Source organism: Acomys russatus, chromosome X (genome assembly GCF_903995435.1).
Source record: "Acomys russatus chromosome X, mAcoRus1.1, whole genome shotgun sequence".
Classification (NCBI taxonomy): Eukaryota; Metazoa; Chordata; class Mammalia; order Rodentia; family Muridae; genus Acomys; species Acomys russatus.
The window spans coordinates 63,847,259-63,919,347 of NC_067169.1; positions in this window are offsets into that span (position 1 = coordinate 63,847,259).

Consider the following 72,089-nt stretch of genomic DNA (forward strand, 5'->3'; position numbering starts at 1 on the left):
CTACAGATTTTCACCAATACCACATCTGACAAAGGGCTAATATCCAAAATATATAAAGAACTCAAAACATTAAACATCAACCAATACAATATTGCAACTAAAAATGATTAACAGCTAAACAGAGAATTTCAACAGAGGAATCTTGAATGGCGTAGAAGCATGTAAAGAAATGCTCAACGTCCTTAGTCATCAGGGAAATGCAGATTAAAACAACTGGGAGATTCCATCTTACACCTGTCAGAATGGCTAGGATACAAAATTCAAGTGACAGCACATTCTAATGAGGATGTGAAGGAAGAGGAACAGTCATCCATTGTTGATGGGAATGCAAACTTGTAAACCATTTTGGAACTCAATCTGGCCCTTACACAGCTGTTTGGGAATAGTTCTATGTCAAGACCCAGATATAACTCTTTGGGTATATACCAAAAGGTGCCCCACCATATAATGAGGAAAATTCTTCAACTCTGTTCATTGGAGCTTTATTCATAATAACCATAATCTGGAACTAACATAGATGTCCAACAACCAAAGAATGGTTAAATAAACTGTGGTATATTTTACACAATTGAATATTTTTTTCAACTATTAGAAACAAGGATATCATGAAATTTGCTTGCAAATGTATGGACCTATAAAAGATTATCCTGAGTGAATAACCTGGCTCAGAAAGATACACATGGTATTTACTCACTTAGAAGTGGACTTTAGCCATATAGTACAGGATAAGCATACTACAATATGCAGACTCAAAGAAAAGAGGTAGCAAGATCGAACCGAGGGAGGATGCTCAAGTATCACTCAGAAGGGGAAAAAGACAGAGTAGTGGTAGAAGAGAGGGAGAAGGATTGGAGAAGGAACACAGAGAGATATCAAGGTGGGGATATGACCTGGAGGCAAGAGGACAGAAGGCCTGAAGAGAACAAAGAAACTGTGTGCAGGGGAATCTCTATGACAAGCTGGACATAAGTCAAAGTATGCTCCTGGGAGAAAATGAGGGGCCATTGTGTGTAAAGAGGGCACCCTCTAGCCAGTCAAATTTCTAGGAGAGAGAAGGGAACACCAACCCACTTACAAAAACTTCGATCCAAAAATTTTCCTGTCTACAAGGCTTGCAGAGATAAAGATAGATCAGATAGAGCAGAGATTGGTGGAATCTCCAACTAATGCCTGGCCCAAACCAAGACACACCCCATGGCAGAAGAGCCAGCCCCTGACATTACTAAAGTACTCTGCTGTGCTTTCATAAAGGAGCAGATGGAGGTTTTTCTCTGAGAAGCTCCATTCAGAAGAGGTTTGAAACAGATATAGAGATTCACAGCCAAACATTGGGTAATCCACAGAGAGTCTTATGGAAAAGTGGGGTGAATCAGAAAATAAACTGGAGATGACAGGAGCTCCTTAAGAAGACCAACAGAACCAATTATTCATGGGCCACAGGGACTTGCTGAGACTGTGTATGGAGTGGACCAATGCCCCCCCAGAAATAGCCAATGGGCAGCTCAGGCTTCATGTGGGACCCTCTAGTAAGGCATGTGGGGTCTGTCCATGTTATGGACTCTGATGTCAGCTTTTTTATAGCTCTGCTCTGGTAACAATGCCTTGCTGGGACACAGGAGAAAAGGGCAAGCACAATCCTGGTGTAACTTGAGCTTTTTTTAGATGGAAAGTGCGGCTTCACTTTTCGGAGGAATGCAGGAGCAGGAAGAAGTATGAAGGATTTGACTAGAAGGAGAGGAGGGATTAAGTTATGATCAGGTTGTAAAGTGAATAAAAGAAAACCATTCCTCTGAAAGAGAAAGAAAGAAAGAAAGAAAGAAAGAAAGAAAGAAAGAAAGATGAAAGAAATTATTTTATCATGGCATAATTTGTTTCAGATTTTTTTCTTTTTCATTTTCACTTTATTTTATTTTATTTCATTTGTATGCATTTTATTTTATTTATTTCTTGTTATCCAACATGTCCTTTGCACATACATTATGGTGTCCAGTTTATTGTTTTTATGGTAATCCTAAGTGTGGGAATGAGTGTGTTTCTACATCTATATCTCTTTCTTGTGCCTTTCTTGTTCTCTTTTCCTTCTGTTTGGTTTTTTTTTTTTTTGTCCTAATTTGATGTGTTAATTTTTCTTCTATTTTACTGTATTTTATTTTGTTACTGCCCCTTAGAATACTATATTAATGTTCCTAATCAGATACCGAAAGGAGGAGGATCTGGATGGGAAGGTTTTTTTTGTTTTTGTTTGTTTGTTTGTTTTTTAGCAGAAACTATATCCTGGCAGATGTAGGAGCTTTTCAAAAGCAAGAAGTTTAACAGAAATTAAAACAAGCATTTAGATGTATGGGGATCCATAAAAACAGGCAGTTTAACTGAAACAAAGATAAGTTAGCTAGGACATCCTGGCATTTGGTTTCTAGAATGTAAACCCAATTCTTTGGGTAGTTTTCCTTGGAATTCTCCTTGAAGAAGACCAAATTCTAGTTAAGCCTGAAATGCCCTCAGAAATATGAAAAAAAAAAAAAAAAATAGAGGGACGTCTGTGTCTTATCCTGTCTCATTATTTCTACTTGAATTGTATGTTATCTCCTCATAAAACAAGCATTTCTTGTCATATAAAAATTCCTGATTGTGTCATGGTTTTTCTTGCTATAGGTAGTTTATTGTATATATGTGGAATAATATAAATACATATGTAAAAATGAAAATGAATGAATAAAGAAAAGAATAATTGGCTAAAAATGAATAAAAACCAAGGGAAGAGATAATCATGGTCACTTCAAGATACATGATAAGGTGTTTTCATTTTTATTTCACATCCTTCTAATTTTTAATATGTGCTTATTAATAAATATTTGACATTTTAACATTAAAAATAAGTAAAAATCATATGAATCATACATATTCAAGGAAGACATACTATTATAGACTTTCACATGTAAACCAAACTCAAAATTGTGTGCAGTTTCTCCATAAAGTCAATGAAACGCAAATTAATTCATAGATTGTAAGGAAAAGACAACATTCAAAAATATTTTCAGTTTGGAGGAGAAAAACTTTACTGGTAGGCCAGGCATGTTGGTGCAAATCTTTAATCTCAGCACCTTGGATATAGAGGAAGGTAAAATTCTGATTTCAGATAAGCCTGATCTACCCAGGTAGTTACAGGAAAGCCAGAGCAGCTTCTAACACAGCTGACACCAATCCCTTTCAATCTTGAGTAATAAGTCTTTGTTACATAGCCCAGTTACTTAACATTTATTTAACAAAAGATGAATGTATTCCATGCCATACAATAGACTCTTTAGAATGCTTTATTTCTATCATATTTAGTGGAAGCCATGCCATCTCATCATAAGCCTCAACACCAGCAGCAGGAACATGTTGCAGAGAGACTGGAAAAGCTGATGGTGTCCATGTAGCTCTAGAGAATTCTTCTATCACAGCACTTGTCTCCCAAAGATGGTTTGGCTTGTCTGCTTTCCCATTCCTCTAGAATCTTTACATCGTCAGCCCCTAGCTTCCCAGTTTTCTCTGCCTCCTTCCTCAGACTGGGGCTATGGATACCTGGCATATGGTACACGGCAGGGCGCCAATTGTTGGAAACACTAGCTCTTAGTTACCATGTGTTTTCCCTTTATCAATGGCACTTTTTATTTTCCAAGTGCTTCAACCTCTCATCGCTAATTCTCTAGTTGTACAGCCAAATAACACTACAATCCTTCCAGAATGACAGAATTTACTGACCCTTTCAGTTTCTGTATCGTATTGGCTTTTCTTTCAAACTTTTAAAAAATGTTATAGAGTAAAAAGACAAAGAATAACAAAAAATTCCCTCTGGGTATAAAGCAGGAAGTAACTTTGCAACAGCTGCTGCGATTTTGTTGACACCCTAAATAAGCATCTGTATATCTTCAAAACATGTATCTTCCTCCACAATATTAGAAGTTAAGTTACCCATTATGCCAAAACAATGTTGGATGCCACCCGTAGGCTTTGACCTACAACTTTGGGGTTCTTTAATGTGTATACCTCCCTTCTAATCCACCTATCCTAGTTAGGAGAGAAAAAGAAGTTAATGGGTATACCTTTTTGGACTCTGTTCCAGGGAGCAATTCACCTGGCATAGTCAGCAGGATTTAAGCAGACCAGCAATTTAACCAAAGTTGCTGCTGGAACCTGGAACAGCAAGTGGAACTGGGAACCCCAGTGTGTCCTCTGGAGCATCTCTAGGAGCATCTGGAAGTGGAGTGATGCACAACAAAACAGTACCATTATCCAAAAAGCACCCTCTCCTCTCAGAGTCTGTACTAAGATGTGTTTCATCTGGCAAAAACTAAGCCCCCACATGAGGTGGTTCGTCTTGTGGATAAACATCACTTATTCTCTCACAAGTCTGTTCCCCATCCCACACTTGGAATCAGAACAGCCCCCCCCCCCCGTCAGAGGACTAGGGGATGGGAAGAGGGTGGAAGAGGAAGGCAGAGTGAGAAAGGGAAGATAAGAGTGAGGTGGTAACAATAGGAATATAATGTGAATAAATTGTAAAAAAAAAAAAATATTAAAAAATTCTTGCTTCTGCACAATAAAAGTAGATCTTGCACTTCACGCATCTCTGGAGTCAGTTTCTGGGGTTGTTAAGTATCTACCTCACCCCCTCCTAAATCCTGGTTCCCACATTTCGTGTCAAGAGATGGTCAGTATGGGTTTGTCTCCCTCATTAGTCGGAGACTTGTGACCTTTATAAGGATTGCCTTCATATATTCTAGGAAGTTTCCACTACAGTAGGCTTCCATATCATCCCTCAAATTATCTTCAATTGTAGCTCTTTTCCCTCATTTCCTCTCTTAATTTCATTTCCCCTCCACTTTCCCAGCTGATGCTCCCGTTTTCCTGTTCCTACCCTTCTGCAGTCCAGTCACAAATCCATTCAATTTTCCCATTCTAACAAGATCCATGTCCCTCTACCCTGAGTTCCTTCCTGTGTGCCTAATATCTCTGGGTCTATTGGTTATAGCTTGGTTATCAATACTTTAAGGGCAAATATCCAGCTGTATGTGCATACATACCATACTTATCTTTCTGGGGTCTGGGTTACCTCACTAAGGATTATTTTTTCCTACTTACATATATTTGACTGAAAATTTTATGATGTCATTTTCTTTAGCAGCTGAGTAATAGTCCATTGTGTAAATGTACCAAGTTTTTTATTCATTCTTCTTCTTAGTGACATCTAAGTTGTTTGCAATTTATGATTATTATGAATAGATTAGCAATGAACATAGCTGAGCAAGGGTCCTTGTGGTAGTATAAAACATCCTTTAGTGAAATGCTGAAGAGTAATATACCTAGATCTTAAAGTATATCAATTCCCATCTTTTTGAAAAACTGCCATGTGAATTTTCATAATAGTTATAAATGTTTGTACTCCCACCAGCAATGTATGCATGTACCTCTTACTTATATCCTTGCCAACATGAGCAGTCACTTTTCTTTTGATCTTAGCCACTATGACAGATATAAGATGAAATGTCAAAGTAGTTTTGATTTGCATTTTCCTGATTACTAAGAATGATAAACATTTCTTTAAGTTTTCATAGTCATTTGTGTTTCTTGTATTGGGAATTCTCTGTCTAGATCTGTATTCTATATTTTCTTCTTTTTTCTTTAATTGCAAATACCCTGATTATGTGATTATAGTTTCCTCTCCCTCTACTCCTCCCAGTTCTCCTCCACCTCCTTTCTTTTCCAGATCCACATGTCTCTCATTATAAGAGGATTATAAAAGAGAGCACCACAAGAAGACTAAAGAGCCAACAAATCTGGGCCCAAGGGGCCCTGCAGAGACTGATGCACCAACAAAGGTCCATAGGTGAAGAGGACCTAGGCCAGCTGCTTAGATGTATCCAATAGGTTGCTCAGTCTCCATGTGGGTCTCCTAGTACTTTCAATATTCAATGAACATTGGATGGTATTTTTCTTAGCAATGGAGCCCCACTGTCAGTTTGCAGTTATCAACCCTTTGTCTTAACAATAGTCTTCCTTGTGTGGTAATTTCCACTGAACACCCTTGGCCAATACCTCAATTGAATGCTACCTACTCTCACCACAGGAATCCACACCTGGTGACAGGAGCTGGACAGTTGAGACTCGGCAACTACCTTACCATGAGTCCTCATTGCTATCACCTTCATATATTCAAGAAAGTTTCCTCTATGCTAGGTTTCTACACTTTCTCCCAAATGCTCCCCAATTCCATTCATCTCTCCCTCCACCTCATATCTTTGTCCATAGATCTATTCTCCATCTTCACCCATACTGCATCCACCCAGTAAGATAGTTTTGTTACTCTCTATACCTCTCTTCTTTACCTAATATCTCTGGGTTTACAGATTGTAGCTTGATTATCATTTACTTAACAGCTAATATCTACTTATAAATGAACACAGGCCATATTTATCTTTATGAGTTTGAGTTAATTCATTCAGGAGGGTTTTCATCTAGGTACATCCATTTCCTTGAAAATTTTCTGATGCCATTTAAGAAAAAATGGTTGAGTAATAAATATTCCATTGTATAAATACACAATATTTTCTTCATCCATTCTTCTGTTGAGGGACATCTGGGTTGTTTCCAGTTTCAGGCTGCTATGATTAAAGCTGAAATGATCATTTATGACAAAATGTCCTTATGGTAGGATGCGGCGCACTTTGGGTATATGCCCAGGAGTGGTATAACTGGATCTTGGGGTAGATTAATTCTCAACTTATAAAGAACCTCCATATTGACTTCTATAGTGGCTGTACAAGTTTGTACTCCCACCAGCAATAGAGGAATGTTCTTTTGTTCCACATGCTCACCAGCATGAGTAGTCACTTGTATTATTGACCTTACTCACTCTGACAGGATGGACTCTAAAAGTAGTTTTGATTCTCATTCCTTAGATGGCTCAGAATGATTAACATTTCTTCAGATTTTCCTCTGCCATTATAGTTTCCAGTATTGAGAATTCTGCTTAGATCTGTGTCCCATTGTTAACTGGATTATTTAGTTCTCTTTTATCTAGTTTCCTGAGTACTTTATATATTTTGGACTTTAGTCCTCTATTAGATGTGGACTTGGTCAAAGTATTTTACCATTCTGTAGGCTGCCACTTATTTGATTGTGTCCTTGGTCTTAAGGAAGCCTTTCCATTTCAGGAAGTACCATTTACTAATTTTTGATCTTAGTGCCTGTTCAGAACAGTGGTGTTCAAAGTTGTGTTCAAAGTTACTCCCCATTTTTTTCTATCAGGTTATTGGGAAACTTTCAATGACTGCTTCTATTTTTAGGGGTATATACATTTATTTAAATTGTTGATATAATCTTTGGTTAATTCTAGTAAGTGGTATCTATTGAGCAAACTACTTATTTCTTTTAGATTTTTCAATTTTATGAAGTATAGGTTTTTAACATATGACCTAATCAGTTTTAAGTGGTAAGGGCATGATTTCCTCAATGTTTGTTGTTAATAATAAATGAACAAAAATAAATATATTTTTATTCATTTTGTTATTCTCTCTCAATCTTTTAGTTAGTTTTGGTAGGGTTTATCTATCTGGTTGATTTTCTCAAAGAACCAATTATTTGTTTCATTGATTCTTTGTATTGTTCTTTGTGTTTTTATTTTCCTGACTTCAGCCATCTTTTTGATTATTTCTTTCCATCTACTACTGTTGGCTCTTCTTATTTTTTCTAGATCTTTCAGGTGTGTTATTAAGTTGCTAATAGGAGATCTCTCCATTTTTTATATAGGCACTTAGTCCTGTAAACTTTCTTCTTAGCACTACTTTCATTGCTTTTCATAAGTTTGGGTATTAATATTTATTAATTTAATTATAGAAAGTCTTTTAAATTTCTTTCTTAAACTATTTTTCATCCAGTTGAGAGTTCTTCTATTTCCATGAGACTGTGGGATTTTTGTTGTTTCTGTTGGTGTTAATGTCTTGATTATCCATGGTGGCCTGACAGGATGCAGGGAGATTTTTTTTTTTTTTTTTTTTTTTTGTATCTGCCATGACTAACTTTGATCCAAGTATTTTGCCAATTTTGGAGAAAGTTCCACGCAATGCCAAGAGAAGGGATAATCTTTGTGTTTGGATAAAATGTTCTGTAAATTTCTGTTAGGTCCACTTGGTTTATAATGTCTATCAGGAATATTTTTGTCTGAATGACCTGTCTGTTGATGAGAATGGTGAATTGAAGTCTGCCACTACTAATGTATGAAGGTTGATGTGTGATTTAAGCTTTAGTAATTTTTTTTAAAGATGGAGATGTTAACAATTAAAAATCATCTTGTTTGAATTTTTATTTTGTGGGTATGGCTTTTTTATAATTTAATTTTATTAATTTATTCTTACTATATCTCAGTGGTTTTCCCATCCCTTGTATCCTCCTATTCCTCTCTCCCTCCCATTTTCCCTTTACTCCTCTCCCCTTTGACTGTGACTGAGGGGGACTTCCTTTCCCTTTATATGCTCATAAGGTATCAAGTCTCTTCTGGTAACCTGCTATCCTTCCTCTGAGTGCCAGCAGGTCTCCCCCTCCAGAGTACGTGGTCAAATATGAGGCACCAGAGTATGTGTGAAAATCATAACCCACTCTCCACTAAACAGTGGAGAATATTCTGTCCATTGGCTAGATCTGGGTATGGGTTTGAAGTTTACGGCCTGTATTGTCCTTGGCTGGTGCCATAGTTTGAACAGGACCCCTGGGCCCAAAACTGCCTATCATAATGTTCTACTTGGAGGTTTCTAGGACCCTCTGCATCCTTCTACTTTGCTATTCTCCCATGCTTCTCTCATCTAGAGTCCCAATAGGATGTCCTCCCCTCTGTCAAAGTTTCCTGGTAAGTGAAGGCTTTCGTGGGACATACCCCTTGGGCTAGTATGCAGATATAAGTGAGTATATACAATTTGAGTCTTTCTGCTTCTGGGCTACCTCACTCATGATCATTTCTAGTTCAATTCATTTATCCACAATTTTTGGGAATTCCTTGTTTTTAATAGCTGAGTAGTATTCCATAGGGTATACGTACCAGAGTTTCTTTATCCATTCTTCTACTGAGGGACACTTAGGCTGTTTGCATGTTCTGGCTATTATGAATAAAGCTGCTATGAACAGGGTTGAGCAAAGTTTCTTGTTGTGTGCTGGAGCATCTTCTGGGTATATTCCAAGGAGTGAAATAGCTGGGTCTTGAGGAAGCCCTATTCCCATTTTTCTGAGATAGCACCAGATAGATTTCCAAAGTGGCTGTACTAGTTTGCATTCCCACCAGCAATGAAGGAGTGTCCCTCTCTCCACATCCTTGCCAGCATGGGGTGTCACCTGAATTTTTTGTCTTAGCCATTCTGATGTGTGTAAGATGGAATCTCAGAGTTGTTTTGATTTGCATTTCCCTGATGACTAAGGAGGTTGAGCATTTCTTTAAGTGTTTCCCAGCCATGTGGTATTCTTCTGTTGAAAATTCTCTGTTTAGTTCTAAGCCCCATTTCTCAATTGGGTTATTTGGTTTGGTGGTGTTTAATTTCTTGAGTTCTTTATATATTTTGGATATTAGACCTTTGTCAGATGTAGGGTTGGTGAAGATCTTTAACCAGTCTGTAGGCTGTCGCTTTGTTCTCTTGACTGTGTCTCCTGCCTCACAGAAGCTTCTCAGCCTCATAAAGTTCCATTTATTAATTGTTGACATTAAGACCTGGGCTGTTGGTGTTCTGTTCAGGAAGTTGCCTTCTGTGCCAATGTGTTCCAGGCTCTTCCCCACTTTTTCTTCTAAGTGACATAGTGTCTCTGATTTTATGTTGAGGTCTTTGTACCACTTGGATTTGAGTTTTGTGCAAGGTGACAAATATCGGTGCAATTGCATATTTTTTTACACATAGACATCCAGTTAGACCAGCACTATTTGTTGAAGATGCTATCCTTTTTCCATTGAATGGATTTGGCTTCTTTGTCAAAAATCAAGTGACCATATGTGTGCCCATTCATATCTGTGTGGTTTTTTTGTCCTTTTGGTTTCTGTTTTCTCCTTGAATATTAGGAGAGTGTGATGTCTATGTGTTGCCTGTCTCCCTGTTCTGCTCAGCTAGTGTGTTTCCAGTGAATACTTGCTGGTATTGAAGGCTGAGATGCTGAGATGAAATTGGGGAAGGAAGTTTCAAAAGGAAAGTTCTTCAGGATCCACTGCAGATGGACCAGAGATAAAAGAGAATTTGTGGCAATTTTCTGAAACAGAGTATGGAATGAAAGTAGGATGGTTGGATCTCAGAAGCAGTAGGAAGAAATACAATTTTAAAAATTAATGGCACAGTCATGATATATCAAATAATAACTACCTCACTTAATAAATTGGGAAAACAGTGTGTTGAACAGATGATACATAGCTTCTACCAAAAGAAAATAATACTGCATCACAGAAGGCAAAATTACTTCTTTTTTTCTCATTGGTTATGCAATCCAAAATCAATTTATTTACATATAAAGTTAAACAAAAGTTAATAGTATTCAATCAAGGAAATTCTTTATAAATATTGTATTCTCTAAGGAAGAGAAATAATTGGTAAATAAAAAAAATATAAAATCAAGGATGGTTGAATGATTTTAATTTGTTTCATTTAATGCTTTTAAATTAAATACGATGAATACTTTTTCTAAAAACTTATTTTTTCTTTGTGAATTCATAGTACTCACGGAAGTTCACTCAATTCCCCATCTCCTCATATCTTCCCATTACTATTACAGCCTAACCTCAAAATAAAACACAAACAAATGAACAACAAAAAGCATAGAAAGCATCTTATTGTAGAAGCTGTGGTATTTCTCCACATGTCCCACTCTGCGCCCCTCTGTCCACACATCTTCACTTGCAAATGTTCATCATAGTCCTGTCTCACTTTCTTGGTAAGTGAAGACTTTCATAGAACATGCCTCTTGGGCTAATGTCGAGATATATGTGAGTATATAACATTTGACTCTTTCTGTTTTTGGGTTAACTCACTCATTTTGATCATTTCTAGTTCAAGGAATACTACTCAGCTATTAAAAACATGGGATTCCTCTCTGATGTCTTAAACCTTCTGCAGTTCTTTGTTATTATTCAAACTCTTCATTTTAAATTTAACCGGAAAAAGTGGGACAGAGGAGAAGACTTTCTATTGGGACTCTAGGTGAGAGAAGCAAAGGAGATTGGGGAAATAGAAGGATCCAGAGCATCCTGGAAACTTACAAGAAGAAAATTATGATGGGCGGATCTGGGCCCAGGGGTCCTGCTCAAACTATGGCACCAACCAAGGACAATATGTGCAGTAAACTTTTAACCCCTCCCAGATCTAGCCAATGGATAGGACATTCTCCACAGTTGAGTGGAGAGTGGTGACTGACTTTCACATGAACTCTGGTGCCCCATATTTGACCATGTCCTGGCGGCACTCAAAGGAAGGATAGCAGCCTACCAGAAGAGACTTGACAACCTATGAGCATATACAGGGGGAGGAGGTACCCCTCAGTCACAGTCATAGGAGAAGGGAGTAAGGGGAAAATAGGAGGGAGGGAGGTATGGGAGGATACAAGAGATGAGACAACAATTAAGATGTAATATGTATAAACGAGGATGTGGGGAGAGAGGAACACTCCTTCATTGCTGGTGGGAATGCAAACTAGTACAGCCACTTTGGAAATCTATCTGGTGCTATCTCAGAAAAATGGTAATAGGGCTTCCTCAAGACCCAGCTATTCCACTCCTTGGAATATACCCAGAAGATGCTCCAGCACACAACAAGAAAATTTGCTCAACCATGTTCATAGCAGCCTTATTCATAATAGCCAGAACATGGAAACAGCCTAAGTGTCCCTCAGTAGAAGAGTGGATAAAGAAACTGTGGTACATATACACTATGGAATACTACTCAGCTATTAAAACAAGGAATTCCGAAATTTGTGGATAAATGGATTGAGCTAGAAATGATCATAATGAGTGAGTTAACCCAGAAGCAGAAAGAATCAAATGGCATATACTCACTTATATCTGCATACTAGCCCAAGGGGCATGTCCCACGAAAGCCTTCACTTACCAGGAAACTGGAACAGAGGGGAAGGCATCCTATTGGGACTCTAAATGAGAGACGCATGGGAGAACAGCAAAATAAAAGGATACAGAGGGTCCTAGAAATCTACAAGTAGAACAATATGATAGGCAGATTTGGGCCCAGGGGTCCCACTCAAACTAAGGCACCAGCCAAGTACAATACAGGAGGTAAACTTTAAACCCCTTCCCAGATCTAGCCAATGGTCAGAATATTCTCCACAGTTGAGTGGAGAGTGTGATACGACTTTCTCACGTACTCTGGTGCCTCACATTTGACCATGTCCCCTGGAGGGGGAGACCTGGTGGCACTCAGAGGAAGGACAGCAAGTAGCCAAGAAGAGACTTGATACCCTATGAGAATATATAGGGGGACATAATCCCCCTCAAGAACAGTCATAGGGGAGGGGAATAATGGGAAAATGGGGGGGGGGAGGAATGGGAGGATACAAGGGATGGGATAAACATTGAGATGTAACAAGAATAAGTTAATAAAAATAAATAAATAAATAAATAAATAAATTTAAAAAAAAGAAAAAAAATAAGATATATTTTAAAAATTAAAAAAAAATAAATTTAACCTGGCATTTCGGTTTGATTTCTTTGACTCTATTCATTGCATCAATGGTTTTATTCCTTAGCTCTCTCTGGTATTTCACAGGTACATTTCTATGTTTTTTAAAATTCAAATGAGATGTCCATTGTGACCAATTTGCCAGCTGCTTTCAAGAAGTCTTTAGTCAACCTGATCTTGCATGGTTTCTGCTTCTTCTAGAAGTTCTTAAGAGATGTGGACTTGCACAATCAGAATACCTTGCAGTCATTACAGATGACCATCATGCCTTGGCTAGGGTATATATGCCCCAATCCTCATGTTGACCCTGTGTGGTAACCACATTACAGACACTGAGCATCAACATAGACCTCAGGGAACATTGCAGGCTCAACCCTTTCCTGATAAGAAAACTGGAGACACTGGCAGATTCCTGGAGTACTCCACTTTATGCTAAGGAGATCCTAGCCTCCAGCAAATTACCTCTAATAGTTCTTGCCCTACACATAGGATAATTAAGTATTGTGTTTTCATTCTTGTGATAGGATCCAGTGCTACTGCATGTAAGTAAAGTACTGTACCACTGCAATTTGATTCAGTATACTGGCACCTCTAGCCCCAGCGAATCAGATACATTCACCCTCAAAACCTTCCCTACTGTTCACTGCCAAGATTTATAAGCAGAGGTTTCCAAGCTAGCTGGCTCTCTCATGTGTTTGCCATTCCTCCACCATGGCTATCTGACACGCCATTTCTTCTGGAGGAGAACTGCCATTGGATGCCTGGTCATCAGTGAGCAATGGTAGAACTGTCTTGTCCTCCACTGGAGCCTGCTCCATAACTGTTGCCAGCTCCGTGCTAAATACCAGTGAAGGACACACCTAGACCTGCATCTCATTGGATCTGCCTGCCTGCTGGCCTAGCCATTGAAGTAGGGCATTGCTTGGAATCTTATATCAACTTTTGGTTCTGGCCTGGGATCTTGGGGTCTTGATTCATGCCATCTGAAAAGCTGCTATAACATGTTCTTAGGCCTATGGACAGAGCTGTTTCAGCAGCCGTGGCTTTTTGAAGGACACAATCACAGGTCAATCTAATGAGTTTAATTCTTAACTGAGGTTCTATCTTGGCAGGTATGTCAAGATGATAACTAATATTAGCAAAGACACTTGGATAATACAATCTTAATATAATTTTAGTTGAATTTATTATTTTGTTCTTCCATTTATGATGTAAATTCAATTTATTTCCCATTTGGTATACCTACCACTTATTCTGTACTGGGCTATATTATTTAGTAACAAGATATAAAATATTGGTAAGATTATGAATGCATAAAATCAAGTAAATACAATTCAAAAAACACATTTCTATTTTATCAAATTCTATTCATTAGCTTCATACTTTATATCAGAGTACAACAATATTATCAAATTCTTTTATTTTCAAAGATGCATTGTGCAATACCATTTCCACTGGAACAATTATAAGGTCTTATTTCTTTCATTCATCCAATGATTGAGAAAGAAAACTTTAAATTCCCAGCACCCACATGGCAACTCATAACGATATGCAACTCCAGTTTCAAGGGATCAGACACATACACACAGACATCTATGCAGGAAAGAAAACTTTAAAACATTACAGGTTTTAATAATAGTTTAAATAAATGACATGATAAATGTCATTATTCATCTCTGATTCATTTCTCGTGCCCTTAATAAACAATGAGGATTTGGTACAAAATGATAATTGAAGAAGTGATTCTGGCTTTTTTCAACAAATGTTTGACTGTTACAATTTCTTCTTGGTGTCTTTTGCTTAAGAAAACTGATATAATTAAATGAGCTCTAAAAGTAGTTATGTTCCTCTTAAATATTCTCAAATTTTGGAGAAAGTTGCCAAAGGGCTAGCTTTTCCCCAGGGATGAAAAAAAAAAAAAAGACAAAATTGCAATAACTTTTTGTAATGATATAAAGTATCTAGGGACTGCTTGGGGGAATTATTTATATTTTATGTCTCAAAAAGTTTGATAAGAAATGTAGCATAATTTGAGTGTCATGTTTATGTCACAGCATGTTAAAGCTACTATAAAACTACATGCCCATGAGTGTCTGTGGACAAGATATTAAACACACACACTCACACACAAACAGTGGAATACCAGAGGCTCTGAAGAGACAGGGAAGAGATTTTTAAGGAAATTAAGGTATAAAATTTGTGGTATACAAGAAAAAAGCCAGAAAAAATGTAAATACACAACCCCGACATAAAAAGGCACATAGGAACAACAATTTAAGAACTTAAAACTGAGTTAATTAGTTTTTACTCTTTCTAGAACAAGTTCACAAATATTTGGGGATGTATAAATATTTTCAAATGTTCAATTTCCAAAAGATCAGAAAACACACAAAAACATGGAATCATATCCATTTAAGCAATAAACCTATATCAGAAACCAACCACTAAAGGAGTACAGACTTTGTACATGATGGAAAGAAGGCTTAAACTCTCTTATAAATATTAAATTGTATGAAAAACAACATTTATATGGGGACTATAGGAAATCAGAAAAACTAAATATGTATTGTCCTTGGCAGGTGCCTTAGTTTGAGCGGGACCCCTGGGCCCAAATCTGCCTATCATATTGTTCTACTTGTAGGTTTCTAGGACCCTCTGTATCCTTTTATTTTGCTATTCTCCCATGCATCTCTCATTTAGAGTCCCAATAGGATGCCTTTCCCTCTGTCCCAGTTTCCTGGTAAGTGAAAGCTTTTGTGGGACATGCCCCTTGGGCTAGTACAGGAGGTAAACTTTAAACCCCTTCCCAGATCTAGCCAACGGTCAGAATATTCTCCACAGTTGAGTGGAGAGTGTGATATGACTTTCTCACGTACTCTGGTGCCTCACATTTGACCATGTCCCCTGGAGGGGGAGACCTGGTGGCACTCAGAGAAAGGACAGCAGGTAGCCAAGAAGAGACTTGATACCCTATGAGAATATATAGGGGGAGGTGATCCCCCTCAGGAACAGTCATAGGGGAGGGGAATAATGGGAAAATGGGGGGGAGGAATGGGAGGATACAAGGGATGGGATAAACATTGAGATGTAACAAGAATAAATTAATTTTAAAAAAGGGAAAAAAAGAAAAACTAAATATGAAAAATAAATTATCAAGAGAAAGATAAAATGATAAAAGTACTAAACTTGTTTTAGAATCTGTATGTTCATTAGGTTATTTGCAAACTTCTTAGAATGTAGAGTCATCTAAGAGAGAAATTTAATTGAGAAAATGTTCTTATTAGATTGGCATATATACATGATTAATGATTGATATAAGACCATACAGGCCCCTGTAAGAACTGCCATTCCAAATAGGAGGTCTTGGGGTATATAAGACCAGGCTAAACAATCTAGGATGAGCATGACAGTAAAGTATCATTCCTTCATGACTTCTGCTTCATTTCATGCCCCTAGGTTCCTGTCTTGATTTCCTTTAATGATATAGTGTTTGACTTGAGAATTATAAGCCAAAATACATCTTTTTCTTTCTAAGAGCACAACAATAGAAATTTAAGTAGGACTGGGAGGACAATATAATCACTGATTTGAAAAAGTCTATTAGAAGACTTCTATAATACTATTGACAGAAATGAATTAATATATTTGAACACAAGTGGACATTTGATACTGTGTGAATTTATCACAGTAGAGGAAAAAATAAAGTGAAAAGAGATTACATACTCAGACCAGAGGCTGGGTTCATTGTATGAAGTGCTGACACAACACACTCTGAAAAATAAAAGGCAGAATTCTGGTATGAGACCTTAAGTATAGAGATGGTCAACATGGTCATCACATCACTGCCTTACTGTCTGAACAAGTTATACAGAATAATAGAAAGTGTGTGGCTAAATTTGCAGCACTGCCCTGTTGTTGCTGTTGTTATTGTTGTTGTTGTCATTAGGTGTGTGTGTGTGTGTGTGTGTGTGTGTATGAAATATGCATAGTTGAGCCTTCTGTAGTCCCTCAGAGCTTTAGTCATAGTCGATCACAGACAAGATTAGCTACAAAGCCCAAGATAAAAGATTATAATCTATGAATCTAGAGCATCACAGCAAGGAATTGAGGAGAAAAGCCCTTTTGTCCACTGAAATTTGTCTTTTATCAAATGCACTCGCTTAACATGATTAAATTGCTAAAGATTAGCAGTAATCCTAGTCCCATGAAGAATGATAAACTAGGTAATAAAAGGAAAGGAGGAAACCGCATCCTCCAAAGTAAGGAGAAGTATAGGTTGAAAGCAAAATACTATTTCCTTTTATTGTGTATTATTGTTTTGGTCGTTTCTTTTTTATTGTTTTATTTTGTACATATACATTTATATTATTACACATATATAAAATAGATTATATATAGCAAGAAGAACCATGACACAATCAGGAATTATATAAATGTTACATCTTTAGTGCATTGGCTATTTGTATTTGACAGCCTTGTGAAGAAGATATCTTTCCTAACTTGGTGTATCTAAATTTCTGAATGTAAATCAATCTCCAACACATATTGTCATTATCAACTTAGAACACCTATCTAGACCTAAAACCATTTTAACCTATGAACAATTGATCAATTAAGCTTTATTGTAAAACTAAGCTACCTGGTCTTCAACACCCTCAGAGACTAAAGAAGGAATAAACTTGAATACCTGAGTATGCTGGGAATGCAGGTTAGTAGCTTTCCAAATGAAAAGATGACAGAGACAGTTTTCTACCTGAATAGTCCCCAAAACTATATATAATGTTTAAGCATTTCTTCAGCCTTCTGGCCCAATATATCTGACAGACATATTTGTGAAGCAGGAACTATTGAGGACTTGCTGACCCTGTCTTGTCAGAGTTTGGCCATCAACTCAGCCTGCATGCAAGGCTGCATTTTTTTTTAAAGGCAGAATTCTGTCTGTGGTAGAAATGAGGACCTTTTGTCCAGTGATTTGTTTCCCACATTTGAAGCCATCTCCATTAGGAAGTTCTTTTATGCTAATCATCCTCTTTGAGGTAGGCTGGGTATTGTCAGGAATTAACCTGTCTCATTGTGAATGAACCTTTAAAGTAATAAAAACATTTTCAAATGCCATATTTTGAATGTCTCTGGGGTTTTTGAAGACTTTATCTTTCTATAGAGTCATTTCTATCTGCTGTACCTAAGATGTATATTCTTATGATAAAATAAGACTAGCAATTTACATGACCATGATTTAATCTACTAACATTTAATTTGTATAACTTATTTCTCCTAAACAGGTTACTATAGCACTTTCAAATCATTGGAAGTAATCCTTGTATTATAATTGAGCTATATGGGTACAATAACTCATATTAGAGTATATATATATTGTGTGTGTGTGTGAAGAACAATCTTACATTTGAATTTCATAACATTGTGTCTAGAACTTATTTTGCATTTATATGCAAAATTCTATACCAGTGAATTAAAAATATCTTGTGAGTGACAATTGAGGCATTAAGTTGAGAAGTAGATTCACTAATCTACTTTTTGTTCTGTCTTCCTTGTACATTTCTATATTCCCCCTTCTTTCTTTTCAATCCCTTTCTCCAAACAATGTCAATGTCCAGTATACTGTGAGGAATGCATCCTGTCAAGTCTGATCCAATGTCAGTGTCTGGTTCTTTTGTTCTGAAAGCATATAATTTCTCACAAGCATTATATCATCCTAAAAGTATAAGTGTATAAGGTGTGCATGATGCACAGAACAATTAAGGCTGGATTTTTGCTCTTTGTATGAGCAGGAAAATAAGACATCTGTAAATCTTCATGCATACCATATGAAGAAGGCATCTAATAGTAATTCATAGGGGTTCTATAGTAAACAAGAATCATTGTCTATGCCTGGACATTCACGTTTCAGCCAGTCTCAGTGCTAGTCCCATATGGTGGGATTAGCAATGTAAGTTTAAATTCTTCAAATCCTTATTGTAGCCCCTTCCCTGCCTCCCTCTTCCTCCCTCCATTAATATTCAGACAGGGGCTCACTCTTCCCCTAATATATGACCTCATTCTATCAAGTCTCATCTGTACTAGTTATAACCACTTCCTCTGTAGCCTGGCAAGGTTGTCTTGCCAGGGTGAAATGATCTAAGTTCGGTGGCTGGAGTGTACATCTGAAGTAGTCCCTACTCTCCACATGTGAGATACACAAGGAGACTGTGCTACTACATCTGAGCAGTGGGTCTAAGTCTACATCATACTTGGTCCTTGGTTGATGTTTCTGACTCTGTTTTGTAGTGCAGTTATCCTGTGTTATGTGGCTAATGTCTGAATGTGAGTGAGTATATACCGTGATTGTCTTTCTGGGTCTCAGTTACCTCACTCAGGATGAACTTTTCCAGTTCTATCCATTTGCCTGCAAAATTTGAGATTTTCTTGTTTTTAATAGCTGAATAGTATTCCTTTATGTAGATGCACCACAATTTCTTTATCTACTATTCAGTTGAGGGACAAATCTATACAATGGAAAAATGATAGCATCTTTAACAAATGGTGCTGGTCAAACTGGATGGCTACATGTCGAAAAATAAAAATAGCTCTATATCTAACACCCTCCACTATGCTGAAGTTCAAATGGAGTAAAGATCTCAACACAAAACCAGACTCACTAAAGTTATTAGAAGAAAAAGTGGGGAAGAGCTTTGAGCTCATTGGCACAGGAGATAACTTCTTGAACAGAACACCAACAGCTCAGGCCCTAAGATCAACCATCAATAAATGGGACCTTATGAAACTGAAAAGCTTCTGTAATGTGAAGGACACTGTCAACAGAACAAAACAACAGCCTACAGACTAGGAAATGATCTTCACTAACTACATTTGACAAACGGCTAATATCCAAAATATATAAAGAACACAAGAAATTAAACACCACCAAACCAAATAATCCAATTAAATAATGGGGTACAGAACTAAACAGAAATTTTTCTATAGATGAACATCGAATTGCTGGGAAACAAATAAATATTCAATATCCCTAGTTAGCAGGGAAATTCAACTCAAAAAAAACTTGGAGATTCCATCTTACACCTGTCCAAATGACTAGGATCAAAAACTCAGGTGACAGCACATGCTGATGAGGATGTGGAGAAAGGGGAACACTCCTCCTTTGCTGTTAGGAATACAAACTTGTACAACTACTTTGGAAATCAATCTGGTGATTTATCAGGAAATTGGGAATAGCTCTACCACAAGACCCAATCATACCACTCTTGGGAATATACCCAAATGATGCTCCACCATACAAGGACATTTTCTCAACAATGTTCAAAGCAGCTTTATTTGTAATCGCCAGAATCTGGAGTGTTGCATCAATGTTCATAAGAGAAATTGGTCTGAAAATCTCTTTTTTTTTTTTTTTTGTTCAGTCTTTCCATGGATTAGGTATCAAGGTGACTATGGCTTCGTAGATTGAGTTTGGTAATGTTTCTTTTGTTTCTATTTTATGGAATACTTTGAAAAGAATTGTTGTTAACTCTTCTCTGAAGGTTTGATAGAATTCTGCATGAGATCAATAGGTCCTGGATTTTTTTTTTGTTGGAAGACTTTTGATAACTACATCTATTTCCTCAGGTGTGATAGGACTATTCAATTTGTTTATCTGATCATGATTCAGTTTTGGTAGTTGCTAGCTATCAAGAAAATTGTACATTTCATTTAGGTTTTCTAATATTGTGGCATATAGGCTTTTGAAGTAAGACCTAATGATTCTTTGGACTTCCTCAGTATCTGTCATTATCTCTCCCTTTTCATTTTTGATTTTGTTGCTTTGAATACTCTCCCTCTGCCTTTTAATTAGTTTCGCTATAGGTATGTCAATCATGTTGATTTCCTCAAAGAACCAGCTCTTGGTTTCATTGATTCTTTGAATTGTTTTTCTTGTTTCCAATTTATTGATTTCAGCCCTGTTTTGATGATTTCCAGCTGTCTACACTTCTTGGGTGTGTCTGCTTCCTTTTGTTCTAGACCTTTCAAGTATGCTGTTAAGTTGCTAATATGGAATCTTTATAATTTCTTTATAAAGGTACTTAATGTTATGAGCTTTCCTCTTAGCATTGCTTTTATTGTGTCCCATAGTTTGGGGTATGATGTAATTTCTGTTTAATTTAATTCTAGAAAGTTTTACATTTCTCTCTTTATTATGTCCCTTTCCCATATGTCATTGAATAGGAAGTTGTTCAGTTTCCATGAGGTTTTAGGTTTTCAGTTGGTTCTTTTGTTGCTGAGTTCCACTTTTAATCCATGGTGGTCTGATAAGATGCAAGGGATTATTTTGAATTTCTTGTATCTGTTGAGGTTTGCTTTATAGCCAAGTATGTGGTCAATTTTGGAGAAGGTTCCATGAGGCAATGAAAAGAAGGTGTAATCCTTTGTGTTGGGGTGAAATGATCTGTAGATATCAGGTACGTTCATTTGTTTCATGACTACTATTAGTTTCCTTGTTTCTCCATTTAGTTTGTATCTTGATGTTCTGTCTATTGGTGAGAGTGGGGTGTTGAAGTTTCCCACTACTAATGTGTGTGATTCAATGTGTGGCTTAAGCTTTAGGAATGTTTCATTTACAAATGTGGCTGCCCCTGAGTTTGGGGCATTGATATTCAGAATTGAGAAATCATCTTGGCATATTTTTCCTTTGATGAGGATGTAGTGACTTCCCCATCTCTTTTGATTAGTTGAAAGTCTATTTTGTCAGATACTAGAATGGCTACTCCAGTTTGTTTATTAAATCTGTTTACTTGGAATATAGTTTTCCAATCTTTTACTCTGAGGTAATGCTCATCTTTACTATTGAGGCATGTTTCTTGTATGGAGCAGAATGATGGATCTTGTTTTTTCATCCATTTTGTCAGCCTGTGTCTTTTTCCTAGGGAGTTGAAGCCACTGATGTTAAGAGATGTTAATGACCAGTGTTTGTTAGTTCCTTTTGTTTTGATGTTGGTGGTGGTAAAGTGTATGTGTTTCTGTGTTTTGGTTTTGTGGATGTGGAGTTTTTTGTTTCCTATGTTTTCCTGGGTGTATCTAGCATCCTAGTGTTGGAGTTTTCCTTCTAGTACCTTCCGTAGGGCTGGATTTGTTGTTAGGTTCTGATTGAACTTGGTTTTGTCATGGAATATTTTGTTTTCACCATCTATGGTGATTGAAAGTTTTGCTGGGTGTAGTAGTCTGGGTTAGCATCTGTGGTCTCTAAATGTTTGCATGACTTCCATCCAGGCCATTGTAGCTTTCATAGTCTCCTTTGAGAAGTCAGGTGTAATTCTGATGGGCTTAACTTTATATGTGATTTGACTTTTTTTTCTTGTAGATTTTAATATTCTTTCTTAGTTCTGTAAATTTAATGTTTTGACTATTATGTAGTGGGAGGATTTTCTTTCTGGTTGAATCTATTTGGAGTTCTGTAGGCTTCTTGTATGTTATTGGGCATTTCTTTCTTTAGGTTGGGGGTGTTTTCTTCTATGATTTTGTTGAAAATGTTTTATGGGCCTTGGAACTTGGAGTCTTCTTATATTCCTATCATTCTTAGATTTGGCCTTTTTATAGTGCCCCAGATTTCTTGGGTGTTTTGTGTCATGAACTTTTTAGTTTTAACATTTTCTTTGACTGATCATATCTTTCACACTTGAGATTCTTTCTTCCATCTCTTGTATTCAGTTGGCATGGCTAGTATCTGTAGTTCCTGTTCTCTTCCCTATGTTTTCCAACTCTAAGATTGCCTCATCTTGTGTTTTCTTTGTTGCTTCTAATTCCCTCTTTAGGCTTTGAATAGTCTTATTCATTTCTTTCTCCTATTTGATTGAATTTTCCTATAATTATTTAAGAATTATTCAATTCCTTCTTCTCTTTGGATGTATTTTCCTGTAGTTCTTTGTAGGATTTATTTAATTCCTTCACCTGTTTGAATGTATTTTCCTGTAATTCTTTATAGGATTTATTCAATTCCTTCATGTGATTGAGTGTGTTTTCCTGTGTTGCTTTGAGTGATTTATTTTCCTCTTTCAAAGCTTCTATTATTTTCATGACCTCAGACTTAAAGTCTTCTTGCATTTCATGTATGTTAATATCTCTAGAGCTTGCTGTGTTAAGATTACTGGTTTCCTGTGTTGTTATATGTCTCTCAGCTTTGTTGCTGGTCTTGTCATACTGTTCTCTGGTCATCTGGTTGTCTCTGGAGGCATGGAGGGGCCTCCAATTAGGTCGCTATCTGTGTCCCAAGTTGGCCAGGCAGATTGGGAGCAAGTAAAGAGAACTCCAAGCCAACGGTTGTTTGCTATGCTCCCCAGAGGTTTCCTTAGGATTTTGGACAGTGGGTGTTAGAGCCTGTACCCAGCTCAGCTCAGCTGGGTTCCCTGACTATATTGCAGTTGGGTTGGGTAGGAGAGGAGTGAGCTGATATATTTCTAAGCCCAAAGTTGCTCAGGTACCCTACAGTCATTTCCAAGATGCAGGGCTCTATATGCTCTGCTGCAGATGATTCTCTCTGCCTCATTTGTGTAATGCCTACCAAGAGATAATAGAGCTCTAGGCTTCTCAAGACACAGCAGTGAATGTGGAGTGTAGCTTGCACAAGTTTCTGGTCTGTGACCTAGGTAGATCTGGCCAATAGGCTTGTAGGTGGGCGGGTGAGATCAGGGCCAGAAGCTGCTAGCAGGATTGGAGTTAATGAGTAATGTGGCCCAAGATGGTCTCTGCTTAGTGGGCTTGCCTTTTGTATTAGCTGTATTTGAGTAGTATGCTTCAGGTGGGTGGGTGCGCTTATATGGACTAAGGCCTGAAGTTGCTTGTAGGATGATGGCTAATGCACACTGTGGCAGGAACCTGTATTCAGCTCCTCCACCCACAAGGTGTGTTCCCAGTTAGTAGACAATTGAGGGTGTTGCAAGAGATCGGGTCTCCAAGCTGCTCAGAAGTTCTATGTCCCAGCTAGTCTAGGCCAGGAAGTAGCTGTGGTCTGAGATAGCTCAGGGCTCACAGGTAGTTGGATGTACTGCACTTTTTTCTTGGGAGGCAGCTAATATGGATTTTGTCCTATGCTAGTACTAAGCTCTGCCTCTTTGCCCCTTATCCTGGATTGGCAAGCTCAGAAGTGGGGTGAGTGAGAGGCTGGAGCTACAAGTATGTCCCATATATTTTCTATCAGGGAACCCACATGCAGTAGTGACTAGTGAAGTCCTTCACCTACAGGGATTTTCCATAGTCCTCCCCAAGATGGGGGCTAATAAGGGCTCTCCCCAGGGATTTTTTTCCGTGGGTTAGGTGGATGGCCAGTAGTAAGTCCCACCCGTCCCCACACAATTTGGATCAGTCTCACCTGAGAATCAGCAGCACTGGTGTTTTGTAGTTCTTAGTTTGGTTTTTAGGTCAGTGTGCAATCCTGGATGTAGTATGTGATCAGTGCCACCATCTTGGAAATCCCTGGTTATTTCTTTCAAAGAAAACTTTCCTTATTATTAACACTTTTGTACTTTGGTTCTTGTGTTTTGACAAGTACCTTCCTGGGAAAGGCTTCTATGTTTTCCTGTTTTTTTTTTTTTTTTTTTTTTACTTAATCTTCACAACATTGCTTTCTTACTTTTCATGCCTCCAACTCATATCTTTGTTACTATTAGTCTAGGCATCTTTTCATTTTACATATTTCTTCAACATTGCTACTTAAATATTAATACTGTTTACTCTGAAAAACAAATAAACTGTTTTCCCTCTCTTAGTTATCATTAGCTATCATCTAGAAACAGTTGACAGTTACCTGGGGAGTCACAGTTAAAGCATGGTGAAGATCAGATATGCCTGTGAAAAGGGATGTTGGGGTTTTCTTAGTTATCTTAATTGATTTAGAAAGGCTAGGAACACTGTATGCACACCATTACCTGGACAGATTTTCTCCTGTTTTGTGAGAAAGCTAGCTAAGCTCAATGGGTAAAAATATTTGCTGCTAATCGTGACAATTTGAGTTCAGTATTCAGGTAGAAAGTGGGAACTAACTACAAGATGTCCTCTGACCTCCAAATACCTATCTTTGGAGAAACACACCAATCACTTAGATGCAAGCAGAGAGATATGTACACTCTATACTGCATGTATACACACATACACACACACACACATACACACACTCTGAAAATGAAAGAAACTCCAAAGCAAAGAAACAGTATTAAAATCTATAAGGGAAATAACTCAACTCATATACAAACATATAAGTATCTTAAGTTTAAGGTCCAGAAGAAACTGTAGTGCCTATTATCATGACAAAGTGTATGTTGTCCTCCAAATTATCTCAGCATCACAAGAACCTGTTACAGAGTACATGCTGGCATCCTGTTACCTCTCAGATCTATATATCTTGGCTCCTATTCTAAATTTCTGTAGCTCATGGATTCCCCTTCAACCAGCTTCTCATTCCTATATAACTGTCATTCGTGCCATGTGCTTTCTGTGCTTTCTTGGCTCTCTTAGCTGTCTTGGTTCTCCTGGTACTCTCGTACTCTCTTGGCTCACTCTCTCAGCATCCTCTCTTCTGGTTCTCCCTTATTGCTCCTAGGCCATATCTCTCCCCTCATTGACTTGTTCAGTCTGCTGGTCATGTTTAGTCTACTAATTTTTCTCTCTGCTCTGGATCCTTCCAGATACTTCTAGCTGTACTCTCCCTCATAACTACAATAAAATCTTTCCCCTGAATGTTACCTTAGAACCATTATATGCTCACACCATAAAAGAACAAGATATCATTGCTCATCAACTTTAAAAAGCAGTAAATCATGAGATTGCATATTTCGTGTCTTGAAAGCAAGTAATCATCATCTAAGACTATTACAATTAGTAAAGTTCTCTCTTCAAACTAATGAAGTAATGATAACATTTCAAGATAAGCATGGAGAAGTAATTCATGACTATCAACCCAGCAGTTCAGAACATGCTAAAGGGATGACATACGTAGGAGAAGATAGTTTCATCCATGAGATACAGGGAAGGATATATTTTATCACAGGAATGGATAAATATAGGGAATCTGTGAAGGAGCATAGCATGCTTAACAATTCAATAAATTCTTAACATGAATAGTCATGACAGCAAGAACCAATTTAACAACTTATCAAAACCACAAGAGAAGAAAACTAAACCTCATAAATCACCTCAAAAGAAAATGTTCTTACCACACCAACTTAAAGATGCAGAATGAGTGGATTAAAACAAAAAGTTTCAACTGTTTCCCAAAATACATATCTAACAGGTATCCCAAAACTGAGAGTAAAAGGATGAAGTCAACACAGTAAGCAAAGACAATGTACAGAAAAGTCTGGTATTATTAGTGTTTTATTGTCTCTCTTATGCAGGCTATACATTAATCCTCTCATGATAGCATTACTTTTATGACCTAACTAGTTATCTCTTAGAACACTTACCACATTAACATATCAATACACTGGAAATGGGAATCCAATGCTACTCTTATTGAGGATATATTATATTCAAAGTATATCAAGGTACTCTCTATTTAAGATAATTTTATACATATAATTTATTTGCAGAACATTTCAATTTTAATCCCCTCTCTCTTATCTTCTTGTTCCCACCTTCCCTCTCTCTTCAGCCCTTTTCCTCTCCCCTAGAAATCTGACCTGTGGGATCCTCTTTTCCCACCTACTGACTACATCCTATCAGGTCTCTTCTGGAAAGCATAAATCCTATTCCTCTGTGTTCTCACAGGGCCTCTGAAACAAGGGGCAGTGATCAAATCACTTGTACCAGAGTTCAAGTCAGAGGCAGTTCCCCAATATTCCCTCCACTTCTACATTTGAAAAATGAAATATCCATTGGCTACATCTGAACAGGGGGTCTATGTTCTCTTTTTGCAATGTACTTGTTTGGTACATCAGTTTGTGCATGCCTCCCTGGATCCAGATCCTTCAGCCTTGATAGTCTTCTTGTGGAGCTTCTGACAACACCAGCCCCCCTGCTGTCCTTCCATCTTCCATATAACTCAACACTCTTAACCAAGAGTCCTGCCTTAAGTCTCAGTATCTGTTCTGATCCCCAGCTATACTACTCTCAAGCATAAACAGGAAGGATGCTCCATCATACAACGTAATTTGCTCAACCATGTTCATCGAAGCCTTATTCATAATAACCAAAAACTGGAAACAACCAAGATGTCCCTCAACTGAAGAATGGATGAAGAAACTATGGTACATTTACAAAACAGAATAATATTCAGCCATTAAAAATGAGGAAATCTTGAAATTGCAGGCAAATGGGTTGAACTAGAGAAAATCATCTTGAGTGAGGCAACCCAGACATGCATGGTAAATACTCACTTATAAGTGGATATTAGTCAAATATAGTTAAGGTAATTTTATAATTTAAGGAAGCTGTATTCCATTAGAACCAATAAAAGTAGATTACATATAAGTAGGAATAAAATTCAGTTTAAGTATATTGATAAAAAATAAGCTAAAATAATGATGTAGAAAATGAGAAGTGAGCTACAAATGCTGTAAGAAAATAAAAAATAAATTAAAGATATGAATAAAGTTGTCTATCAGTAATTGAGATCTGCAATAAAAACCATGAATGGGCAAAATTCAAAATGGACAAAATAATACCTCTGAACTACCATAGTATGTGAGACGAATTTTATTTTATTTCTTGAGACCCATAAATTTTATTTTATTTTTACTCTCTAATAAAATATTTGAATGTGGTTTAGTGAATCAGACCTAGTCAAAACTTGGAAACAACCTAAACATCCCTCAGTTGAAGAATGGATAAATAAACTGTGTAACATTTACACTGTGGAATGCTACTCAGCTATTAAAAACAAGAAAATCCCAAAATTTACAGACAAATGAAAGTATCATACTGAGTGAGTTAACCCAGACCCAGAAAGGCTCACATGGTATATACTCATTCATAATTGGACACTAGCACAAAAGAGATGTTCGATGAAGTTCTTCACTTACCATCAGAGCTTTATTTAAAACAACCAATTTTATATTTTTGTTTGTGAGCCTAGCCAGTAATGGCTGAGCCATCTTCCCAGCCCAAAACAATTAATTTTAAAAGTGATTACATACATGAACTGCAAAAGAAACAATGGAAAAGTATGTTCCAAGAAAGTAGAAAAAAAGGCACATATATGTCATTTTAGTGATTTGATAGCAGACTCCAATATCCTATTCAAAACAATACAAACAAAAAATTAATCAAGTTGATCAGTAGAGTACTAGAACCACACTATAGTTCAATATGCAACTAATTTGTATATAAGCACTCTTATATTAAAATTTAATCCTCCTAAAAGAAGTACACCTTCTTCTGTGATAGGCCATGTTTTAGTCACAGAAGAAATTTTAATAAATAACAATATGTAATACAATTACCCTTAAGGAATAAATCACAAAGGAAACTAGAAATGTTTTGTGTTCAGGAAAATAAAAAGGAAAGCCAAGTTTGTTTAGTTTAATAATCTAGATGCTGAAAGACAATTGTTATAGGATCTCGTATATATTTTTCTGCATAATTTGTCCATCCCCTATTTTCTCATGACTGTGCTATAATGTTTATCATCTTTTTAATTCTCTAGTTCTGCATTTGACTTATTCTTCACTTTTTCCTACAATTGTAAGTTTATACTGATGATTTGAAGCATTTTTTAATCTAAGCATATAAAAGTATCTTATTTGCCTGAGGTAAATGTCATGTCTGAGGCTTTCTGCCTCTACTTTCTAACCTAGGCCTAGTCATGGAAGCTTCTAGCCTCTTTACAATCTAATCTTTGCAGCAAAGTGCTGTCAATTATTTTAAAAAAGATATCAATTATCATACAAATAATTGAAGATGGAGGAACATTTCCAAACTGATGTTGCAACTAGCCTTGTACTGATTGGCAATACTTGCCAATAAAATTCAATAGCATATTAAAAGTTTAAGAATTACTACAGAGCTGTTATTGCAGTGCAAAAAATTAATCTGACTATATATGAAACTAGTAAATATCAATTGAAATAATAAAAAACAAAAGACTATCTCAATGGAAAATGAAAAATTCTTAGGATTCAACTCTTTACATTTCCTTAATCCTTGATATTATAATGCAATTGTATCATATTCTCCTAGTCTTTCTTCTTTTCAATACCTTCATAAACTTTCATTGCTTTTTTGTCTAATTCATAGCCTTATTTCTCATTATATGTAAGTAAACAAATGAAGAATAGAAAGAACTATTTTCAATCTTTGCTAGTTACAGAATATTTAGGGCCAGTAGTGTATTTATCTATAACAGAAAAATTCTCTTCATCAAACATCTGTATGGATGCCCAGTTTTGTCAGTGTTATTGAACATATTAGGAAGAAGACAATGCCAGAAAGTAGAAAAAATAGTATGGAAATAAAGAGGTCTAATATCTGTGAACTAACACGAGACTTTGACAGCATCCAAAAGACCTGTACAGATTCAAACCAGACAAAATCCTGTTATAGAGAAGTGGAAGTGGACATAAATTTCACTTTGGCGAAAGAAGCTACTTGCATTTAATGCCTCTGTTATCTACTTGATTGTTACTGGATATATTAACTATATTCTAGGGCAAGGCAGCTCCCATATTCAGATGTAGATGGCCAACACCAAACAGAGTCTATTTCTTTTTTTGGTGTCATGTTTTTTTTTTTTTTTTTAATTTTTGTTTTATTTTGGTGCTTGTTTTAAATTTCATGTTTGTTTTGGTTATGTCTTGTTTTTTGTTTGTTTTTATATTTATTTATTTTTTTGTTGTTGTTGTGAGAAAAGAAGAGTAGGAAATTGCAAGTGTTAGAGAGATGGACAGGATCTGAGAGGACTTTGAGGAAGAGAAAAAAAATATAATCAAAATATATTTTTAGAAAAAAGTAATTAAAGAAGAAGAAAAACATTAAAGCTTTGCCAAAATATTTTAGAACTAGGAAATACATTTGATTAAATATATAGAATAAAAATTCAACAGTATAAAATAAATCATCTGAAAGGAAAATTAAAAATTAAAACTTCCATAGGAATAAACTATATTATAGATCATAGATTGTTATGAAAAATCATAGAAATGTCAAATACATAATGATATTATATAATTGCTGATTGAAATGTTTTTAAAATGTCAATATTGGACAAAGTATAACTCAAATAATTATAATTCAGATGTAAACCTTACAATTATATAGAGTAAAAATGAATATAAAATCTGTACACTGAAGTTTTAAAATCATTTGGAAAATGAATATCAATCTTCAAAGTTTTACAACTTCTTAATTCCAAAGCTGTATGTACATAAAGCTACATTATAGAAAGTATGTAAAGTAGAAAAAGTAAAATACTTAAATTTATCCCCATTTATTTTTTTGCAAGGGTGTGAATACTATTTAGTGGAGATAGACAATGTTTTCAACAAATTATTTTCTAAAAAACCTGAGAAAAAAAATAAAATGAAATATCTCAGCAACAGTATTTACAAAAATTGAGATGTAGAAACAACACAAATGTTCCCTGAAAATTGAAAAGATTTTAAAAATTGCATAGTATACTAATAAAGATATATTAGACTTTAAAAGATCCTTAGAAGGGAAAAAAAAGAACTCTTGGGTGAATAATCCAAAGTAAATTAGTCCTGTTACAAAAAGAAAAATATTATCTTTTACCATTTACATAAAGAACTTTTTAATTGAAATAAAATTGCACAATTTTCCTTCTGCCCTCTATTCTTGACTACCATTCTCATGCCCCCTGGCCTACTTCTTTTCAAATTCATGGCTTTTTAAAATTATTTTTGTTAGAAATATACATGAATAAGCATGTAAATGCAACCTAAAGTGTTCATTTACATAGGTTTGTCTGTATGTATATAGTATAAATTTTAAAATATATTTTGTTAATTTATTCATATTATATCTAAATTGTTATCCCATCCCATGTATCCTCCCATTCCTCCCTCCCTCCTATTTTCCCCTTACTCCCCTCCCCTATGACTGTGACTGAGGAGGACTTCCTCCCCCTGTATATGCTCATAAGGTATCAAGTCTCTTCTTGGTAGCCTGTTATCCTTCCTCTGAGTGCCACCACGTCTCTATACATATGAAAGGAAAGCGGGATCTGACTTTCATATGTATATAGTTTTAAGGATGAATTCTTGATACTGGATAACTAATCAGTGTAATTATCTCTGAGGAAATCTAACTCTACATTTCTCAGAAATTTCTAACTGGCCATAAGTCTCAGGGTGAGGCCCTGTGAGATTTTCCTCATCCATATTGGCGTGTCAATTGGTATTGTCCTTGTTCATGGCTTGTTTAGGCAACATATTGTTGAGATTTCATAGTGTAGCTTTCTTCTCATATCTAGAAGGAACACTTTTGCAGCAGTCTTCCTCTTCCTCTGACTTTAAAAGTTTTTTGAACCATCTTGTGTAGTATTCCTTGTCCCTCAGGTGTGGGGGTTCTGTTATACAAAGAATAGAAAGTAAAATATATAAAGACAGAAAGTGAAGTGGTGGCTTTCAGCAACTGGGAAGAAAAGATCATGAGTTACTGTTTAGGTATGGATTCTTAGTTTTATAAATAAGATGAAAGTTTCTAATGGTATTGTTAGTGATAATCATTGCACGGCAATGTTTTATTTAATATCACTAAATTATACATTTAAAATGATTCTGCAATTAAATTATCATAACTTTTTGTCCAAAAGAAATGAAATGAATTGTTGGTGTTCTCTTAACCAGAGCAGGAAAGATTCCACTATTGGTTGATTGATGTGTTCATTTCTTCTTTTGCCAATATTACATAGTATATTTGAAGGTTTCTCAGAGTGAAGCTCTGTGGGAGGCTCATGGAGGTTATTGATAATGCAGTTTTCTTTGTGCCAGAAAAAAAATTAGGATTTGATTGAATACACAAGCTGTCACAGCTACATAGCTTGGTGTCAGCACTTGCTATTGAAAAGGATATTAGGGTGATTCTATGAAGGGTATCCAGATAACCCTTCATAGCTGTCAGACTTGAAGACCTTTATCAAACAGGTATTTTATATCTCAGAAGGGCCCAAAAATTAGAGAAAGGATTCTGCAAAAGTTTCCAAAGTATAATTTTTCTAGACAATAACATTGGTTAAGTTACCATTTTACCAGGGAAAGTTATGACAGGGTAAGAATACCATGGAAACCTGTCCCTTTACAACTTTATTTAATTACTTTCTGTGAGGATTGACAACCTGTGTTTTTCATGTGTTTCTTTTATTTTTCATACTTCAAAAGACAAAAAGACATTTTTATGTAAAATTTCTTCCTTTTTAAACTACAGTTAAGTAAATAGCACTTCAAAAATCTCATTAATTCAAAGCCTTGAACAAAGAAGTGACCATTTAATCAGTGTATCAGGATATAGGTAGATACTTTCTCTACTCACATTGTAGAGTCTGCCTTCAGCAGGCACATGTTGCATTAACTATTACTCATGAGAAAAATGTACTCATATGCAGCATATATGAACTTTATTGTTAATAACAGACAAAGGGGATAGTACCAAAAGAGTGCCAACATATATTAAAACTGTCTTAAAATACAAATGAAAGTCTAATTTAAATACATGGTTTAATAATTATTAATCTTATATTTTAATTTATATCTATTCTTTCACTTTTAATCTGAAATTATAAGTAATCTTAATGTACCTTTTAAATTTTTAAAATTGTTTCTTATATCTTTGAGATTATAGTATAAATATACCATTTCCTATGATGGATGGCCTTAGGACAACTTGACACAAGCTAGAGTTATCTGAAAGGAGGGGATGTCAATTGCGAAAGTGCCTCCATAAGACCCAGCTGTAAGGCGTTTTCTTAATTAGTGATTCATTGGGGAGAACCAAGCACATTTTGCATGGTGAATTCCCTGGGCTGATGTTTCTGAGTTACATAAGAAAGCAGACTGAGCAAGTAGTAAAGAGAAAGCCAGTAAGCAACATTCCTCTATGGCCTCTGGATCATCCTCTGCCTCCAGTCTCCAGCCCTGTTTGAGGTCTGTTCTGACTTCCTTTGATGATAAACAACAGTATAGAAATGTAAGCTCAATAAATCCTTTTCTCCCCACCCTTCTTTTTGATCATGGTGTTTCATCACAGGAATAACAATACTTTTGAGGACATTTTCCCTTCCTTTTCTCCCTCCACCATCTCATAAAACCCTCCTTGTGCTAGGTCAGTTTCATGGCTTTTTATTCACTAATTTTCTTTCATATTCTATGTATGTTTACACACACACACACACACACACACACACACACACACATATAAATATATACCACACACACACATACTGCTAAATATAATTTGTTCCATCTGTATAATGTTATTTTCCTTGTTTGCTTTCAGGGATGATCATTTGGTATTGGATAACCAATTGCTGTGTCGTTTCCTTGGGAAAAATATTTATCCCACTCTTAGCATTTCTTAGTTGTGTGTTGTTGTTTTTGTAGGGTTGAAGCCTCATTAGTTTTTTCCATGTTCATTTTGGTATATCTGCTGCTGTTTTCTTGTTTAACTCATGGTGGTGAGGCTTTATGTATATGGCTTCTGACATTGCTAGAAGATACAATCTCACAACAAACATCACATTACAGTCTCCCACCTCTTCTTCGATGTTCACTGAAAATTATGCACTGGAGTGATTTGAAGATATATCCACTTCCACTAAATTCACAACTAAAGACAACGATACCACCTGCTTGATCTACATAATGTTAGTTATCTGTATGATTTCAGGGAAGAACATTTGTTATTGAATAACCAGTTTGTGTGCTTTTCACAGGCATGGAAATAATCAACCTGCTGAGCAGAGAAAGCATACAGAACAGGAGTGAATCTTTGCCATCTGGCATACAACTGACAAAGGATTAATATCCAGGATAAATAGAGAACTCAGAAAACAAGGTGTCAAATCAACAATAGCAGCAACACCAAGAGAATTCCTAGCCATTGATGAAAATGGGCCTGGCACCTGAACAAAGTTCTCAAAAGATGAAAAAAGTGGGTAAGAAATGTCTCAAAATATGTTAATAGTTTCTTGCAAGTAGAAGAATGAAAATAAAAACAAGTTTGAGATTTCATTTTGCCCCAGTGGAATAGCAATGATCAGTAGAACAACTGACAATAAATGTTGGAAAGGTGGTAGGGAAAAATGAGCCCTCATTCACTGTAGATGGGACTGCAAATATGTCCAGCCATTTGGGAAATCAAAGTGGAAATTTTACATAATCTAAAAGAAGATAATTTAGACTCCATAACTGTGACTATTATCATTTAATAGTGGGGAACATTAGCATCAGTATTAAACTTTAACCTTGCAATTACTTTCTCTCTTTTTTTTTTATTTTTATTTATTTATTTATTTATTTTTAACATCTTTTTTTTTAATTAATTTATTCTTGTTACATCTTAATGTTTATCCCATCCCTTGTATCCTCCCATTTCTCCCCCCCCCATTTTTCCATTATTCCCCTCCCCTATGACTGTTCATGAGGGGGATTACGTCCCCCTATATATTCTCATAGGGTATCAAGTCTCTTCTTGGCTACTTGCTGTCCTTCCTCTGAGTGCCACCAGGTCTCCCCCTCCAGGGGACATGGTCAAATGTGAGGCACCAGACTACGTGAGAAAGTCATATCACACTCTCCACTCAACTGTGGAGAATATTCTGACCATTGGCTAGATCTGGGAAGGGGTTTAAAGTTTACCTCCTGTATTGTCCTTGGCTGGTGCCTTAGTTTGAGCGGGACCCCTGGGCCCAAATCTGCCTATCATATTGTTCTACTTGTAGATTTCTAGGACCCTCTGGATCCTTTTATTTTGCTGTTCTCCCATGCGTCTCTCATTTAGAGTCCCAATAGGATGCCTTCCCCTCTGTCCCAGTTTCCTGGTAAGTGAAGGCTTTCGTGGGACATGCCCCTTGGGCTAGTATGCAGATATAAGTGAGTATATACCATTTGATTCTTTCTGCTTCTGGGTTAACTCACTCATTATGATCATTTCTAGCTCAATCCATTTATCCACAAATTTCAGGAATTCCTTGTTTTTAATAGCTGAGTAGTATTCCATAGTGTATATGTACCACAGTTTCTTTATCCACTCTTCTACTGAGGGACACTTAGGCTGTTTCCATGTTCTGGCTATTATGAATAAGGCTGCTATGAACATGGTTGAGCAAAGTTTCTTGTTGTGTGCTGGAGCATCTTCTGGGTATATTCCAAGGAGTGGAATAGCTGGGTCTTGAGGAAGCCCTACTTTCTCAATAATAATAATCAGTACATTTTACTATTACTTTTAGTTTTCATTTAAATCAACCTTTTCCCAGAACCTTTTTCTAAAATAAAATTCATAATGTTCCCTGACTTCAATAGATATGTATTTCAATTTCCATGTAAGGACTTTGCTTTAATATTTTCAAAGTTTTGGCTTTCCTTTTGAGAGAACAGTCTTTTTTTTTGGACAAGAAAAAGAGCACCTCGAAGAAACATTTTCATATAATAAAAAAAGCCAAATCTTTATTGTTTATAGTATATCTTTTTATTTAGAAATTACACACAAACAATTTTTAAAATTTTCTTCTGACATGAATTATAAATCTTCATAGATTTGCATATCACAGCAAACTCTTTCAATATAGTTAGCACTAGGATGTTATTTCTACATTATAGATGACATTTGTATTCATTCATCATTTACTGTAAACTTTATTACATGAAAGCATGTAACATGAATCTATCCCTGTAATCACTCTGATTAAGGTTAAAATCTATAGAAATGATAGCTGGAATTTGAAGAAAGAGTAGAAGGGGCATTTGTAGACATAGGAAATTTATTTTATTTTCACTTTTATGTCCTATTTCTTTTCATCCTGAATTTATTATAAATATATAAGAACTATAGTGTAGGTGACTATTTATTGTTTTGCTTTTGCCAATTCTAGTTTCTACACCATGCTTCTGTTGGCTGATCCTCCCCAAACAGTATGTTCAACATTATACTATATGCTTGGTCAGTAAGTTCATTTGTTCTTATTACATATAGCAACTTATAAATTGATCAATGTACTATAGCAATCCAAGACTTCTGTTGTCCTTATCTGTGTATTTAAATGTAAGTACTTCAAAACAGTAATATATGTGGCTGCAATCTTTCTTTTCTATAAGTACTATCCTTATATGCATCTTTAGGTCAATGTCAATCATTTTTAAGACAGGATCACACTTTGCATCACTGGATTGCTTGAAATACACAAAGATATTTCTTTTTGCCTTTAGAGTGCTGGGTTAAATGTAGGTGTTGATATTCCAGGCCTCAGGCCAATATCTTTATTTTAAGAAAATGACTAACAATGAAATATAATATAAAATCAAAATAAGAATTTTAAGTTAAAAGATACTTGTTGAGGATTTATTGTTGTTGTTTTGGGGTTTGTTGTTTGTCATTGTTATTTGTTTGTTTTGATACAGTATCTCTGTAAATAGTATTGGCTGTCCTGAACCTCACTATATAGACCAGGTTAGCCTTTAACACACATAAAACTGCCTGTCTCTGCCCCTTAAGTGCTGTGATTAAATGCTTGTGTTACTATCACCCAGCTGACATTTGTTAAAAATTTAAAAATACTGTGATAAAGATGTTACATGTGCTACAATACTGAATAATTCTTATCTTCATTTTAAAGCAGAGAATAAAATGATATGTGAACATAAAAGCACATGACTTAGTTACTGGACCAATATATATTTGGCTAACTGGACAACCAAAATAATTTATATAATGCAACAAAATAACTATAATTTGATCGACACACTATCAGTTGTGAATGTCAGTCTTGCCATATATAACAGTAACTCCATCGTGTAATGGTATGATATTTTGTAAATAAAAAGATTCATTTACAAATACAAGGTAGTTCAATAGTAAATGTAATGAGAAAATAGAATTTTAATTTTCCCACTGTAGGGTATAGGTAGAAAGATATGAGCTTGTGATGATATGGTAATCCCACTTTTGAATTCTGACTACGAATTTTCTTAAGTTTTTGTTAGAGAAATAATATAATGCTTTTTAGCCATATTCTACTAAGAATGACAAATACAAAACTACCAAAGTATACCTTTTAAAAATAAAGTTATATTATATATATATATGCCAATATACAGAATGAATGTGATATAGTGCATAATAAGTACCACTAGCTCCTTTAAAATATATGTATAGACTTTAAATTATTGGTATTAAAATTATGGCATTTTTGTTAGAGCATTTGTGATCTGATGCCTATGCAGTTGGACAGTGGAGTGTCTATATATCCTGAATCTTACATGCCAAATTTTTCGTAAGTTTACTTATAGTCCCATACTTTAAGTGTCTGATATTAGTGTATTTTGAAATAATGTTTTCTAAATATTTTTAATGATTATTTGAGAATTTCATATCATGAACCTCAAGCACACTCCCCAGTCCTCCAAGGTATGTTGTTCCAGCATTGTGACTCCTCCATCACAAACATACAAGGAAAAGAAAAAGAAACAAGTCCAGTTTGTGTTTGAACAGTTTACCAAATTATCTTATTTTAGGCAACTCAAACTTAGTTAAGTCAATTTACTTTGATTTATTAATGACTTGATACACATGAATTTATCTCTGAAATCTGTATAAAATGTGCAGCACAAGACCTTTTGCAATTAATTATAATATAACTATTTACTTCTCACCATTTGGCAAGTACTTTACTCTATGGTGGTGTGAACAAGATTATCACAGTTGAATAAAGTAATTGGTTAGATAACAGCAAGTTGAATTCAATAATCACACATTTTTTCATAGGTATTAATGGACTAAGATTTAAGTTATAATGCATTCATTATACTACTTAAATTTTCTTCAGTGTTTCCCACATTTTTAATTTTATGGAGATATTAAACATATAAAGTTTAATGTTCACTATGTGTTCTTTTTTTCTGTATAAAACGGGCTACAGCAAAAGTCAGCTTCCAACTAGAAAATTCTGTTGTTGAAAATCCCATGCTTATTTGTGAAGGAGTGAAGGTACCAGGTTCTTGCACATTTCTGATGATAGATGTACATCTATTTGAATGTAGTTGCAGCATCTCTTGCACTTGTCATTTGTAGACTCTATAAACAGATAATATCATTCAGTTGTGGTTCACAGGCAATGATACAAGCTTTCATCTTTGATCAATTCAACTTCATTTTGGGTGGAACAAGAAACTGTCTTCCTGTGTGTTGAAGAAAGTGAGCATTCTTTCCTCACTATTCAATCTTAGTACTCATTATAAAATAACCTAGAAAATATAAAAATAAATTAATACCTCTCAATGTCAAACAGAGTACATTTTCTATACAGATACCACTAGATATTTGTTTAAAATATTAAAATTATACAGCCAAAGCTAAAGTTCAAAAATCACCTCGAAAGAAGAAAGAGGGAAGGGAGGCCAGGATTCCTTCTTAACCGGCTTACTGCCTGTACTGCAGCTAAGGAGGAAAACTTAACTGATCACATTTTTCCTGCAGCCAGGATTGCAAAAGGGGCTACTATCTAAAAACTTCAGTGGGAGGGAGAATGGCAACAGGTGGTGATGAAGGAGGGGGCTACAATTGGGATGCAAAATGAATAAATTGGCAAAGGAGACAAGTTCCTGAACAGAACACCACCATCTCAGGCCTTAAGGTCAACAATTAAATAATGGGATCTCATGAGGCTGAGAAGCTTCTGTAAGGCAGGAGACACTGTCAACAGAACAAAGCAACAGGTTACAGACTGGGAAAAAATCTTCATCAACCCTACATCTGACAAAGGTCTAAATCCAAAATACATAAAGAACTCAAGAACTTAAGCACCACCAAAACAAATAACCCAATTGAGAAATGAGGCTCAGAACTCAAGAGAGAATTCTCAACAGGGGAATATTGAATGGCTGAGAAACAATTAAAGAAACGCTCAAAGTTTTTAGTCATCAGAGAAATGCAAACCAAAATGACTCTAAAATTCCATCTTACACCCAGCAAAATGGCTAAGATCAAAAATTCAAGTGACACCACATGCTGGCAAGGATGTGGAAAAAGAAGAACACTCCTTCATTGCTGGTGGGAATGCAAACCTGTACAACCACTTTGGAAAGCTATCTGGTGCTTTCTCAGAAAACAGGAAGTAAGGCTTCCTCAAGACTATTCCACTTCTTGGAATATACCCAGAAGATGCTCCAGCATACAACAAGAACATTTGCTCAGCCATGTTCATAGCAGCCTTATTCATAATAGCCAGAACCTGGAAACAGCCTAAATATCCTTCAGATGAAGAATGAATAAACAATTTGTGGTACATTTACACTATGGAATACTACTCAGCTATTAAAAACAAGGAAATCCCAAAATTTCTGGAAAAATGGATTGAACTAGAAATGATCATACTAAGTAAGATAACCCAGAAACAGAAAGACTCACATGGTATATACTAACTTTTTTTTTATTAATTTATTCTTGTTACACCTCAATGTTTATCCCATCCCTTGTATCCTCCCATTCCTCCCTCCCCCCATTTTCCCATTATTTCCCTCCCCTATGACTGTTCCTGAGGGGGATTACATCCCCCTATATATTCTCATAGGGTATCAAGTCTCTTCTTGGCTACTTGCTGTCCTTCTTGGACACTAGACCAAAAAGCATGAAAGTCATTACTTACAAGGAGATTAGGATAAATGTGAGGACATCCCACTTGGACTCTAGGTAAGAGAGATAGAGGAGAAGGGGAAATAGAAATGCATCAATCCAGAGGGTCCTAGAAACCTACAAGAAGAACATGGTGACGGGTGGATCTGGGCCTAGGGGTATCTGCTCAAACTATTGCACTAACCAAGGACAATACAAGTAGTAAACATCAAACTCCTACTTTGATGTACCCAATGGACAAGACATTTTCCACAGTTATGTGGAGATTGGGGACTGACTCTGACATGAACTCTGGTGCCCCATATTTGACTACCACCCCTTGTGGGGGAGGCCTGGTGGCACTCAAAAAAGGATAAGCAGGTTAAGAAGATGAGATTTGATAGCCTATGGCCATATATTGGGGGAGGAGGGCCCCCTCGGTCATAGACCTAGGGAAGGGGATAGGGTGAAAGTAGGAGGGAGGGAGGGAGGAATGGGAGGATGCAAGTGATGGGATAACAATTGAGTTGTAATCTGAATAAATTAATTAAAGAAAGAAATAAAAAAATATAAAATCAGTCTCTTTAAGATTAGCTCCTGCTGCTAGAGAAGGCTCTACAGCCTAAAGTAAACTGCTTATCTTAGAAGGCTGATGGTTTTCCCTCAGTCTACTAACTTATTTGTAGATCTACAGGGAAACAATAATAAGAGAGAGACAGAAAATAGACCACTCACACATACAAATATTGAAGATGAAAAGGTGGATGAAGGAAAAAAAACATTGGCTCCCTACATCAGAAAAGGAATTAAGACATAATCAAAAAGGCAATTAAACACACACACACACACACACACACACACACACACACACACACATACACACACACACTCATACACATAAAGATAAATGCAGCAGTATAATAAGTTACATTTTTTTTCATTTGAACTAAACATTTTTTTACTCATGTCTCCATTATATAACTTCATTGTAAGTTCAAAATGACACAGGCTGACATAGCATGAAGGTAAACAGGGTGCAAGGGGTTACAACAATATGCTGCTTCCATTAACACTGACCTGGCTACACATTTTCCAGCTGTCTCTTAGTTTATTGTGAGTTCAGGATTCCAAGATTAGTTAATTGTCTATTTTCTATGCATACCTGTGACTTTATCACTAGAGCTAGAGTGAAAGTATGCCTGAGTCATAAATCTGGCTCAGGCTAGGCTAGTGAAATTAATTTGTCAATGACAAGTGAAAACTCACAGAATTTCTTGCATATTTCTTTATTTTACAGAAGAGGCTAAAACAGCTATTTGAATAAATGTTGGAGTCATTATCACTAATTATGAATCATCCAAAATCATCCTCAGACAAAAACAGCTACATAGGCAATGACGAAAAAAAGCCATGCATAGAAAGGCAATCAACATCAAGAAGCAATCTAGAGACAAGATCACATCTATCACAGATATTGGAGTTGTGGACCACCTCATGGAAGCTGCTTGCCTCAAGTCCATTTATGAATGAATAGCCCCTGACAGGAGGAAAGGAAATACTTTCCTCCCCAACTAGCTTTGATCACTTGTGAATGCCCCAAATTTCTGTCATCCCCAGGTCTCTGGGCTTTCCACTACCATGGGAAGCTTCACCTTTACAGCCTTATGCACTACTTCTGTAGAAATCTATGAAGAAAATGCAACCCTGCTACCCAAGGTTTAGCCTCAAAGCTTTTCTGTAACATCAATACAAGACTTTGTGAACACATCTCTCTTTCCTTTTGAATGCCCACAAAATGGGCACCATTTAGATCAGTGTTTCTTAACCTTCCTAATGCTGTAACACTTTAATACAGTTCCTCATGTTATAGTAACTCCAAACCATAGAACTCATTTCATTGCTACTTCACAACTATAATTTTTGCTATTGCTATGACCGTTAATGCAAATATCTGGCATGCATGGTATCTAATATATGGATAAATGCATCCCCCCACACCTGGCCATGACCCACATGTTGAAAATTACTGATGTAGATCATTCCAAGTTTTTCTACTAGGCTGAGATATAACTTGGCTGGCTTAGACCATGGCTAAGGTGGCTATTGTGTGTTATTTGGGCTGAACCTGGAAAAATAATTTCCTAGCAACCTATCAGGATGGTATTCTGGTCAACTTATGTTCTTTTACACCAGAAATTAAATAATATTAAGCATGTGCCTTGTTCTGAATGATATATTTTCTCAAAAATTCCCCTACCAAACAAATTAGTTCAGTATGTTTTAATTCATCCTTACAAACATCTTCAGGATACAAGTAGAAAACAGGAAGACTGTGACAGAAATTATTGCAGATGTCTTCTTGCCAAATTCCTGATAGTCCTTATTCCCTGAAACCCAGTGAGTCCACCCTCCATTGTCTGAGTGTCTGTGGCATTATAATCTTATGAGCTTACAAGAATACCCTTTAATCTTTGTTTTAAGAATTAAAGATTTTCTAATTCACAGTTCCTAAATTTTCCACAATTTGCCAACAAACCATTCATAATGGCTGACATTCCACATGCTTAGGTTCATCACAGCATGTGCCATATTTATTTTTTTAATTTAATTATTTATTCATATTACATCTCAATGGTTATCCCCTCCCTTGTATCCTCCCATTTCTCCCTCCCTCCCCTTTTCCCCTTACTCCCCTCCCCTATGACTGTGACTGAGGGGGACTTCCTCCCCCTGTATATGCTCATAGGGTATCAAGTCTCTTCTTGGAAGCCTGCTATCCTACCTCTGAGTGCCACCAGGTCTCCCCATCCAGGGAACGCGGTCAAATATGATGCACCAGAGTACATGTGAAAGTCAGACACCACTCTCCACTCAACTGTGGAGAGTGTCCTGTCCATTGGCTAGATCAAGCTGAGAAATAACATCATTAACCAATGCCATGAATCAAATGGATTTAACAGATATCTATAGAACCTTTCACCCAAACAAGAAGGAATATACCTTCTTCTCTACACCCCATGGAACCTTCTCCAAAATTGATCACATCGTAGGTTACAAAGCAAACCTCAACAGATAAAAGAGGATTGAAATAATACCTTATATCCTATCAGATCACAATGGTCTTAGGCTGCAATTCAACAACAACAGAAATAACAGTCCTATGAATCAACAAAACCAAGAGCTGGTTCTTTGAGAAAATCAACAAGATAGACAGACCCTTAGCCAAACTAACTAAAAGGCAGAGAGACAGTATTGAAATCAACAATTTCAGAAACGAAAAGGGAGACATAACAACAGACACTGAAGAAATACAAAGAATCATAAGATCCTACTTTGAAGGCATATATGCCACAAAATTTGAAAATCTAAGGGAAATGGACGATTTTCTTGATCAATTTCACTTGCCAAATTGAGTGAAGGACAGATAAGCAAGCTAAATAGTCCCATTTCCCCTACAGAAATAGAAGCAATCATTGATAGTCTCCCAACCAAAAAAAAAGCCCAGGGCCAGGGCCAGATGGTGTCAGTGCAGAATTCTACCAGACCTTCAAGGGCGATCTACTCCAAAAGATAGAAATGGATGGAACATTACCAAATTCATTCTATGAAGCCATAGTCACATTGATACCTAACCCTCACAAAGACTCAACAAAGAAAGAGAATTTCAGACCAATTTTTCTTATGAACATCGATGCAGAAATACTCAATAAAATACTTGCAAAACAAATACTAGAACACATCAAAGATATCATTCATCATGATCAAGTAGCCTTCATTCCAGGCATGCAGGGATGGTTTAATATATTGAAATCCATCAATGTAATCCACCATATAAACAAACTGAAAATAAATAACCACATGATCATCTCCTTGGATGCAGAGAAAGCATTTGATAAAATCCAACACCCATTCATGTTTAAAGTTTTAGAGAGATCGGGGATACAAGGCACTTTCCTCAACATAATAAAGGCTATATACAGCAAGCCAATAGCCAAAATCAAATTAAATGGTGAGATACTCAAAGAAATTCTTCTAAAATCGGGAACAAGGCAAGGCTGCCCACTCTCTCCATATCTCTTCAATATAGTACTTGAAGTTCTATCCAGAGCAATAAGACAACAAAAGGAGATCAAGGGTATCCAATTGGGAAAGGAGGAATTAAAATTATCCCTATTTGCAGATGGTATGATAGTGTACATAAGTAACCCTCAAAATTCCACCAGAGAACTCCTACAGCTGATAATCACCTTCAGCAAATTGGCTGGACACAAAATTAATATGTGTCATGTTTCTTGGCACAATATTTCTGTTACTAGATTTGTTTTTCATCACCACAGTCATATAACTTAACAAATCATCACAGGAAAGGAAGGATTTCCTTTGGCTCATTTTTGCTTGTAAGAAATGGTGGCATGGTGGTAAAAATGTATGTGGAGAATTCTTCACTGCCTCATACTTCGCTGTAACTGAATACAGAGACAGTACAGGAATTGGAGTCATGGTACAAACTAAAAGTCTCAGCTTTGAGAGATCCAGTTCCTATATCAACACCCCACCCTGCACCAAGGATTCTACAACATCCTAAAAAGTATGATTAGTAGTGAACTAAATATTGAAGCACATGACCCTGTGTTGGATATTATACATTCAAAGTAGAGCACTCATGATCTTACATAGATTAAAAGGATTAAGTTAGTACTCCATGGCAAATTGATAAAAAACAGAGGTTTCTCAGCAACCCTAAGAATCAATCAGGAAGTTTGAGCTACTTAATGTTATGAATTTTACATGACAGTAACAAGTCTCTATTGTCTTTAATGACTTTCTAGAAGCTATTGTATCAGTGTAGCTCTTATTCTATTGTGTCAGAGAATAATTCCTGATTTAACAAATTCGGTCAGCAAAGAGAGATATTAATAATTATAAATTCAGGTTGAATTTATATGTATTTATATGGTATCCCTGAAGTATTATGATATATGTGCTAATAAGATATAATTAACTTGCTATCTTTCTGCCCAGAAATCTCATAAGAAAGTACTTATTTATAGGCACAACCGGTGCTTGATAAAAAGGATAAAGTAGAAATCAGTAGAAATGTTAGCTCTTTTGACAAGTTTTAAGAGATAGAAAAAAGTAGATCCCATTTCCTCATTATCACTTTAATTAGCTGAAATGTTGCCTATCCAGCAAATTAAAGAGATAACATATGTTTGGACCACTCTGTTGATTCATCACTGTTGAGGGTTATTCTTTCCACCATTCTCAGAAAGTAGTGCCTGATCTTTCCCAGTCATGCCAAAATGACCATTTTATTGTCTTTTGCAGAAAATTGAATTACATCCTTATCTTTCTTATTTGGGAAATTCATAATAATTAGTAACTGCTATAATACCATATCAGTTTACTATTATCTTTAAGTGGAAACAAAACTGCAGAGTAGTGGAATATATGCGCAGGGTTTAGAAATGTGTATAGATGGAATTCACATGGGCCTGGTTGTTTTTTGCCTACACTATGCCTCTAAGTTCCTAAAGGAAGATGAAGGAAACATTTTTCTTTATATTTTCTGTACTAGCAAATAAGTATCCCCATGATTAAAGAATTATTATCAATTTATTTGCAGTTTTTCCATTAATTAAGTGAGAAACAGCAGGCATACTATGACCTACAATATTACAGAGAAAATAAACAGCTGCTGCTTTATAATGCTGTAATGGAACATTCCAATAGCCACAAAACTTTTTTCCATAGGCAAAATCTCTGACAATACCAGAAAACAGAAGTACTCATCCAATTAAACTATGTTGAGAAGCTTAACAGAGAAAACAGTAACTCAGAAACTAAAATGTATTGAATGCTTTAACTTCTCTCAGGAATAGTTAATATTCTCAACTGTCTTTCTTGTTACCCAAGTCTTGAAATTCATGAGAATGTCCTGGAAAAGGTTAGAAGCCCATTTTGTTAGTCCATTTCTTGGTGAGGAAGGGAAACATACATATTAGTTCTTCCCCACTGCTTGAGTAATTGAAGGTCTATACCCAGCAGGGTCAGTTAGCCTTGAATGTAGCAATTATGATGCATGACTTATCCCAAATATTTATTCTCCCTGAAATGTCTAAAGAACACAAGAGCAGGCACACTTTTCATAATTAAGGTGAAGCTTTCCTATCATCACACTTTTCCTTTAAGAGAAAAATTAATGTTCAAGTCCTAATTCTTTTTTTACTAGCTTGCAATAACCCAGTAAAGGGGAAAAGAGGAAATTTTATCCAATTTTAATCTTCATGTCTCACTTTGCAAGGATGTGTACTGCTTAGCACTGAATAATTAATAATAAATATTTATAAAAAGAAAGTGTCACTTTTAAAATACATGTGTATATATGTGATGTTTGTTTGTGATTCCTTGGATATATTCTTAGCTCTCAGTTTCGTTTATATGTTATCAAATTTACAACGACGATAGTTAAATAATAGTGTTATACTCAGAGATGAGGAACTGCTTTTCATTCTTGAAAGGACTTTCATACTAATAAACAGGATAATTTTTGAAAATGAGAAATTGTTCTTAAGGTCAACTTACGGTATTTTTAAATCAGCAAACATTTTAAATTATTATATATTATGTGTTTTTATACATCACACTAAAAATATATGATTGCCATAATAGCTACAGTAAAAATTAATTTGCTTTTGTTGTAAGAAGTTTCAAAAGTATTACTCTTAGCAATTTTCAAGTATATCAAATATTATTAAAGTACAATAGATCTTTTGAAATTATGAATCCCTCTTTCTTAAATTTAAGCCTTTCATACTGATAGCTTGTCGAGGAATTCTATTTGTAGCATTTTGAGGAAACCCCTAATTGTTTCCCATAGTCATTTACTTTATTGTCACCAATGCTGTGCAAAATTTTCCTTTCCCCATATATTTCTTTGCACTTCCTTTTTTCTTTACTACAACAGTCTTCTTTACTCCATATTTTCAACAATGATTAATTATATTTGGATTTAAAAAAACATATTCTTCTTTTGAGCAATGCCTATCTAATTTCTTTGCTTATTTTTGATCCAATTATTTGTTTTCTTATTCTTGGGTCCTTTAAGTTTCTTACATATTTTGAGAATTGTCTAGACCAATACCATTGAGATTACTAAATATTTTTCTCCTAGTTGCTTTATTTTATGGTCTTTTATTTTAAATTAGTTCATATGCTTGGAGTTTATATTTATGGAAATGGTGTATTGAAAATACATAATTTTTCCTGTACATGCGGTTATCCATTTTTTCTAGTATCACTTATGAAGTGATTATCCTTCATTGTTATTATGTTTTTTGATATATTTATAAAAAACCCATTTCTTATAAATATGTATAAACACTTAGACTTATTCCATTGATCTATGTGCTTCTTTATATGCCACTATTAAGCTGATTCTGTGGGCTTTGGATTTTCTGCATCTACTGGTTGCCATTTTATGACTGCCCTTAGTGGAGTTGTATAGTATAGTGTATCATATATTTTTATTTCTTTGTACAGAATTAACCTTTTATTCAAAGTGTAATGCCTACTTGATCTCATTCAATGATCATCTTAACATGCTGTTGAATTTAGTTGCTATTGTTTTAGTGAGGCTTTTTGCTACATGTACACAATTAATTATGGCATATTTTTAAAATGATATTTTTTGAATATTCATCTGGTTTTATTTTCAAAGTAATATTAGCCTCCTAAGATAGCTTAGAGAGAATTGCCTGTCCTTTATTTGCTTCAGGCTAATTCAGAATTGTTTATGTTAGTGTTCCATTGCTCTGAGAAAATGGTATCTTGAAATCCTTTTTTAAAATTTGTGCTAAATATTATTTATTTCAAATTATATTGTTAAATACCACTTATTTTTTGTAATTGCTTTTCAGTTGAATTCTACTGTGAACTGAGAACAGACAAAGGCTGATTTCTATCTTTTAAATTGTTTCAAGTATGTACTAAGAACTATAATATGATCAGTCTTGTTGAATGGTTCTAACAGATTATACATAGTATGTAACTTCATATAGTTTCAATGAGTTGTTTATGGATATAAATTATATCCATCTGTTTGTTGAAATCTGCTATATTCTCATTAAAGCGCTATTTCATTTGTCAAGCCTTATGGAAGGGGGTTTAGACCTTCAAATACTATAGTGGATTGATCTATTTCTTACTATAACAGTATCCCTTTCTCTTTTATTTTGATGATCTATTTTTTACTATATACACATGGAGAATTTGTAGGCCTTTTTCAAAAATTGACCCTTTTTTGCTGTGTAACTAACCTTGATTATTTTTTTTATCAGATATGTAGTTTTCTGAAAAAAGGTTGTAGAAATATCAGCCTTTCTTCCCTTGACATGATCTCCATTGAAACTTTAGCTTCTAAATGTATACAGACAGATGACTCAGAAATCTATCAATTATAACTTAGGATTTCCTAAACTGGCACCCATCCCATGGTAGTTTCTACTTGGGAGTTTCTGTTTCTTCAAGTCATAAATCTCTGTATCCAACTGCCTTTCTAATACACAAGACAGCCATGTTCCCCATGACTTTACTTCTCTGAAAGTAAAGTCTTCTTTTTTTCTGTTTGCTTTGCTATTACTTGTTTTTTTTTAATGCATTATTTTTTATTACATTTTTATTAATTTATTCATATTATATCTCAATTGTTAGCCCTTCCCCTTTTCCTCCCATTCTACCCTCCCTCCCACTTCCCCCCTTCTCCCCTCCCCTATGTCTGTGATTGAGAGAGACCTCCTCCCCCTATATATGCTCTTAGAATATCGAGTCTCTTCTTGGTAACTTGCTATCCTTCAACTGAGTGCCGCCAGGCTTCCCCATCCAGGGGACGTGGTCAGAAGAGGGGCACCAGACTTTCTGTGAGAGTCAGATCTCAACTCCACTCAACGGTGGACCCTGTGGGTCCTACTATTTCCATATTCTTCCATGCTTCTCTTGCCTAAAGTCTCAATAGAATGTCCTCTCCTCTGACCCACTTTCTTGGTAAGTAAAGATTTTCATGGTACATATCCCTTGGACTAATGTCTTGATATAAGTGAGTATATACCGTTTGTCTCTTTTTGCTTCTGGGTGAACTCACTCATTATGATAATTTCTAGATCAATCCATTTGTCCACAAATTTTGGGAATTCCTTGTTTTTAATAGCTGAGTAGTATTCCATAGTGTAAATGTACCACAGTTTCTTAGTCCATTCTTCTACTGAGGGACACTTAGGCTGTTTCCATGTTCTGGCTATTATGTATAAAGCAGCTATGAACATGGCTGAGCATATGTCCCTGTTGTGTGGTAGGGCATTTTCTGGGTATATTCCAAGGAGTGGGATGGCTGGGTCTTGAGGTAGCCCTATTCCCATTTTTCTGAGAAAGCGCCAGATAGCTTTCCAAAGTGGTTGTACTAGTTTGCATTCCCACCAGCAATGAAGGAGTGTTCCTCTCGCTACATCCTCGCCAACATGTGGTATCATTTGAGTTTTTGATCTTAGCCATTCTGATGGGTGTAAGATGGAATCTCAGTGTCGTTTTGACTTGCATTTCTCTCATGACTAACGAGGACTAACATTTCTTTAAGTGTTTCTCAGCCATTTGATATTTATCTGTTGATAATTCTCTGTTAAGTTCCAAGCCCCATTTTGCAATTGAGGTTTTCGGTTTTGTGGTGTTTAATTTCTTGAGTTCTTTATATATTTTGGATATTAAACCTTTGTCAGATGAAGGGTTGGTGAAGATCTTTTCCCATTCTGTAGGCTGTCGCTTTGTTCTCTTGACAGTGTCTCCTGCCTTACAGAAGCTTCTCAGCCTCATGAGGTCCCACTTATTAATTGTTGACATTAAGACCTATGCTGTTGGTGTACTGTTGAGGAAGTTTTTTCCTGTGCCTATGTGTCCCAGGCTCTTCCCCACTTTTTCCTCTAACTGAATTAATGTCTCTGGTTTTAAGTTAAGGTCTTTAATTCACTTGGATTTGAGTTTTGTTCATGGTGACAAATAAGGGTCTAATTGCATTTTTCTACATGAAGACATCCAGTTAGACCAGCACCATTTGTTGAAGATGCTATCCTTTTTCCATTGAATAGATTTGGCTTCTTTGTCAAAAATCAAGAGAGCAAATGTGTGTGGATTCATCTCTGGGTCTTCAATTCGATTCCATTGATCCACCAGCCTATTGCTTTGCCAGTACCATGCTGTTTTAATTACTGTTGCTCTGTAGTACAGCTTGAGATCAGGTATGGAGATTCCTCTGTAGGATCTTTTATTGTATAGGATTGTTTTTGCTATTCTGGGTTTTTTATTTCTCCATATGAATTTGAGAATTGATCTCTTAACATCTTCAAAGTATTTTGTAGGTATTTTGATAGGGATTGCATTGAATCTGTAAATTGCTTTTGGTAAGATGGCCATTTCTACTATGTTGATTCTTCCGATCCACAAACAAGGTAAATCCCTCCATCTTCTCATGTCATCTTCAATCTCTTTCTTCAGAGGTTTGAAGTGTTTTTCGAATAAGTCCTTCACTTACTTGGTTAGAGTTACTCCTAGATATTTTATATTGTTTGTGGCTATCGTGAAGGGAGTAATTTTCCTAATTTCTTCCTCTACCTCTTTGTCATTTGTATACAGGAAAGCTACTTACTTTTTTGAGTTTATTTTGTATCCTGCCAATTTGCTGAAGGTGTTTATCAGCTGTAGGAGTTCTATGGTGGAATTTTGGGGGCCACTTATATACACTATCATATCATATGCAAATAGGAATTTGACTTCTTCCTTTCCCATTGGGATCCCCTTGATCTACTTTTGATGTCTTATTGCTCTGGCTACAACTTCAAGAACTATATTGAAGAGATATGGGGACAGAAGGCAGCTTTGTCTGGTTCCTGATTTTAGAGGGATTTCCTTGAGTATCTCTCCATTTAATTTAATGTTGGCTATTGGTTTGCTGTATATAGCCTTTATTATGTTTAGATAAGTGCCTTGTATTCCCGATCTCTGCAGAACTTTAAACATAAATGGTTGTTGGATTTTATCAAATGCTTTTTCTGCATCTAAGGAGATACTCATGTGGTTTTTCTCTTACAGTTTGTTTATATGATGGATTACATTGATGGATTTCTGTATGTTAAACCATCCCTGCATGCCTGGAATGAATCCTACCTGGTCACAGTGAATGATATCTTTGATATGCTGTTGTATTCGCTTTGCGTGTATTTTGTTGAGTATTTTTGCATCAATGTTCATAAGAGAAATTGGTATGAAATTCTCTTTTTTTTTTGTTGGGTCTCTGTGAGATTTAGATATCAATGTGACTGTGGCGTCATAGAAGGAATTTGGTAATATTCCGTCCATTTCTCTCTTTTGGAATAGCTTGAATAGTATTGGTATTAGCTACTCTTTGAAGGACTGGTAGAATTCTGCGCTGAAACCATCTTGCCCTCGGCTTTTTATGGTTGGGAGACTATCAATCGTTGCTTCTATTTCTATAGGCGAAATAGGGCTATTTGATTTGTTTATCTCGTCTTGGTTCAATTTTGGCAAATGGAATTGGTCGAGAAATTTGTCCATTTCCGTTAAATTTTCGAATTTTGTGGCATAAATGCCTTTAAAGTAGGTTCTTACGATTCTTTGCACTTCTTCGTTTCTCTTGTTATGTCTCCCTTTTCATTTCTGATTTTGCTAATTTGGATAGTGTTTCTCTGTCTTTTAGTTAGATTGACTAACTGTTTGTCTATGTTGTTAATTTTCTCAAAGAACTAGCTCTTGGTTTTTTTGATTCTTTGTATTGTTCTCTTTGTTTCTAATTTATTGTTTTCAGCTCTGTGTTTGATTATTTCTAGGCATCTACTCCTCTTGTGTGTTTCTGCTTCTTTTTTTTCTAGAGCTTCCAGATGTGTTGTTAAGTTGTTTATGTGTTACGATTCCATTTTCTTTTTAAAGGCACTTAGTGCTATGAATTTTCCTCTTAGCACTGCTTTCAATGTGTCCCACAAATTTGGGTATGTTGTTCCATCATTTACATTGAATTTCAGGAAGTCTTTTATTTCTTCCCTTATTTCTTCTGTGACCCATGTGTCATTAAGTAGAAAGTTGTGTAGTTTCCACATGTTAGTATGCTTTTTGTTATTTCTGTTGTTGTTCAAGTCCAGCCTTAGACCATGGTGATCTGATAGGATACAAGGTATTATTTCAATCTTCTTGTATCTGTTGAGGTTTGCTTCGTGACCAACTATATGATCAATTTTAGAGAACTTTCCATGGGGTGCTGAGAAAAAGTTATCATCCTTTGCGTTTGGGTGAAAAGTTCGGTAGATGTCTGTTAGATCCATGAGATTGGTTAATGAGGTTATTTCCCGGCTTAGTTTTTGAATCAAAGACCTATCCTTGAGTGAAAGAGGGGTGTTGAATTCTCCCACTATTAATGTGTGGTTATCGATGAGTGGGGCAAGCTTTGTTAATAACTCTTTTGCAAATGTGGGAGCCCTTGTATTCAGAGCATAGATGTTCAAAATTGTGATGTCTTCTTGGTTGATTTTACCTTTGATGAGTACGAAGTGTTCATCCTCATCTCTTTTGATTAATTTTGGTTAAAAGTCTATTTTATTAGATATTAGAATGGCTACCCCAGCTTGTTTCTTGTGACCATTTGCTTGGAATATTTTTCCCCAACCTTTTACTCTGAGGCAATGTCTGTCCTTGTGGTTGAGGTGTGTTTCTTGAATGCAGAAGAATGTTGGGTCATGTTTATGCATCCACTTCGTTAGCCTGGTTTTTTTTTTGTTTTTGTTTTTGAGAATTGAGACTGTTGACGTTGATAGATATTAATGACCAGTGATTGGCAAGTCCCTTCATTTTTGGCATTTGTAACAGTTGAAATTTTGTGAGGTTGTGATTTTGCAATGGTGTAGTTACCTATTTCTTATGTAGTTTTGGTTGTAGTTTGACCAGTTGGGGTGGAGTTTTCCTTCTAGTAACTTCTGTAAAGCCGGATTTGTGCCTAGGTACTGTTTGAATTTGTTTTTGTCATGAATATCTTGTCTTCTCCATCAATGGTTATTGATAATTTTGCCGGATATAGTAGTCTTGCTTGGTATCTGTGTTCTCTTAGGGTTGCAGAACCTCTGTCCAGGCCCTTCTGGATTTAATGGTCTCTGTTGAGAAGTCCGGAGTAATTCTGATAGGTTCGCCTCCATATGTTACTCGGCCTTTTTCTCTTGCTGCTCTTAATATTTTTTCCTTGTTCTGTATATATTGTGTTGTTATTATTATGTGGTGGGAAAATTTTCTTTTCATGTCTATTCTATGTGGTGTTCTGTAGACCTCTTGTATGCTTGTATGCATCTCCTTCTTCAAATTGGGGACATTTTCTTCTATTTTTCTATTAAAGATATTTTCTGGGCTGTGGAGTCGGTTGCCTTCATCAATCCCTATTATTCTCAAGTTTCGTCTTTTCATGTTGTCTTTTATTTCTTGAATCCTCTGTGTCAGGAACTTTTCAGATTTAGCATTTCCCTCGATGGTTGTTTCCAGTTATGCTATTGTATCTTCAAGTCCCGATATTCATTCTTCCATTTCTTGCAATCTGTTAGATAAGGCCACCTCTGAGATGCTTGCTTTCTTCTCTGATGCCTCTTGATTACGTTTTTCTTCTGCGAGTTTCTGTATCATAGCTTCCATTTTTATCTTCATGTCTTGGACTGTTTTAATGATTTCTTTCATCTGGTAATTTAATTTTCCTGAAATTCTTCAAGTGCCTCTTTATATAACCTTTTTAACTCTTCAGCCCTCTTGTTTGCCTCCTCTTGCATTTGTTTACATATTTTATTTGTGTCTTCCATTATCAACTTCTTTACTAAGGACTTGAGGTCATTTTCTTGACTATCCATTGCTGTTAGGTTCTCCAGGTTATTTTCATTGGGTATGCTGGGATCTGGAGATGCCAAAATGTTTTGGGTTTTGTTAGCTTTCTTTCACTGTCCTCTTGTCATTTTGATGGCCCTGATGTTGGAAGGTATTTTGTAGTGACCTTCGCTGGTTGAGAGTGGTTAATTGATGACTGATTATAGGTCAGGTACTCTTGTCTGTGGGGATCAGGGAGTATTTCAGTGGAACAGGTAGGTGATCCGGTTTCACTCCTGGTGATTTTCCTCTGTACCGTGGGCTCCAGGCTGAGTCAGCCAAATTAGATTTCTGTTTGGACTTTACTGCTGTAATTCAGATCAGCAGTTTTGGGACCTAGAATAAGGTCCACACACAAACGTTCTGGTTGTGTAGGTTGATCCCAGCTGCCTGTCCTTCCTGTGTCTTTGTAGTCAAGACCCCAGGTAGATCAGACCTTCTGGGGGTTTAGCTGTCTTTTAGCTCTGTCTCTATACCCTGTAGAGGTGTCTAATCTCTCGCAGATCTATATGCCTGGCAGGACCAAGGTCGCTCTTGGGCAACAATTAGACACTGCAAGCAAGACCCACGTTTCATCTCCTGATAACCTTAGAGTGCCTGCCTTGCTTGGGCCAGGAGCCCCAGCTAGGCTCTCTCCTTCAGGGAGTAGAGGGCCAGTGCCTAGCGGCTGGGAGGCTAGGAACAATAGGGTTGCAGAGCTCTGGGGGTTGCCCGTGGAACCAGGTCTTCCTTCTGGGCTATGATGCTCCACTAACGCTCTAGGTCAGTAATTAGACACTGCAAGCACGACCCACCCATGTCTCGTCTCTCAATAATGTGAGAGTACCTGCCTTGCTTGGGCCAGGAGCCCTAGCTAGGCTTTCTTGTTTGGGGAGTGCACGGCCAGTGCCTTGCAGCTGGGAGGCTAGGAACAATAGGGTTGCAGAGCTCTGGCAGTCTCCCACAGAACCAGGTCTTCCCGCAGTGCTATGATGTTCAGCTATTGGTCTAGGCAAGACCCACATCTCCCGATAGGTCTGTGGAAACAGTCCAAGCTGATTTCTCACTGGCACTGTTTGCAGGCTCAGTCCACTGTGATCAGTGTTAGGTTGGGCCCCGGATGGCCAGCGAGCTGCAGTCCCACTTTAGCTGTCTCTGTTGGGTCCTGAAGCCTGTGTTTCCACTCGGCCTAGGTGGGTGACCTCCGCAGTTTGGCGTGATGTAGAAGGAGGAATCCTAGGGCAGATTCGCCCTCTTCACTGAGACTCCTCTTGCTGGGGACTCTGGAAAATCCCCTCCCCAAAGAGCAAGTCTGTGCTTTATATGCCGGCTGCAGTTTGCATGTGGATTCCGTTCCAGAGTTTGGGGTGTGCGTTTAGCACCTCTGGGATGTTGCTTGTCCCAGGGGGGTAGGCCCCATTCACCTACAGTTCTCAAATTCCAGCAATCTGTGGCTCCACTTATGTCCCTGGTCTCCTCGGAGTAGATCAGATACGTGGCTTATTGGTCGGCGCCATCTTCCGTATCTCACTATTTACTTGTTAAGGCAGAGTGCTAAATATAACCACTGTACAAGCTAGACCTCAAATTTAAAGTTTCTGCTGAACTTGTCATTCTAATATTTTATGCTTAACCTAAAATTTAGATTTTTCTTGTTGTTGTTGTTGTTTTCTTTTTGGGATGCCTACCTTTTTTTGTGTGTGCAGGAATATTCTCTACTTGAAGATGCCTTGTTCTCATACTACCTTCAATTTTTCTTTAACTATAGAACAAAGAAGATTCAAGGGCTATAAGTCTGTATCTAGGACTGCTGGTATGCAGGTGTGACAGAGGGAAAACACGACTTACTAAGCAAGGGTGGCTCTGAACAAAGAAGCCTCATAGGCTTAGAGTCTCGACGTAGGTTTTGAGTCTTATTGAAATGCTACTCAGTGGATTCAATCTCTAGTACTAATCAGTGAAGACCAAATAACCTGCTGTATCATCAACCACCAAACCATAAATATCCTTAAAATCAATTAAATCTCACTAAAATACCCCCGTTAACAATTCCATAGGAAATAGAAAACAGAATGTCCTATAAAGTTAAAAAATGTTTGGCAGTAAATAAAGCAATAGTAAATGAGAGAGGGTTGAATCCTAACCAATAAGCCACAGGGATGCTTGAAAATAGTCATAGGAAGAAAGTAGGACAAAGAGAAAATAGAGAAAAGAACAAGAGATTTTTTAAAAAGAAGGAAATTAATTAAACATAAAAAATTTTCCAATAATGAAAAAGTTCAAGGATAAAATTGGATAATCTTCATAAAGAGAATAAAACATAAAATGTAAGGGAGTATTTATGTTGTTTAAAACATAGTTTTCCAAAGCTTTAGGTAGCATGAAACACATTGTGCTCTCAAGGATGAGTTTCAATTCCTGATTCTCCTCCCTTGTACCTCTCAAGTGTTAACATCACAAATACATGTCCACTATCGAGCTGATTTTTTTAAACAACTATATACATCATATTATTACTTTTAAAAGCAAAAAACAAAGTAGAAAAAATATACCCCCAAAAAAGTATAGAAAGAAGAAAAGGAAAGAAGTTAAAAGATAGAGATTGATAATGAACAATTGTAGAAAAATTAATGAATACAAGAAGAGGAATTAAAAATAATAATGTATTGCTTTCAAAAATTATAAAATAAAAGTATGCCTAGAAATTAAAATTGAGTGACAAAGAATGAATGGGAAAGAAAGAAAGAGAAAGAGAGAAAGAAAGAGAAGGAAGGAAAAAGAAGGAATGAAGGCAAGGAAGGAAAGCAGACATACAGAAAGGAAGGAAGGAAAAAAGTAGGAAAGATGAATAAAAATATAAAAATAAGTGGTGGGGTAACTTCTCTGTAGATCTTTGAAATCTTGAAACTGCCAGTTATACACATAGGTGGAAGGTGGATGGTCAGGTTAACTTGTGACTTTTTGTAGTTTTGGTTTGTTTGTTTTTGTTGAGTCTGTGTTTGTTACATATCTTATATCTGTCAGAAATTGTCTTTATTTTATTAACTTCCTTTCTTGGCAGGTTCCTTAGGAGATTATATACTAGAGTCCAGCCTGGTTGTGGTACAAAACCCTAAGGAGGATGTGTGGAATATGCAAAAGAAGGTTTGGACCATAAGATGCAGTTCATACGCTCTGGCACTGTGAGAACTCATGCCATCTTTTAAAAATACACCTGTTTTTTCACATATGAAAAGGTTTAAATTCATTTCTTGTCTACAATCACCTTTAAGAAATTCTTAGGTTTAACAGTAATGTGCATGCACACTGTACTTTTCCCCTTTCTTCTCCTTCTGAATCCCTATGCTTTCCTGCTTACTCATGAACTGTATCAAGAAAGAGGAAACATAGCTTTAGCAAATGGTAAATATCTAACCAGTACATTTGTACATAACTGAATGACTGTTGTTGGCAGCAATTGTGGTTACAAAGAAAGAAGTGATAAACTACATACCCTGGTAATTCAGATATAATTTTAGGCATCTACCATGTTCCATACCACAATCATGAAATCTAATTCCTCTAATGCCCAGACCTCTCTACAAATTCATAACCTGAGTCATTTCCTCATCCTTCCATGGCTCACATCTGAATGTTCCTATAAAGTCATGGAACTAACTATCCAGCTAGACCTTTATAATCTTTTGATAATCATCTAGCTGTTGTTTGGAATAGCTTGGTGGACAAATCGTTAGAACCAAGGTTCCCATAGGGAGAGAACATCCAGAGGATAGCTAATGTACCCAGAGGAGGCCTTTGTGTTGACTCAACTGAATCATCGTTATTAGTAAACAGAGGAGTAGTGATCTTTTCCATTTCCACAATACTCAGACAAACAGGAATGAATCACAGTCTGAACTTTCTTTTTTCTTTTTCTTTCTTTCTTTTTTTTTTATTCTGGGGAAACAACTGTCACATATAAAGTAAAAGTAAAAACTTCCAAAAGCAAAGTAAAAACTGAAAATACAAGGCAAGAGAAAACCAAGCATTCCTTTGGGAAAATCAAGGAGATCCTGCATGAATATCACCACAGGTCCTTACCATGTTGGGAACCAACTCCTCAGGCCTTATGCTAAGGGGAGCTATCTGCATTGCACTCATGCACCTTTCCCAAAAGAGCCTTGGCCACCACCAGTTACTCTTAGTTTTATAACCTGCTTATTGGACAGATTTTCTCATACTTCTAAGAGTATTCACTGTACCCTCTGAGTTGGGTAATATTCTAGATAGCAGGTCTCTCTCAAGTGCATTGGGAGTCTGGGGAGCAACCACAACACTACAGTTTGTGTCTTGAACTTGCAAGATATTCTCAGATGACCTATATACAATTCCACTGACAGATGTCAGATAGGTGGTTCCAGGGATTTTATTTTTAGCTGGCTTTAGCTCAGTACTATCAAAGTCTACTGTTATCCTTAGTCAATGAGGTCTACTTCTGGCCACCTAACCAGGTCTCTGGGGACCGCATCTTTTAGCTTATCAACATGCCCAGCTATGGCTCTGCACAACTGCCTCCCACCATGTCTTCTAGTAAAAACTTGTCTGTTAAAGGAGTCAAGATCTTTCCAAAATCAATGTATTTGAGGCTTGCCATGGTTATGGGCATGTCTAGAGGGTAGGAGTACAGATGTTGTTTCATGAAGGCCATATAGTTTACCTTTTGATTTCGGATTCTCTACCCATCTTGCATTGCATATCCTCCTCACATCCTCCAAAACACACAACAGCGAGATACATGAACGAAACTGTTCAGTTTACACTATTTATTTTTATTCTTATTTTTTATTTTTTTTGGTTTATTACCTGTCTTTTCCCGTGCAATTCCCATTGTTGTATCTTACCTTTGTGTTTCCTATCTCTTCATTTCTCTGTGAACTGTTTCTAAGTAAATGAAAGTGTCACATTATCCTGAATTGCTTTTGTGTGTGTGTGTGGTTTTGTTTTTTTGTTTTTTTTTTTTTTTGTGCTTAGTGGAAAGCCTTGGAAAAACTCAGCAGGGCTCCTGGATTGGATTCAATGTGACCCAGAAAATGTCTCCTCCTCCTTGTTCTTCTGCTCCACCACCTCCTCCTCCTCTTCTATCTTCTTAATGTATCTGGGTATTTTGCCTGCATGTATGACTATGAACCACATGAATTTCTGGTGCCTGCAGAGGCCAGTTGGCATCAGATCCCTCTTTAACTGGAGTTACCATGTGGGTGCTGGGAATCAAACCTCAGTGCTCTTTAAAATCATATAGTATTCTTCAAGCTCTGCCATTTCTCCAGTCCAAACATACTCCATTATTGAAGAAACTGTCTTGTAGTTTTACAGTGATGAATTGTAACTGGCCTGGCAGAAAGGAAGACATTTTAAGGAGACACTTATGTCACACAACCTGAAAATCAGACTATTGAAACAATGAACCACAAAGAAATAATATTCTTCCAAGGAATTTCATGCTGGGAGAAGACAAAGGTAGAATAACTTATTTCCACCTCCTGGAAAGAGACTTCACACAGTTTAAAAAAATCCTTCAGAACTTTTTAGGTGTGTACTTCTTTAATTCTCCATTTAAAATTTAAGCTCACATCAACATCAATGAAGATGGACTTTGTCCTGCACCTCTATGTGTCCACAAAGAATAAATTTCCTTTTCCTTTTTTATATTAGCTTGACACACTTAATTATATTACTGATGATGAGCAGCTGAACTTGTTTTGGGGCACACAATATACTCAGAACATTTTATGATAATGCTTTTCTGTATAAACTTTATACAAATTTCAATACAGTTTACTTTTAGAAATTTTTACATAGAAATTTACATATTATTGTTGTTTACATATCATAGATACATATCATATCATATTATATCATGTTAGAATAGTTATTTTAATGGATATGTCTTAAGCAAATATAAAAGATCGATTGAAAGATAAAACTTAGGCATAGAAGGTAATGAATATACTGATAACCTAAGAAGAACTCATCAAGTAAATTCACACTTTGGACACAGAATTAAATCCTAGAAGGACCACTGGAGTATAATATGAAGACTAAAAATTCTCATCTCCCATGTGACTCCATTGACCTTTACATGCATAAATTATATCATCAATATAATGTATCTACTTTTTCATTTAATCTATCTTTCTGTTCTCCTAATTGTCAATTCACATAAGATGAAAGTTCAGCTTCCTTATTTGGAGTCCCTAAATCATAATTTTAGTTATAAAATAGCTGTTGAGTGAATTTTTAACCCTCTGTATTTTTGCTATATTGCCTTGTAGCAACTATGCAGTATATCTTTCACATGCTTTTGAATATCAAATGATCCTGACAAGGTATTTCAGGTCATTTCAATGTGCTAAAAAATTCCTGTAAAATAATATGATGAATAATGCTTACAGATACTGAATTTGAGTAATGAGTAAATAAACAACATATACATGCCTTGGAGAAAGGCAAAGTCCTTACTCTGAAATTTCTTTCATTATAATCCATACTGCTGCCAAAATTTTAAGTGGTTTTTTTTTTTTTTAAGTACTTCAATCCAACATCGTGTTAAAGGGAGAAGTGACTCTGATTTTTTTGTTCATTTGTTAGTTTTAAAATCATTACTTGACTCAGACATGTACAGAAATGCTATTAGAAAATAAAATACTATTATTATCATTATAAAATTCCCATATGCCATAGGTCACATATAAACAAACATATAGTTTTTATGTTATTTGATATTCTGTGTCAAATATGCTCAAAGTCAAATTAAGTTTCACTGGGTACCAAAAATCATCATTGCATATAGTTTCTTGACATTATGAAGAAGAAGGTATTTTGATTCCTTTGACAAAAATCAATATATTTCTAGTACAAAATAAACTACAGCCTTTGCTCCTGACATTCACTTTAATGTAATAATTTGCTTTTTTTCTGAATATGCTTTATAATATGCCTCTGTTGAAGCTACAGAGATGAGAGTCATCTGTGAGTACAATGAGTACAGATTGAAGGTAACCTGACATTTTTAATAAAATGTTTCTGTAATGGAAAGCTTTCATGACAGACTCGTAAGTTATACATAGAAAAAGCAACAAAATTCTGGAAGGCCATGTGGATTTTTCACTTAAATTCAATAATAAACATGTATTATATAATTTTCTTTTGTCAACATAATATAGTAATTGAAAGGGTTATGGATTCTGAGGAATGATAAACATGGGTTTGAAACCATCTATTGGTTTCAATAGCTGTATAGTGTTTTGTAACTCACTGACTTCTAAATTTTTTCTCCATCATAAAATGGTAAAATTATATTATCTGTGGTTATACAAAGTGAGATTACACTGCAAATGTGTTCAGTATATGCCTGGATTAATATAAATTTAAGAAACTGTTTTCTAATTAAATTCCATAAGTATTTTAAAATAATTTTTTATAATTTTGATACATTTTCATCACAATGAGAACTTAAAATCTCTTAGAAACATCCAATTTTGAAAAAACCCCATTGACATTATAGATCACCAATAACACAAAACTAAAACTAGCTGTGGTTAAATATAATACAAATTGCAAACTGTGCTAACACCCTAAGAATTATTTACATATGACAAAGATGTAACTTGAACTTGTGAGAACAATTCTGGGTTTGATAAGCTCTTATTCAGTTTCTAAATCAGCATGCATTTCACTTTTTATTAAAAACAGAAAATGATTCATTCATATTTTAATTGAAAGTGAGAGTTGAAACAGATACAGTAACAGTAAAATGGCAATTGAGTGGCAGCTACTTTAATATTCAGTGTTCTGCAGCTTGGAAGGCGTGACAAAGAAGTAGCAAAGATCATATGACACTGAAAACAGGCTCACATCCAAGACTAGTCTTGCCATTTTAGTTTTATAGCTTGCCAAAAGCTGTTAGAGAAACGAATGACTTGCAACATATTGTTAATGATAATTGTGATAGCTAGCTATTCCTAGTACATTAAATAAGTGACACTCATAAATATAAATTAAATAAAGGCTTCATGACTACATTTTATCACATCACCATTAAACTACAGCATGGCTTCATTAGAGAAAAAAAGGCATGTTAATTTTGAATCGGTATTATATATAGCCGACTGTGTTCTAGAGCTTGCTTAAACATGTTCTTTATTATTATTTTTTTTAAACTGCAAGTCATATAAACCCAATTTGGCCTGAAATTCACTGTATAGTATTAGATGGCTTTGAAATTCTGATCTTTCTACCTCAATATCACAAAAGTTGGGACCACCACATAATCACATATCATCATGACCAGTTTATGTGTTGTGGGGATTGAACCTAGGATTTTATGCTTGTGAGGCTATCAGTCTATCAACATATATATTTTAAAGTATTTTTATTTGTCAAATTGATAAGGAAAATAGAAATCTGATACATTATAGTAATTTTCATTTCATCATCATCAAATATCATTTTATGAACCTCTTAGATTCAGAAGTACATGACTGCTTAATAAAATCCCATATATTTGATATGTTAATCAAAAGAGAGATAGAATTACTGAATATACTAATGTATCTCTTAAAATATGGTTACATGGAGACTATAAAAAACATTTCATTTCTATTCAGAGTAATCCAGGCTATTCCAAACTGTTGTTCATTGTTGGAAATTGTTTCTTCTGATTGCCCTCTGATCTCTACCTCACAGCAGTTTATTTTATGTGAAGGCAGTCTGCATGAAACTTGTTAAAGGTTCTTGTTGCTTTCTCTCTCTCTTTCTTTCTGTAATGAAAAGATTATGTAATTCCTTTCCTTCTGCTCTTTTACATAGAAAGACAGAATCTATAAACTGGAAAGCAATTAGCAATAATTAAATGTGATCTCCAATAAATTGTGCATGAAAGTATAGTTTATTCAATGTCAAGCTATTATCATAAAGCAGGAGCAAGCACTGTTCCATACAGGGAAGAAGGCAAGGTGATTACATTTTACTGAAAGAGAAGAAAGAGAAAAGACTTATTTAACTTGGTGTTAGAAGGGGTAGCACTAACTTCCCATAGAAGTATTCTCTTTTTATTTGTTCATTTCCAATTGGAACCCCTTCCCTCACTGGCTCCTGATCTCACTCTCCTTTCCTCTACCCTATCCCTCCCTCCCCTCGTCCTTAGAAAGGGGTGCCCTCCTCCCTTCCCTATCATCTCACCCCAGCCTATCAAATCTCGTCTATACTGCCTGTATCCACTTCCTCTATGGCCATGCAAGGTCACTCTACCAAAAGGAAGTGAGCAATGTTTGGGGACAAGTGTCCATGTCAGAAGTAGTCCATATACCTCATATGGGACCCACAAGGAGACTGTGCTGCCTATCTACTACATCTAAGCAGAGCGTCTACGTTCACACCATGCATGGTCCTTGGTTGGTAAAACAGTCTCTACACCACCCTCCAACCACCTTTTCCTGGATTTGTTGGTGCCATTGGTCTCCTTGGGGAGCTTCTGACCATTCCAGTTCCTTCTACTCCTCAACTCTTGCATAAGACTCCCTGTGCTACACTCTGGAGTTTGGATATCACTCCTGGCATAAAACGGAAAGATGATCCACCATACAACAAAGACTTTTGCTCAACTAGGTTTATAGCAGCTTTATTCATTATAGCCAGAGTCAGGAAACAGCCAAGATGTCCTCAACTAAAGAAACTGTGATTCATTCACACAATGGATACTATTCAGCTATTAAATACAAGAAAATCTTGAAATTTGCAGGAAAATAGATGGGACTAGAAATGATCATGCCTAGTGATGTAACTGAGACCCAGAAAAACACACATATTATATATTCACATAAAAGCATATATCAGCCACATATTACAGGATAACCACAATACAATACACAGAACAAAAGAAACAAAAAAGCAAGGAGGACCCTAGGAAGAGTGCTTAGTTCTCACTCAGAAGGCCAATTAGAAATAGACACAGGAAACAGTTGAAGAGAAGGAACAAGAAGGGAGCCTTTACAGAGGTCCTCAGAAAGACTCAACACAGAAGGAGATCCAAGTAGAAATATTCTTTTTCCATTGATTTCAAATATCTGTAGTTTGAAAGTTTGACTAGATAGACACTTGATGATAAGGTAAGTTATTTAAATGATATTGCTTTAATCCATTCATTTCCACGTAAATGATATAGCAATTATCATTTACATAGTAATAGAGGAGAAATGTACATAACAAACAAAGGAAATATCAAACATTCCCTGCTGTCAGAGACCATCTTATTGCAAAGGAGAAAACATTAGCAGGGTACACATAATATTTAATGTAAATTTAAGCCTAAAAGAGACTCTAAAGGATTCAGGGTGCTATGAACTTCTATGAGAATATAGAATCTAACATATGAAGGGAATCAAGTAAGGAATCAGTGAGGAGGAAGTAAAATAGAGCTAAGAATACATGTTGTATGAGTTAAAAGGTCGAAATGAGGGAGTCAGTGTTCAGGAAACATATAGTATAATCTAGGATTTCTGAGAGGAAACAACAGAAGTAACCAAAGGCCATCTACTGTGACCATGCAGAGAGTGCTATAGGAAAGGAGCTGGTGAGCAACAAAACTGTAGTGAGGAGCTAGCTGTAAAATAAGACAAAAGAACTAATCATGTGGAGCTATCAACCAATTTCAGCTTTATGAAGCCACATAGTAAATACCAGTCTTCAGTAATTTGTGATCAATAATCAGCTTAAAATAAGCACCATTCATTTAAATCCTGTGAAAAAACACTCAAGATAATGAAGGGAAAAATCAGTAATAGGGAAGAGATACAATGAAGTACAAAAAATGCAAAAGCTTGTGAGTAGCATTTAGAAATAGTAGTCAGTTACCCAGGTATTTTACTGCTGAGGATACCTCCAAAGAAATTGAAATCAGCTCATAGATAAAACACCTGCATACAGGATTATTCATAATTGCTAAGGCATGTAATCAGTCCATGAAGCCAAAAATAAATGAATGGATTTTAATATGTGTGTGTATATTCAATGGCTTAATATAGGTCATGAAAAGAATGAAATGCTATCAATTCCAGAACAATGAAAGGAACAGGAAATCATCAGGTTAAGTTAAATAAGTTTGAAACAATGAAGAAAAATGTTACATGTTCTCATTTGTATGCAGAAAAAATGATATTGCTTTTATAATATTAATAATTTTACAATGTTTGACACAGAATAAGAAATGTTTGTGAAACGTAAAATGAATAGAGGATGATTAATAATTAGAGAAGAGCAGTTGTATAAAAAGGATGACTTCTAATGTTCTACAACATAATTGCAGAGCTATAGTTGATAAGTATCTGGATGTTTGTAAACAGTTGGTTCAGAAAATGTTCAATCTTCCAAACATACACTTAAAAATGTAATTAAGGTTTGGGTTTGACAAAATGGTTCAATAGATAATGACAGTTGTCACCAAGCCTTTGGACTTGGTAACATGTTGTATAGAATCAGATAACTCCAATAAGTTGTCATACATACAACACACACACACACACACACACACACACACACACACATACACACACACACACACCACAGACATACATACACAAACCAGTATAAAAAAAAATAAAAGATAAATATTTAAGGTTAAAATTTGTCAGTTCTCAAAGTATTGTTTACTATGAGTTGTATGTGTTGAAATACCATACTTTATCATATTTATATGATAATGTCATTTATAAAAAGATTAGGGTTTCTATAATGGCTCAAAGGTTAAAGGCAAATGTCACCAATTCTAACAATCAGAATTGGATCCTAGAGACCCACATAATAAAGGAAAGAACTAACTTTTACAAGTGTCCTCTCCATGCTATATTTCTCTACATCATTTACTTTATTCATGACCAAATGACTATCAGTTCAGAAATATTTGAATACTTTAATAACCAGGGGTTGTTAGGAATAGCTATAATAAGTACTGTTCTGTAGCATGCAAGGTGACTACCTATTATATGGTTGAAATGATGGATGGGCTGAATATTGTTCAATTTGGGAAATGGAGTATCATATAATAAAGGCTATCTTCTGCTTAAGGAAGGGGTAACTGTAACTCTCTATTTTTGTCAGCATAAGTATAGTTTCTCACATTTTAATTTGATCTTAGCCAGAAGTAAATTTGATTCACATGTATTGCACAACAAATTTCAGAACAAGTCAAAAGTATGTTTTGATAAGAAAAATATTATTTTTATTGTACTATATATAAAATTTTTATATAGAATAATTAAAACAAGCATTTTAGATTTCATTATATGTTTTAAACATTACCAAAATAGCCAATATTGTTGGTTACCCTCATATTGCTTAAGTCATAGAGTATGGATATATCAAGTTGGTATTAACTTAAAAGTTTCTTCTCTACTGGTTAGCTTTCATAATAGTGAAATGTGTTATATATGCTGCCAGAGAACAAATGGAATCATTAGCTTTGTGCAATTATTTACTCTATGAGCTACAGCAATGACTGGCCTAGCAAGACATACTCACTTGGGCAATAGTGCTATGAATATCATGGGAGTAACTAATCTCTTTTTGATTGTATTTAAGTACCACAGCTCAAGATGAAACTCATACCTGGCTACACAGATGATAGATCCTAAGGGAGAGCCTAATATTGCTCTTCTAAATAGTTGTAGTTTGAAATCACATCCTAATGACTTATAATTATACCCATACATTAATGGATCTCTTTACCCTCATCAGAGAAGCTTCTATTTGAAGCAGATATCAATTTGAACATAGATACCCACCACTGGTAAAAGTATAGAGAATAATAAACTGCAAAATTCTCAGCTCTAAATGGAACATTTATCTCACACTCCCTCCTCCAAAGTCTCAGAAATTATTGAAGAAGAAGAGGAAAAAAGAATAAAAGAGCCAGAGGAAGTGAAGGACAGTAAAGAAACTGTCTTCCATACACAGTAGGGAGATGCAAATATGAACTCATAACAGTTATAAGAGCATGCATAAGACAAGTCTAAACTTAACTCAGGACAAATCCAAACATGGAGAAGGAAGGTCAATAGGAAATTCTACCTCTAGCCAAAGATCTATTGGTAAATGATAGCTTCTTGAAGACAGTTTGTTTGCATTGATAGTATATCTCCTGGTAAATCCACCATGGTCCAGTAGAAAACTACATATCCAAGAATACATGGGCAGCACATAGTTGGCATAATGGATTTACCAAACAAGAAATTGGCTGAATGTGGATAGGGGTGCATCTGGGACAAGTTTGGGAAGGGAATGGATGTGACCAAAATACATTGTAAAAAAAAAAAAAATCTCAAAGAACTAATAAAAATGAAACAAGATAAAGTAAAAGAAAATAAAATTAATAAAATGTCCAAATATTCATATGTAAATAGACAAATAAAAGTTACACATGTACTTGAAAGTAAGAACATTATGAAAATGAAGGAAATAAAATGCATTTAATATTTCTACATGGTTTTTAACTAAACAAGGAGTGGCAGTAAATCTCTGTATACCATGGCATGAAAACAAACTTCAGTAATGCAGGTAAAGGATACATTACCATATAACGGTGGCTGGATATGAAAAGAAATTATAAATATTTCACTTCAATGAAATTGGGGAAAGTCCTAATTTTGCCACTTTCCTTTGTGTCTTTGGTGCACAAAGTTTTAGGTATCAGATATTTTCCTTCCATGACCTTTTCCCTCTTAACTCAGTGTCATCAACACAAGTACTGTCACATAGTTGTCTATTATCTTTCTTTTCCTTAGCAAGAAATGATCCTTCCATTTTTTCCATTTGTCACATTTTTTGGTAGGATGCACAGTAGAGATGGGAAATTTTTTGTTTAATTCAGGTCCAATTTTAGTTTAGTTGACTTTGAGGTTCCTAAAGTATCAACTTGGAAGTGAGATTAACTACGACTATTACTGTAAACACCTGGATGTTAATTAATAGTCAACAAAATGTGCTAAGAACCTTCCAATATCTATCTGTTCATTATGTTTGTGATTTAAGTATATTAATGCCCAAGTTTCTAAAATTCTATTGCCTATCCTTTTTCTTGTTATATACTTGCTTTAGGGGTGAACCTATTTACTTTGTAGTGAAAGCTAAAACAATACATTTGGAGCAGTACTGTCTTTTGAGGAATTCTGTTTTTTATAGGTGTGTAACATTGGATTCCTGGTCCATTGTTAAGGTATGGTAAGAATGCCTATTTCTTATAGTTATCAGCAGATAAATGAAGCAGCAATTTCATGCTTAGTGCAAGTCAGTACTAAATAAATAGTTACATCTAGTAACTTGATGTTCTGGGGTGGATTGGTGGGGAAGGTGCCCCTTTTTTGAGGAGAGAGAATGGGGGATAGGAGGAAGAGAGAATGTGGGTGGGACCAAGAGGAGAGGAGGAAGGGCTATAATGAGAAAAATAAAAAAGAATAAAGGCATCATGGAGTCCCATTTATTGATTGTTGACCTTAGTGCCTATGCTATCAGTGTCATGCTAACAAAGTCCTTTTCTGTATCAACGAGTTTAAGACTATTCTCCACTTTTTCTTCTATCACATTCAGAATATCTTGTCTTATGTTGATGTCCATTTGCTGCAACCCGCAGGCTGAGAAATGACACCTGGGAGTCATGGCTCCCCTCCGTACTTGGAGCTCTTGATATAAAGTTCATCTGCTACTGTGAAATCCAGGTTTCTACAATTCGCTTCCAATTTGATGCAGTTTGTAAATGTTTGCATGAGTAAACAGTGTATGTCTCAACCTTTAATTTTCAGTGGTAGTGTTTTATTTTTCAGAACTCCACAAAGAATGCTGACTTATGTCTATCTTTCCATGTGTATATTGTTGCCTTGATGTACAATATTTGTTGCATGTATATCAAAGATTTTTTTAACCATAAAAAAAAAGAATAAAGGCAAACTGCCTTAAATGTAAAAAATAATTACAAGGTTTTTATGAATAGACTTCTAGTTGTGTTTAAAAATCTATTTGTGTTTAAACATTAACATAACATGGAATTTTGCCAGACAAATTTCAAGGTTGAATAGAAAGAATTATGTGATTACAAAAAGTTGCCTTGTCTCAAAAGAGAGAGCGGGAAAGAGAAGGGATGAGTGGGAATAGAGGGAAAGAAAAAGAAAAAATGCTTTTGTTTTTAAGTAAAGGGATAAATTTTTAAATCTGGAAGAAGTTTTAACTCTTTCCAGGAGTACAAAGGATGCATAGCCCATTTGTAAGCAAGTTTTTTTCCCACATACTACTCATCAAGGCATCTTGATTTGGGCTTTAGTGCGAATTTTACGAAAACTTAAGAAAGTTAAGACATTCAATATGTGAGTATTTTTTTCTTATGGTGGAAGCCAAAAGAATTAATCAATGGGTTTTCTTTCAAGTTTAGTTCAAACATAGTGAGTACTATAAAACTCTTGTCTAATGTCAAATGAAATCTCACAGTGTGCTAACAGAAGTGTTCATAATAAGCCTAGTTTACTTCATCTGAAAACAGAAAATGAAAGAATCACTGTACCATATAAAAACAGGTGTAAGGGGAGTAATTAACATAGACTGTGTTTATTAGTAATGCACTGCAAAATGGAGTTTTCTTTAGGAAGCTGTATTTCACTGAACACAAGGTGGCAAGGAAAAATGACCATTTGTGCATCATTAGCATTTGGAAATACAGTTCATTAGAAATATGCAAATGAGTTAACAGCCAATTAAGACATGGAAATCTACTCAGCTGAAGTTTTAAAGTGCTTGCTTATACAATCTTTGGAAATATGAGTATGTGGATAGAGTTGTATTTAACTGATAGTAGGATTTTATAAAGGGTTTTCTGTAGAGCTTCATAGAGTTATTGTCACTAAAATGTACTGGAAATGTATGATCAAACTTCAAATGTAGATAAATGTGTATGGTAAAAAATAAATAGCTACACTGCTATTGATATGCTAATGATAAATAGCTACACTGTGCTTAAATGGCATGTTTTAGAATTCTGAAACTGGAATATTCAAAACAAATGTCTAAAGTACCCAAAGTGCTTGTTCAAAATACAGTCTGGGAACATTGTTTCATGTTTATTAAATTAGAGCCCATGAATCCACAGTCTCAAAGTTTACTCAAGACAACTTTTTAATTCACTAAAGATTGAGAGCTAAGATAATGCAGGACCATAGCTGTTCCTTGCCAGAAATTTCCCACTTCTAATAGCATTACTCAAAGTTTATTCCATAAAACACATGCTATGATATGTACAGAAGTGAAGTGACAGAAATAAAGAAATAAATTTGGGGCAATATTTTTGATAAAAATTAAGAGTACTCGTAAGTGAAGGCTTTTGTGGGACATGCCCCTTGGGCTAGTATGCAGATATAAGTGAGTATATACCATTTGATTCTTTCTGCTTCTGGGTTAACTCACTCATTATGATCATTTCTAGCTCAATCCATTTATCCACAAATTTCGGGAATTCCTTGTTTTTAATAGCTGAGTAGTATTCCATAATGTATATGTACCACAGTTTCTTTATCCACTCTTCTACTGAGGGACACTTAGACTGTTTCCATGTTCTGGCTATTATGAATAAGGCTGCTATGAACATGGTTGAGCAAATTTTCTTGTTGTGTGCTGGAGCATCTTCTGGGTATATTCCAAGGAGTGGAATAGCTGGGTCTTGAGGAAGCCCTATTCCCATTTTTCTGAGATAGCACCAGATAGATTTCCAAAGTGGCTGTACTAGTTTGCATTCCCACCAGCAATGAAGGAGTGTTCCTCTCTCCCCACATCCTCGCCAGCATGTGGTGTCACTTGAGTTTTTGATCTTAGCCATTCTGATGGGTGTAAGATGGAATCTCAGAGTTGTTTTGATTTGCATTTCCCTGATGACTAAGGAGGTTGAGCATTTCTTTAAGTGTTTCTCAGCCATTTGATACTCCTCTGTTGAGAATTCTCTGTTTAGTTCCAAGCCCCATTTCTCAATTGGGTTATTCGGTTTGGTGGTGTTTAATTTCTTGAGTTCTTTATGGGACAGAGGGGAAGGCATCCTATTGGGACTCTAAATGAGAGACGCATGGGAGAACAGCAAAATAAAAGGATACAGAGGGTCCTAGAAATCTACAAGTAGAACAATATGATAGGCATATCTGGGCCCAGGGGTCCCGCTCAAACTAAGGCACCAGCCAAGGACAATACAGGAGGTAAACTTTAAACCCCTTCCCAGATCTAGCCAATGGTCAGAATATTCTCCACAGTTGAGTGGAGAGTGGGATATGACTTTCTCACGTACTCTGGTGCCTCACATTTGACCATGTCCCCTGGAGGGGGAGACCTGGTGGCACTCAGAGGAATGACAGCAAGTAGCCAAGAAGAGACTTGATACCCTATGAGAATATATAGGGGGACGTAATCCCCCTCAGGAACAGTCATAGGGGAGGGGAATAATGGGAAAATGGGGGGGGGGAGGAATGGGAGGATACAAGGGATGGGATAAACATTGAGATGTAACAAGAATAAATTAATAAAAAAAAATGCAAAAAAAAAAAAAAAAAAAACCCAACAACAACAACGAGAAACTGAGGTCAATATATGAGAGAGAAAAGGATGCTCTTGCTTTTCTATGACTGGTTACTTCATAAAACATAGTATTTTCTGATTAAAAACAGCATAATACCCCAAATGAAAACAGAAATTAAACTTGACAATTCAAAAAAAAAAAATTAAGAGTACTCATTCTGTTAAAATCTATATAAAAAGACTAATTACCTAAATATGGCACGTGGGACTTTTTATACTGCATTAATGCTTCTAGTTTATAGCTCTGGTTTGTAATTTACTACAGCATAGCTTTGTTCAAACTTTTTACTTACTTTATAATTCAATTATTTGTAATATTATTATGGGGATATAACACATTTATATATGAATATATAAGGTCCTATAATAGAGCTTATAGTAACAAATATATATATTATAACTAATATGTATAAAACAGTAGTTTTCACTGTTATTAGAAATGCTAATATAAGGTAATTAAATCATATTATGAGTCAAATTAGTTAGGCTACTCATGTCAAACTAAAACTCACATCTAAAATTGCTTAATTTTTAACAACCAATGAGACATTCTTTAAATTGAGAACATAATATTGTATTTAAAACCAAAATAGAGTTAATTTTGCTCTGCTCAAGAAATAAAGTGCCACGGTTGTGAATTCATATCACACTTATCTGTTAAAACTGAAATTATATTTTATATTTTGAAAGCACTTAAAAATTCTGCAATATGTAAGATACCTTTACTATTACTTTCAATACAAAAGTTTTTCAAGTTATTTAATACATATTTATTCATAGCATAAAAGTGAATAAATGATGTAAAAAATCTTAAATATAACTTTAACCTACTGTTTGAAAGGTAAAGTGTTGCTTTCAGTTTAATACTGAGGCCAAACAGGCCTCTGTTTTAAACTCCAAACACATTCTTACTCAATGAGAAATATGTATTTTGCTAAAATATTAGGTAGAGGTTGCTACTTCAACAGGCAACATTCAGCCCAAGTCATTCAAAGAAACAGTACCAATGCTCATAAATACTTTTAACATGGGAAACCAAGTGAGGTGAGTTAAAAAACAAAAGAATAAAAGAAATATCATCCTTAGCCTTAG